At 47.7% G+C, this 60,948-nt stretch overlaps 10 protein-coding genes across 10 annotated transcripts; 4 read left to right on the top strand and 6 right to left on the bottom strand.

Moving 5' to 3' along the window:
• Window positions 1-1,177: 1,177 nt before the first annotated feature.
• On the bottom strand, window positions 1,178-3,084 carry LOC131269325 (sarcoplasmic reticulum histidine-rich calcium-binding protein-like). The gene is made up of 4 exons (XM_058271676.1): window positions 2,965-3,084; window positions 2,630-2,854; window positions 1,868-2,563; window positions 1,178-1,804 (listed from the first exon to the last, which is right to left on the bottom strand). The coding sequence occupies exons 1-4, from the start codon at window positions 3,082-3,084 to the stop codon at window positions 1,178-1,180; spliced, it is 1,668 nt and encodes a 555-aa protein (XP_058127659.1).
• Window positions 3,085-7,304: 4,220 nt separating this feature from the next.
• LOC131269323 (allantoinase) lies at window positions 7,305-11,607 on the bottom strand. Its single transcript, XM_058271675.1, has 4 exons — window positions 11,437-11,607; window positions 10,951-11,364; window positions 10,059-10,882; window positions 7,305-7,347 (listed from the first exon to the last, which is right to left on the bottom strand). The coding sequence occupies exons 1-4, from the start codon at window positions 11,605-11,607 to the stop codon at window positions 7,305-7,307; spliced, it is 1,452 nt and encodes a 483-aa protein (XP_058127658.1).
• A 1,455-nt stretch (window positions 11,608-13,062) lies between these two features.
• Window positions 13,063-14,663, top strand: LOC131269279 (serine protease HTRA2, mitochondrial). The gene is made up of 2 exons (XM_058271626.1): window positions 13,063-14,260; window positions 14,337-14,663. Exons 1-2 carry the CDS (start codon window positions 13,167-13,169, stop codon window positions 14,506-14,508), a joined length of 1,266 nt encoding a protein of 421 aa, XP_058127609.1. The 5' UTR covers window positions 13,063-13,166; the 3' UTR covers window positions 14,509-14,663.
• Window positions 14,647-21,414, bottom strand: LOC131269282 (N-acetyl-D-glucosamine kinase). The gene is made up of 3 exons (XM_058271632.1): window positions 20,755-21,414; window positions 15,857-16,293; window positions 14,647-15,764 (listed from the first exon to the last, which is right to left on the bottom strand). Exons 1-3 carry the CDS (start codon window positions 20,775-20,777, stop codon window positions 15,163-15,165), a joined length of 1,062 nt encoding a protein of 353 aa, XP_058127615.1. The 5' UTR covers window positions 20,778-21,414; the 3' UTR covers window positions 14,647-15,162.
• Window positions 21,415-22,156: 742 nt separating this feature from the next.
• On the top strand, window positions 22,157-24,150 carry LOC131269283 (vesicle transport protein SEC20-like). The gene is made up of 3 exons (XM_058271633.1): window positions 22,157-22,408; window positions 22,478-22,650; window positions 22,714-24,150. Exons 1-3 carry the CDS (start codon window positions 22,304-22,306, stop codon window positions 23,156-23,158), a joined length of 723 nt encoding a protein of 240 aa, XP_058127616.1. The 5' UTR covers window positions 22,157-22,303; the 3' UTR covers window positions 23,159-24,150.
• A 639-nt stretch (window positions 24,151-24,789) lies between these two features.
• On the top strand, window positions 24,790-25,930 carry LOC131269322 (vesicle transport protein SEC20-like). Its single transcript, XM_058271674.1, has 4 exons — window positions 24,790-24,838; window positions 25,150-25,199; window positions 25,272-25,444; window positions 25,513-25,930. The coding sequence occupies exons 1-4, from the start codon at window positions 24,790-24,792 to the stop codon at window positions 25,928-25,930; spliced, it is 690 nt and encodes a 229-aa protein (XP_058127657.1).
• An 809-nt stretch (window positions 25,931-26,739) lies between these two features.
• On the bottom strand, window positions 26,740-27,087 carry LOC131269287 (uncharacterized). Its single transcript, XM_058271638.1, has one exon. It carries the CDS (start codon window positions 27,085-27,087, stop codon window positions 26,740-26,742), a length of 348 nt encoding a protein of 115 aa, XP_058127621.1.
• A 4,843-nt stretch (window positions 27,088-31,930) lies between these two features.
• On the bottom strand, window positions 31,931-40,014 carry LOC131269278 (phosphoinositide 3-kinase regulatory subunit 4). The gene is made up of 7 exons (XM_058271625.1): window positions 39,917-40,014; window positions 39,674-39,854; window positions 37,612-39,588; window positions 37,326-37,551; window positions 35,855-37,196; window positions 33,260-33,307; window positions 31,931-33,079 (listed from the first exon to the last, which is right to left on the bottom strand). The coding sequence occupies exons 1-7, from the start codon at window positions 40,012-40,014 to the stop codon at window positions 32,878-32,880; spliced, it is 4,074 nt and encodes a 1,357-aa protein (XP_058127608.1). The 3' UTR covers window positions 31,931-32,877.
• A 1,265-nt stretch (window positions 40,015-41,279) lies between these two features.
• LOC131269285 (uncharacterized) lies at window positions 41,280-42,257 on the bottom strand. The gene is made up of 2 exons (XM_058271636.1): window positions 42,151-42,257; window positions 41,280-42,079 (listed from the first exon to the last, which is right to left on the bottom strand). The coding sequence occupies exons 1-2, from the start codon at window positions 42,250-42,252 to the stop codon at window positions 41,699-41,701; spliced, it is 483 nt and encodes a 160-aa protein (XP_058127619.1). The 5' UTR covers window positions 42,253-42,257; the 3' UTR covers window positions 41,280-41,698.
• Window positions 42,258-43,246: 989 nt separating this feature from the next.
• Window positions 43,247-44,040, top strand: LOC131269286 (uncharacterized). Its single transcript, XM_058271637.1, has 2 exons — window positions 43,247-43,577; window positions 43,679-44,040. The coding sequence occupies exons 1-2, from the start codon at window positions 43,524-43,526 to the stop codon at window positions 43,976-43,978; spliced, it is 354 nt and encodes a 117-aa protein (XP_058127620.1). The 5' UTR covers window positions 43,247-43,523; the 3' UTR covers window positions 43,979-44,040.
• The last annotated feature ends 16,908 nt before the right edge of the window (window positions 44,041-60,948 follow it).

Raw genomic sequence — 60,948 nt, 5'->3', positions numbered from 1 at the left:
ATGCGAATCAAGGTGTTTCTTTTCACCAGCAAGGAGTTATGTGAAAGGATAAACTGTAGCGGCACCATCTTTTTGTACTTTCTTCGTCCATCCGTGGTGGCGCCATCTATGTTTTACTGGAGGTACCAAAACGCGCGAAGCAGTTGCACGTTCAAAATGACCGTTCAGATCAAAAAGCTTTGAAGAATTAGTAAATTGAAAAGGAATTCATTTTAATTCGTTTATTACTTCATACCAAACAGGACAATTATTGCCACAAATGTATCGAGTACGTTATAAGGTGTTTTACTACCTTCCACCGGTTCCATGAACCGTGTGCCACCTAAAAACTAACCGAACCATGCTGTTTTACTTCCCGTTTGCTGGTAGAGCGCCCTTTGGCGCAATGTCAATTAAATAGGTATGTCAGACAGTAACGTTTCATAAAATGTGTGCAAATGCATCGGCGTGCCAACGGACTAACCCTAGAGTAAAAAAAAAAACAAAAAAATGTACGAAAAAATAAAGTTAAAAAAAGCAGCGTGCCCGTGTTGGCGGTAATAAATAATTATTTAGCGTCGTATCGATATTGCACGCTCGGCGTAGCATAAACATGGTATACAAACTGGTTCTGGGTACAATATAATTCCGACGCTCCAGCAAAACTCCTCGCCTGTACAGATTCTTTGTGTTGATTTGCCTTTTTGTTTTTTGTTTTTTGTTCTTTTTTTTTGCTCTGGTTTGTTCAATTTTGTAATAAATACTCCTAATAGCTTTGAGCCACATTTTCGCGTTCAGTTTTTGCTTCCAATCGAATCGGTTTCGTCAAGCAAAATACCAGTTCCGATTGGGTGGAAGAGGGTGGGGGTGGGCGGGTGTGCTACGGAAAGGGTTCGAAAATATGCATTTCCCGCTTTCGTTGTGATTGTTTTTCTCTCATTTTTCTCTCATCGTTTCTTCGCGTGCCACTGCGCGCGTTGTTAATATTATTATGAAAACAAAAAACAAACCCCGACTAGAAAAATTAATGTAATTGTAAAGCGAACGTTCGAACCATGCCTAATAATGCTAGCAGTGAGCTTTTCCTGTAGCCGAGAAAGATAAAGCGGTATCAGAGGTGGGTGCGCAAAGGTGGAAGAATGGGGGAAGGAACGGTGGTTTTGAACGAGGGATAGAGTTGGATTTTGCTTGTGTGCGCCTAGGGATCGGCTGGGACGGTGGCCTGGTGGGACGGTTGTTGATGGTGACCGTGGTCGACGTGGTCCTGCGGTGCGCCTCGGTGTTCGTGGCTGCGTCCGTGCGCATGGTGTCCGGCGTGGTGGTGCGGGTGGTGCGGATGGTGCGACTGGGTGTGCTGGTGGTGCTGGCGGCTGCTGCCATCGCCCGCTCCCGAGGACGCCGGATGGTGGCTGTCGTACGTGACGACCGTACCGGCGTGGTTCGGCTTCAGCTCGTGTGCGTGGATGTTGATTTTCTCCTCGATGTCGTGGCCGTTCTGACGGCTTCGGTGGATCTCCTGGTCTTCCTCGTTGGCCCGGATCACGAGCGAACCGTGTGGGCCACGCTCCAGATGGTGATGGGCGTCGACCCGCTCACCGACGACGTGATGGGCGTGATGGTGCTGCTGCTGCTGCTTTGTGGACGACTCCTCGCCAACCGAGGCGGTGCCGGGTGCATCACCGGCAGCGGCATGCTCCTGACCCCGGCCAACCTTGTGCTCGTGCAGATGACGCAGGGAGTCGTACTGATGCTGCATCAACCGCTGGTGGTCTTCGTACTCTGGTGGCAGCGCGTGGTGCTGCTTGCGCGCCGGCGCATCGTCCCGCTGTTGGAGGCTTTCGCCGTTCTTAGCGGTATCCTGCGCGTCCTCCCCCGACGCAGCTGGAACGCTGCGATCGCCAAACGGCACACCCAACGGTTCGTCCTCCACCAGCTCGGAGCGCAGGCGGTTAAAGTCGAGGATGGAGTTCTCCGACTGCAGACTGTCCACCAGCTCGTCCCAGTTGCGATCGCTGGTACCCTTGATGAGGCGTATCATCTCGATCAGCTGTTCCCGGTCGGCCTGCGAGTTCGTCTCCTCGATCGAGTGCAGCAGCTTGGTGATCTTCTGATGCAGCAGCTTCTTCACGTTGTCCGTGTGGCTGTTGTGCTCGTAGTGGTTGAGCTGCTGCTGCTGCATGTACGTCGTGCCGCTGTCATGCGACTGGAAGTCGTGCACCGGCGTGTGCCGGATCAGATCCGTATCGTTTTCGCTGTAGTGCACCACCTCCAGTATCTCGGGGATGTCGTCCTGGATCATGTCGCTGTCGGGATGGGCGTCGGACTCGCCCGATCCGGTCGCCGTGTGCCCCGCGTGGGCCGATCCCCTCTGATGGTGATGCTCCTGGACACCGCCCGATTCCAGCGGACTTTGCTGCGACTTGTGCTCCTGCGAGCTATCGGCGGAGTCGTGACCACCGTTGTGGCCGTTGCGCCGCGCCGACTGTTCCTCGCAGGCCGTACACGAGCAGTTGTGTATGAGCTCCACCTGCTTGAACAGGTACGGGGTCTTCATGTTCGGGTTCTCGGTGCAATCAACTTTAACCTGCGCAGATTGGAACTACCGTTAATGCCAACATCAGGTGGTGGGAAGGCTCCTCAAGCAACTTACGAATATATGCGTATAGTTCAATGGCTGACAGGAGTCACAGTACGGGCCAATCACTTCGCCCGGATCCGACGGTTCGGTGTGCGGGATGGAGTAGCTGAAGCAGGCCCCAACGCACACATTGTTGTCGATCGTCACCTGCTTGCAGCCCGGTTCGGTGATCACCTGGCTGATGTTGCGCGTTGTGCACCAGGACTGCTTGTTCGGGTAGAGGACTATATTGTGAACCTGGGGAAAAGGGAACGGAACGATGGACACAGGTTAGGTTAGTTCCTATTATTATTTTCCAGCCATTAGACATTGGCTACACCCGAGCGAGGGTCTTTCTCGTTGCCTACCTTATGCTCCCGATTTGCGGCTACCGGCACCACAATGGCCGCAGCGAGGATCATCAGCTTCGCCGGCACCCACCAAACGTTCGGTGCCTTCCTCATGTTGTACAGCTTCGCGAACTTCATCGTAACCGGCTCTGGGAAAGGTGAAGATACGATAGTCAAAATGTGTCTGCAGCCGCAGGTGACTAATTTGAATATAATTAGCGAGGTGACGGAGTTTGGTAGTTTCGCTTCGAATCCACTGAGAGCGTGCTGGACGCTCGGCGGGCGGCAGCGAAGTTAGAAGAAGTTAAAAGCTGATTCCAGTCCACACAGATTTTTTTTTGCCCCACTCGATTCGAAGGAGCCGCCGCTCTTGCACCCCCAACCGTCCCCTGCTTTCGTTTGCTCGCTCGGGTATATCTTGCTCAAACTAGTTCTAGCACAGATCTTGTCCACGCCACCTAGCCAGCGGCACACCGGGAAACTATTTCTTAATTCCCAGCTCCTTCGCCAAACAAGTTTCCTTTTTTGAATGCTGCGATGTATTGCGTCGCATGTTTTATCTCTCTCCGTTCGCAACGAACACCTGACTATTCGAGACCGGTGAGTGTGGCTCGGACCAACACCCCGACGCAACCTGGGCTGTTTTAAAGGCGGCAGTATGAGCGCCTATGGCTGTGCGGTGGAGATTTGGCACAAGTCTGGAAGCAAACCGACTATACCCTGACCGACCGACCGGGGGGTATTAGGCAAATAGGCTGGAAGCTACTACGTAGTTAAGAATTGGGGAAGGGGACGGGGGGCTATAACGGGCAAAGTACCAGTTTTGACTTCAGGTTGGGCCAGGCAGGAGAGCAAGCTCGGCGGAGACTAGTGATTAATTGCAATGTAGTCGCTCTTCGCCTGAGTGGCTTAGAAACAGCTGGCTACGGCTTTAATAGCTCTTGTCACGGATTTACATTTTACTTCGAGAACAGATTGAATGCATGATTAAACTGGGTGTGTACGGCGTTGTCCACACACACAGCGCGTCGAATGTCACCTCCCCCCTTCCCCCTGAGGTAGAGGTTTAGAGAAAGAGACGACAAAAAACAGCTCGGTACTTTACATGGACCGAAGAAAGCCGTCGTCTCAAGAAGTTGCTTTCGATGCAAATTTTCGCTATTGCAGCAGGAAAACTGGGAGTGTCGGTCTACGCCAGCGGGGGTAAACAGAATGAAGAAGCGGGATACCTAACAGCGGGCCGATTTCCCTAGTTTTCGCAGCTTCTGCCCTGCCCCGTGCGCGGAATATCCTGCAGCTACACACCTTCCGGGCAGACAAAACAGGGAACTTGCAGGGCCGGGGCCGGGCTGTGTGCTATCGAGCCGTAGGATTGCTAGCCCGTCCATGTGTGCGTGTGTGTGTGTGTGTGCACACGCGCGAAAGGGAGATCTCCGTCTTGTGGAATGTGGAAAAGTGGTTTCTTGGTGGCTCGCGCGCGTACGCCTAATTGCAGTATGCAAACACCGACACGGGCGCAAGCGCGCCAGTTTTACCGAGTGGCATTTGCGTGACTGGAAGCGTGGCCGCAGCATTCGAGTTTATCACCCCCTTTGCTGAGGGGCAGTTGCTTCGCTTCGGCAGTATACTTAGAGGATCATTTAAAATTCAATAGAAAAAACCTCGACTTATGGACAGAAGAAGTTTAGGCTGGAGGATCATATGATACCTTAAAATTCTGGAGTGAATTCACCCTCCCCAGTAGTGATTCGAATAGTTATCCTGCCTTGGGCCCAGTTGCGCAACTGCTCCTTGTCTGGCTCGGCTTGGGATTAATTACCCACAACGTACTCTGGACAATCTCAGAATCGTATAGTACTGTTACGACTTTATCAGTACTAAATCGGACATTGATGGACCAAATACAAAACATGAACTACCCTCAGTCACAGCTTTGCTGAGCCGCGCAAGGAGTCGTGTTTGCTGAATGACTCTGTCGGTATGTCTAAACATACTTGTTATGTTAGACTGCGGTATCAAGTGCGCTTTGTGATTAGCGGCTGAGGCGCGTGGAATATGCGCCGTAACTTCTACACTAGTCATAGACTGGTCGGTCCAAAATAGCTGTTTGCTATTGATGAGCTAGCCGACCGTTCCAAGAATACTCCCTCAGCGTAGTTCCGATGGTTTGGTTCAAGCCAGCGCTCTGTTGATTGTAGCTCCATGATCGCCTCGACTAACCTCTGGCACTAACCTTTGTAGCAGGGTTTAAAACCACTTTACTGTCGCGGGTTTCACTAAAGTTCACGGGTAGGTTAGAGAAAATGGATGGCTACTCCGTTGGGGAACGGAACCGACGACAGTGACCAAGTCTCGTAGACTATGGGGGGGACGGATGTGAATCTGATAGGGGAGGATGTACGCGGTATCCAAACAACACTAGTCAGCTGCGGCGATGCAGGCTGCAAAGAGCTCTCACAAACGTCACCAGGAAACGCGAAATCGATAGTGCGCGCCAGGTGGTCGGCACCTTGAAAGGACCGCTGCCTGTTAGGCTTCTGTGGCTGCTGCAGATACTACTTCTGCTACTACTACTACTTCTACTGTTACTATTACTCCTGCAAACACTGGTTCGTTGCAGCGGTTGCTTGCTACTAGACACGCACCTGGCCAACCGACGAATTAAAACGATAACACCAAACGTGTGCGCGTGGTGGTTGGTGGCAGGCTGATACCGTCTCACGAGGGGAACTAGCGCAATAGTGGGCGCGCGCGCGCGCAACGTGTGTCTATCCGTATCGGACCCGGTCCGGTCCGTTCGACGTAAACTATTTGAATGAGCCGAGGCTCGGATCGCCGCGAGATACTCGATACCCGCGCGTTCGCGCACGGCTCGGGGACCAGGTTGCTTTTTTGTTGTTTGACTTAGCTGCCGCTCGTGCCTGTTTGTGGTTGTTGACGGCGTTTATTTTTTCACATTTTTTTTATTGTTGTGTTGTTTTCTTTCTTTTTTCTTCTTCTGCTGCCCAGCACGACGGCGCACAGGGTGTGTGTGTGTGTGTGAGGTGCACCGCAAGGGTGGTGTGGCACGGTGTCACTTTACGGCAGGGTTGCTGATCGTTTCTGGTTGTTGTTGTATTTATTAATATTTTTTTCCTTGTTTTTTTTGCTTGCAAACTTCATCCCACTAAAACGTTGCGGTGGCTGGTTTGGTTTTGCCTGCCTCCTCTGGCTGCTGCCAATAAGCCTTACATCGTCTTGAATCGTCTTACACACACACACACGCGAGCGCGCGCGGAGAGGGAGAGATCGCGCAAGATCGCGCGAGAACATGCGGACGAACGATTGCGGGAAGGATGAGGAAAGGTAGGACGAGGGACGGGGGGGGGGGGGGGGGGGGAGGTGAAGAGCGGGTGGAATCCGCGACACCGGAGACCTCGCGGAGCGATAAGGACAGAGTGACAAACCGAGCACCGCAAGCCCCGGGGGAAGATGGTTCGAGGAATCGTTGGCCGGTGGAAGGGGCGGTAGGGAGACAGAGAGGGAGCTATAGGCACTGACGAGGCTAGACTGGACCCGAGCAGCTCCTTAGCTTGCCTTTAAACACTGGTTTGTGGCAGAGAGGAGCTTTCGTACGGTGTATCGAGCATCGGACAACCCGCAAGGAGCAGAAGGAGGAGGTGCAGGTGCGACGGGTGCCTTGAGGTGTAAGAAGGTGCAAAAAGTGGAGGCATAGTAGCGATATCTGCGCGACCGCAAAACTTCCCCCTGACCTGATAATGCAAACTCCCTAGAGGTTTTCCCGAGAGGTAGAGTATAGTAACACTTCGACAAGTACATTAGCCTTAAGTAGAGTCCCTTAGCGAGCAGAAGCCTTCGAAACCGGAGGAGGTTCTCCTGTCAGGAGTGTCTAAATTATCACCTTCTCACAAGTTCTCGTTTCAAACAGTTTCTTACCAGACTGGTCAAGAATGGTGTGAGCTCACCGTGTGTTGTTCATTCAAGATTTCTCTTCCAAAAAAAAACCGTAGACTGTCGAATAGAAGAAGGCAGAGAAAGTGAGGCATCACCAGATTCTGGAGTTAGCGCTTTACCCCAAAACAGGTAGTATCGGCAATCTGAAGCATCATCATCCTCTTCTGTGACTTAAAAAGTAGTTTCGTGGTTTCATTGAATTAGAACAGCGTGTCCTACAGGTGACATCTGAGAACCTCAGACCACTGACAACATTTCCATACGAGCAGATAGCGGCGGCCACTGCTCGGATGTCATTCGGTCAAGCCTCAAAAAATTGTGTTTCGTCGCTGGGTGCCCCTGCCCTCTCCCCTCTTCAACCCCATTCCACCCCGTAGGGCAACGCATATGACTTTACAAATGCTTCACCACGCGAATAATCTCCCCCTTCGCCGGCTCCCTTGGTCACTGTAAATTTATGTCTCGCGTTTTGAAGATTCGTGTTGTTGTTGCTGTTGTTGTTGTTGTTGTTATTTCACCTCTTTAACTTATGTCTGCCCCCCTTGCCGTCCCCTTTCCCCTGGCTGGCCCGCCAACCGACAGTGAAGCTCGCTGGCGTGCGCTCATGGCGAAAATCATTCGACTGTTCGACATTTGATCTTTCCGTGCGCGCATTCGGGGGTTTTGGGCTGGAGCGGGTGGGTTTAAAGTGGGGTACGTGGTGGTGGGAAGCTATTGGGGGTGTGCGGGGAAGACCACGGAAACCCGTTACCGTGGTGGGTGACAGGCAAACCCGCGGGGCCGGGGTTGTTTTGCGTTGTTTTTTTTTTCATTCGTTATTGTGGTCTCCCGTGCTTTTAATGCCCGTGGGCGTGAAGGTGGAGGATGAATGAAGCCCGATGCCCGATCCACCAGGTGGTAGTGGTGGTGGTGGTGAGAGGGAGGCGAGCCGCGGCGATGGCGGTGGAACAATGTCGCGCGACTCGCTGAATGACTCGGTGAATACATGAATATATCTTCCATATTCGTAAGGCTTCCTCGTGGAAGGCCCTGCATTCCCGGCGGCACGGTTTCAGTGTGTTTAAACGGGTTTTGCACTTGCGGGGAACGGGGCGGACGCAACAGTAGCGCAGGCGAGGGGGCACGGGAACGTGAGGCGCGAGAGAAAGAGCAAGAAAGCGAAGGAGAAAGAGCGAGAGCGTGAGTGGGAGGAGAAAGGAGAAAGATCAGCGAAAGCGTGGATGCTGGGACGAAGCTGTCGAAGCCTCGTAGGAGGTAGGATTCGCACAAGATGATAATCAAATAACTATTGCAAACCTGCAGCTGTAGGGAGGAACTCATTGTGGATGGTGATAAATTTTATTAACATCGATATCCCCTTACTATTGCCACAAAACTGCAGAGAACAATCTATATGTCTGTGCAGTTGCTTGCAATTCGAAACGCTATAAAATGCGTGTCCTTCACGCTTAACATAGGAATGGACACCTGTAGGAACCGACTTACTGAGGGGGAAGTTTGGAAGTTACTCACCGCTTATCGAATTGTTGGCGAACACAGCTGTCGCTGTAACCTTTAAAATCTTGTTCTGAACACTTTTACCAGATGCAAATGTGATCGGAAACCGGAGAGCACACTCTTCACACTGTGGGCAGCTACGTCGAAAATATCCACCGCTTCTCGGTTGCTAAAAGCATACGAGAGTAGACCATGCGAGGAACTAGCGAGGGTTTATCGAGTATATAGGGGAAAGAGGAGCAAGATGCACCGGTTGGGTAAATATACACCGAAATGAAGGGTAAGTTCTCCCATAGAGGTATTAGTACCAATAGAGGTTGTAGTGTAAATCCTAGCTCTACATCGAAGTACATACTATAGCGATATTTGTTCTAGTATGACATTTTATTTGACCTTCTACGGAGTGTTCAAAAAATAAACCTTCAAACTCCGTGATAAACTAGGGATCCAAAATTTATATTAAGAATTTATCAGGTATGCTACGAATTCCTTAAGGCTCCAAGTCACTGCAAAATTCATTGGTCTTTGATTCCAATGCATTGGTCTATGACCAAGACAATGCATTCTAGTCATTTTACGTTATATTTGAAGTATGCTTCAAAAATAATTTACAGTCAAAATATATTCAGTGTTTACCGAGTTTGCTGTACAACCACCATTATAGACACACGATACCACTATTGGAACCATACCACAATTGTGGGAACAACCGGTTAGGAACAAATCAAGTAGAGATTCATCTAGTACCTCAAAGTGTGTTTCAAACTTCAAGAATACTGCAAGCAATCGATTCATAATCCTCCAGAGATAGAAAGTAAAAAATCCTTCGGAAATAAATTATCCTGTTTTGACACACCATATTTTAAGAGTTTTCATATCGTCATGGTCAAATTTTGGTTACCAAAGAAATGGAAGAGAATCGATCGATCGTCATTCATTATCGAGCATTGTTCTTTAATTTGACTGCGAGAAAAAGAAAGATTTTTGGTTGCGTGGTGCATTTTGCTCAGCCTCACCCTACGTTAGCCGTAATCTAGGTTCGTAATTAATCGAAATTCATTCGCGATTTTGGATCGACAGTAACAACGTGACTAGACCAATCGGGGCCGAGCCCACCACGGTTATCGGGTGCCCCCAGCAAGCGTTGGGTGCCCGACCAAATAGACTAAGTACGGTACAAACCAGACGCGATAACTTGACTAATCGTATGAGAACCGGTGATGTACGCGGTGATGACGATAAAGCGGCATATGGGGGCCTGTTCTGCTGTGCCTAGAATATCATTCTTATATATTCTGTGTTGTGTCTACAATCGATGGCTTTGTTCTTCTTTCGTTTCGTTTCATTGTGTAACGAAACGTCCCAACTTTGACCGATAGCTTCCCATTCGATAACCGCCATAACCTTCGTTCGTTGACCCAACGCGTTATTGGTTTTTGGCAGTGATGTGTGCGAATTTATCAGCAGGAATCTTTCGGTAAGGGTTCCTTATTATACATGTATTTCAATTCCTATTTTTGAATTCTTATATTAATCCTAGGAGTACCTATAGGTCTATGGTATCTTCCAGCTCGTTCTCTGACCCTCGGACGGTTGGCTTTGGTTTGTGGATGTGTTCCGGCGAATGGCGTCCCTCGGGCGAGGCGGTCGTCTTGTCGGACCGGAGTAGGATGTTGCCCAGCGGGGGGCCGAAGGTGGGTACCGGCTCGGACCGCTGGTAGATTGGGAAGCCGCGCAGGAACGTGCCGTGTATGACGCCGCGTAGCGTCCGGTTGAGGTACGGTGTCACCTTGTGCTGGAACTCGATCATACTCTCGGTGACGGTGAAGGTGCCCTCCGGGTCCCACACGCACAGGTCGCCATCGTAGCCCGGATCGAGCCGGCCTTTGCACGCGTCGAGCCCACTGAGGCGGGCCGGCTCAGTGCAGAGCAGCCGCACCGTGTCCTCTAGCGTCAGCCCGTACTGCTGGCAGCTGGTCCAGAACAGGGGTAGTCCGAGCTGGAGCGAGGAAATGCCACCCCAAGCCTCGAGGAAGTTCCCCTGCCGCTTGCCCTCGGTGAGCAGCTTCATCTGGGGCGTGCTCGGCGAGTGGTCCGACACGACCAGATCGATGTCGCCGGTCTGGATGGCGCGCCAGAGCAGCTCCCGATTGGCGCCGCTGCGTATCGGCGGGCAGCACTTGAACTCGGTGCGCGCATCCGGCACGTCCTCAGCCGCCAGCGACAGGTAGTGGTGGCAGGTCTCGACCGTCAGCCGGCCCCCGTGCTGCCTCGTCTCCCGGATGGTCGGCAGGGCCTGCGCCGTCGAGAGGTGCACGATGTGCGTCCGGAGGTCGTACTGCCGGGCCACCTGCGACACCAGCTCGATCGCCCGCTGCTCCATGTTGTCCGGCCGGGACTCCAGGAACGTACGGTACTTGTAGGGATCGCCCTCACCCTCACCCGCGCCGGTCCCCGCTTGTTGGCAGTCGATTTCCGCATGAAACTGGAGTGGAGGAAAGTCCAACATTCAATAAAGCACACCTGGGAGTATTCCACACCGACTGCACCTACCGCCAGTACCGCCCCGCTACCCTCCATGATGCGCGCCGCCGCATGCACGTCCTCCTCGGTGACGTGCGGGAACTCGTCCACGCCGCTCGGACACAGGAAGCACTTGAACCCGATCACACCGGCCGCAATCATGCGCCGCAGCTCGCCCCCGTTCCCCGGCACCAGCCCACCCCAGAACGCCACGTCGACGAAAATCTTGCCACGGGCGGCGTTGATTTTGGTGCGCAGGTTGGCGATGGTCGTCGTCGGCGGGATCGAGTTGAGCGGCATATCGCAGACGGTGGTGAAGCCACCGGCCGCGGCCGCCTTCGTCGCCGTGTGAAAACCCTCCCACTCCGTCCGGCCCGGCTCGTTGATGTGCACGTGCGTGTCGACCAGGCCCGGCATGATCAGCAGGTCACCAAAGTCGAAATGCTAATCGGAACGGAGGGTCAGCTTGGAAACCCAAAAACCAAATTCCGGAACTCCTTAACCGGAGTAGCTTACCTCCAGCTCGCCCTCGTGCTCCCTCAGGTAGCTTTCCGCGGCCGGCCACGTGTCTAGGACGCGCGTCACCTTGCCGTCGATGGCGGAGATGACCAACCCGCCGGCGAACACCTCCGCCGCCCGGCTGGCACTGTTAAGGAATATTCTTTTGCTGGTGAACACCGTCTCCATGGTACGTCCGACTGCCGAATGGGTATCGCCGCGTGCCGCCACCGAGTCTTATAAGCGATCGCCATATTGCGATCCCGCGGGCAAACACACCACAAAGGAAAACAAACTGGCGACGTATTTCGGACTGCGAAGTATGTTTGTGTACTAGCAAAACAGCGAGCTGCCGGGTTGGTGAAACCAAGGGGGGATTGCACCGCACCATATCGCGCACATTGTTAACGGTCCACGTAGCTACAGCTACGTGTAGCGACTGCATGCGCCATTATCGCAGGGAAAATTTCCAAAAGATCGCCCAAGGATTTGGCGCGGAATCTGGCGGCTGGAAAGCGACAGTTCCGTCGCAACGGAGAGTCTACTCTGTTTATTCAAACACCCAAGCTGAGTAAATCCGACTCGGCGCGGTGGGATTGAACGTTTCGAACGTGGCCGTCCCGTTTACAGCGTCACGGTTTATTGTTGTTTTGTGTCACCCCAAAAACCCAATCTGCACGATGAAGCAACCGAATCTATCGAACGCTGAACAAACAACAACGAAACTGTAACAATACACCTAACAAACAACGCAAAACAGAGGCAAAGTTAAACAACCGCTCGAAGGAATGGCTGGGAAGCACAAAAAACACTATCATGGAGGCTTCCATATAGCCAACGCCTCATCACGTTCTATGGCAACACGTGACAACGTTCCAGTACTGCGCTGATTGGAATGCATCCAGCATCCTACCGATACACGCTTCGCTACGTAGAAGTAAATCTGCATGTCGGTTTCATTTGGCGGAGAATGTTGGTTCCATTTGACTGACCACCGACCAATTCCGATTGCATTTCGTAGTGACGCACATAGCAAGCTGATCCAAGTACTGATCTTTACTGTACGACGTACTGAAAAGGACCAAATGTTTTCATAATTAATTTAATCGTTTTGTTTGGTAGATTCCATTGGCTACGGTGGCCACTTTCTAGGATGTGAAAAATCATATGGGTTTTGAGTTGTTTAAATGTTAGAAAATGCAACACTGGCGCAGCTTTACGCAGGCACAAATATATCTGTTGTTTACAGGTACGTTTCTGTAAAAGCATTCGTTTATATCTCAAAGGAATCACCTTGAGAAATACGTTAACCAGATCCTTCCGCTCACTACCGTTTCGGTTTTTCAAAACGTAAACGCTTATACCAGTTTAAACGGCTGCAATAGACGAAACGTTGTGAAACCGTTGTTGTTGTACGTGCTGGAAGAGCTGGTGTCAATATTTTTCCATGCTAAATCGTCATGATGAATTCATTGATACATTTGCACGGACGGTGTTGAAACGATCCCTCCACAACACGATCGACATTGGCTGGAACACATGCTGTACTTTAAACACTAGCTGCACACACATGTGTGCGTGAGGCAGAGCCGTACACGTAGCCAGCTGTTCGGCTGACGTAAACAATTGTCAGTGAGTGTTTTGATCCGGGCAGGAGTTTGTAAATAGGAAGCCTTTCGTTCGAGAAAATCCCTCCGTTCGGCAGACAGTAATTGTTGGTGGTGTTTTCAGATGTACAAACGTTTGTGATGTTTCGCGTACTTCGGGCGGTGAACTATCAGCGAAGTGTGCTGGCGGCGATCCGGATTCCATTACAATCCGGCGTACGTACGGTTCAGAGCACCAGCCAAGGCGGTCACAGGGAGCAGGAGGACAGGAGCGGTCGGTACGATGGATATTCGATTGGATTGGCGGTAGCGCTGGTGGGACTGTTTGGACTATCGCAAACACGAAACCGGGAGGGAACCCGGGCCAGCTGGTGCGATTTGGTGCCGGCGGTGTTCGCCCGCACGAGTGCGAGCAACGCCGGGAGTAGGCGGAAGGAATTTAACTTCATCGCCGATGCCGTGGAGCTGTCCGCACCGGCCGTTGTCTACATTGAGATACGCGACCGGCAGCATGTGGACTTTTTCACCCGCGAACCGCTGACCGTCTCGAACGGGTCCGGGTTTATCATCGACTCGAACGGGCTGATCCTCACGAACGCGCACGTCGTCATCAGCAAGCCGCACACGATGGTCACCGTGCGGCTGCCGGACGGACGTACCTTCCCCGGCACGGTCGAGCACGTCGATCCGGCGTCCGATCTGGCTACCGTGCACATCCAGTGCAGCAACCTGCCCACGCTAAAGCTCGGCAACTCGAGCGATCTGCGGCCGGGCGAGTGGGTGGTCGCGCTCGGCAGCCCGCTAGCGCTGAACAACACGGTCACGGCGGGTGTGGTCAGCTCGACGCACCGGGCCTCGCAGGAGCTGGGTCTGCGGGGCAAGGACATCAACTACATCCAAACCGATGCCGCCATCACGTTCGGCAACTCGGGCGGCCCGCTGGTCAACCTCGACGGGGAAGCGATCGGCATCAACAGCATGAAGGTGACGCCCGGCATCAGCTTCGCCATACCGATCGACCACGCGAAGGAGTTCCTGGGCAAAATTAGGGATCGCCCGTCCGGTCGGCGCGCTTCCATCGATGGGCCCCCGTTCCGGCGCTACCTCGGCATCACGATGCTTTCGCTCACGCCGGACATCCTGCGCGAGCTGCAGCAGCGCAGCCACAACTTCCCCACCGAAGTGCGGGGCGGGGTGCTCGTGTGGAAAGTGATCCAGGGGTCGCCGGCGCACGTGTGAGTGTTTGCACGATCGGGGTTTTTAATCAATAGGCATTCCCGTTACTGACGCATCGTTTTTTCTCCTTTCTAGTGGCGGCCTGCAGCCGGGAGATATTATCACGCACATCAACGGCAAGGATGTGAAGACCAGCTCGGACGTGTACGACGTCCTGCAGGGAACCACGAAATCGCTCACCATCTCGATCCACCGCGGACAGCAGCTGACCACCGTGAAAGTAGTCCCGGAAGACGCGTCGGAGTAGAGGGCAATTGTTTGCTTGTGATTTGGATACCTTTTGCCCCCGTGTGTACGTGTGTATGTGTGCGCGCGCGATCGGATCGTTTGTTAGCAAATCCTTCGTGGTGCGTTTTGCGTATAGATTTTATTTAATTGCATTAAAAACGAATACTGCCTCTATTAAAATCACATCGTCACACTTATTCCAAGTGGGGCTGGGGATTTCTTTTTTTTCGCTCTCTCATCATGCTTCAACTATTCTACTGCTTCACTCATAATCGATGAAAAACAATCTCAACAAATCAACTAAATCTACTAGTACTAAAAAGGAAACCGGAACCAATTCTATAGGCGCAGTACGTGCTTCGGCATGCTTACGGCTCGCTCGCAGAACTATAGTTCGGTGGTTTTCTCGAGGTTCTTACAGCTGCTTCGAGCATACAGGCACACACTGCAACAGTGTAGCGCTTCCCGTTCGTTGGAAGAAAGCACATTTAAGATGAAAAGATGCAAACAAACAAATCAAGCGGCTCGCCGGAGACTTCTTGTCGGTAATTAGTTCCTTCCTTATCACACAATCAATCTCATCCGTAGCGTAACGGTAAAACAAGGGAACGAAAAATTCCACGTAGGTACGGTAGGTGCAGAAAGAAGGAAAGCAGGGCGGGCTTGGGAATGTTTACAGCGGGACGCCGTTGCCATTGGGCTTGCCGGTTCCGTTGCCGTTGGCAAGCGCCCGGTGGGTGTAGAACACGTCGTAGTTGCGGGTGTAGTCGCGCGGCAGGCTCAGCTTGTACGTGTCCGCCGCTAGGTAGGCGGCACCGACCGCCATCGTCGTCGCCAGCCGCAGCAGGCGCAGATCGTACGGGAAGTGGCGGGCTTGCAGTTCGCGCACAAACCCGTGCCGCAGCAGGTCCCAGCTGAGCCACACCGAGCCGACGCACACGATGTCGAGCTCGGTGGCGTCACGCAGCAGGTCGGGCGAGATCTTGGCCTGCAGTGCGCACACCGACTGCGCCAGACACTGGCCGGCCTCGTCGAACAGCTTCAGGCAGAGCGGATCGCGCTCCTCGACGGCCGCCCGGGCCAGCCGGGCGCACAGACCGGCGTACGTCGTCTTGCAGAAGCGCCCGTAGCAGTGGTCGAGCAGATCGTGCAGCGTTCGCACGCCGAAGTGCTGCTGGATCAGCTCCCAGACACGCTCGACCGGAAGCTTGCTGCACCGCAGGTTGTCCCGATGGTCGAACACGGTCTTGATCGCGTTCCGCGCAATCCACCAGGCTTTCGGAGCGACGACATGGAATGGGAATCAAAACGAAAAGCCACATTAGTACCGCGAGCCGTTGTGCTGTGCTTCGTGCGGGCCCTCTTACCACCACCCTCGTCCCCGATCATGTGACCCCAGCCACCGCAACCGTGCGCACTTCCGTCCGGATTGCGCAGCAGCGTATTCGAGCCGGTGCCGGCGATGATCACCATGCCGCCCAGGTTCGACACGGCGTGGATGCTGCCGATGGTGTCGCTGCACACCACGTACCGCTCCGCCACGGTCGGGTAGTGCGTCCGCAGGTAGTTCTCCAGCTCGCGGTTCGTGTCCTCCGCTTCGGCGCCGCTCAGGCAGAGCCCGATCGCCGTCAGCTCCTGGTCGGCGGGCAGGTTGGCCTCCGCCTTGGCCGCCCGCGCCATCGCATCTATGCGCTCCGCCACGCCCGGGATCCCCACCGCCCAGTGGTTCGTACTCGGGCCCTTGGCCTTTCCCACGATCCGGCCGCTTTCATCGCAGATCACCAGCGTGGAGTGCGTGGCACCGCTGGAAAGTGGGAAACGGAAAAGAAAAAGTAATGTTAAACCAGTATAATAAAGGAAATAAGGAACAGAGAAATGAGCGGGGCCCCTGTGCAAAACCATAAACAATGGTACATTTTTTATGCTTTTCAACAAAATCATGTTGCTGAACACTTTTTTCCTAAAATCAATAAGCTTTCACGCGGACTCATCGATGTTTGTTGATGTTGTTTGCTTGTTTTCAATTGATCTAAATTCACTTTTGGTCCAAATAGAAGAGAGTCACCACAAAAGAAATCGTTGCACTGTTAACTGAGTAATTTTAGTTACTTAGAGAATACGTCAGCTTTTTAAAAATAATTTGTATACAGGATTAATTTGAACTACAATTTATCAAAAATCAATTCACTTTACAATAAACCAAAATTTATATGTTGATTAAAATTCAACGAAAATAAGTATAACAATATTTAACACGTTCCGTACCGCGTCACCCAAATATGGGTGACAGCAGTTCTAGTTCTAAAACGTTTTTGACCCATAAATAAATGAAAATGCAACATAAAAATTATTGTAATATTTTATATAAATTATTGGGAAGCTAACATTTTGCTTGGCATTCGAAAACAATCGGTTTAAGTTTTAAATTATAAACAAATTGTAATTTGAAAAATTGTACTAAAAATTGTGCTAAAACGCTTGGTACGGAACGTGTTAAACACATTATCCTTTAAGGTATCTGGCCCGAAAACGTGTGCCGACCCCTAGTTTAGAGCGACTGTTTCTCGGCATTCATGTTTATAGTGAGCAGCAAAATTACCCATTTAATTTATTGCCGGTCGATCGTAGAAGAATGATGCCAAATTCTATAAAATATTTACTTCTATTGATAAATCTAAGGAGAAGGGTTGAAACTTAGATGCTTCTTGTTAACATGGCCTTTGCCTGGGAACGTTCCCCTTAATGTCCACACCTTTGACAGATTGACGCATATGCATCCAATCAATCAGGACTTTCGCGAATGGGGCCCAATAATGTGCGTTAAGTGCCTCAACGTAAATGCAACTCCATCTGGTCGTAGTTCGCACGGTATTTGAAGTGTTTGTCCCTTCCCCGGAGTTGTTGCATCTAAATGACTCGCGCTGTGCATGTTTTATGATGCCTCCTTGCACGAAGGAGAGTCATAACTCTTTCAACCCGCTCTGCCCGTTTGTGTTTCCCCTCTTCGCGTGGCGGTCATTCGAGCCGATCTTGACATTCAGGCCCGACATCGTCGCCCGGGCGGTTATCGCCGTCGGCCCGATAAGGGCGGGAAGCCAAAGCCGACTATCTAAGTAGTGCAGTAGGTGCACTAAGCCCATCAAGATCGATTGTTGGCGGCAACATCGATTTTCGCAAAACAATGCTATTGTCGAAGCCGGGTTGATTAGAAAGACCCTGTTCGCGGTTGGTCCTAAAACCATACGAGATTCGCACCGGGTCATTATCACTGACGTGGATACTAGCGTAAGAGGTAGGGTTGGTGTGGGGAAGGGCTCGGGAGAGTATCATCAATTACGCGGAAGTTGCTCTGTGCTCGCGTGATATGGAACGAAATTCGAAAGGGTGTGGGTGAAAAGAAAGAACAAGTGGTCGCCATGTGCCTGCGATAGGACAGGCTGTAAATTATCACTCAACGCCATATTGGATTGTTACTTTTTCGTCTAATGAATATAGCCATCGAGCCGGAGTACATCAAGCCTCGCGTTTATCAAGCGCATTGGAAATACACTTAGCCAAACAAGTATTCAGTCATAAACGTAACAGTCATCAAATTTCCCTCTAAGCCTCCTTAATGTAGCTAATACATGACCTAGGACAAACATGTAAAGGGCATACCTATTGAGCGCTTTACAAGTTGAGATGGTTACTTGAAGTTCACATGGTTTTTAAGAAAACTGCACAAAGGTCCGAAGTCGAAACCAAGAAAGTATCCGAACACCTGATTCTATTGAGGAAAAATATCGGATTTTTGAAGTCTCAATACATCGAGTGTTTTACCAGGAATTATTTCTAGTTATCTGGTGTCAAAAAAGATTTAATGCAAATCATGAACGTGCCCAGTAAAACTACGTAAACAAGTGCTGACGTCAGGAAACTAATTACGTTAACATTTGTTTTTTTTTTTCTAATTACGATCTAAAGGAGTTTGCTTGAAAAGTCACGAACAGCTTTATACTCTAAGAATTGTCAAACTTGGCTAATGGAGCGTCTCGATCGTCAGTGATTTAGTTGGGACGGAAACTGTGGAGATTCTTCGGGAAACAGATTTACATGTAAGAATTACCCTTTGCGATTATTGGATTGTTTAGTCAAACAGGGAAAACGCCGGGAAATCGAAAAACAAAACATTTTGAGACCAACCGAGTGTTGGTGCAACGTTCTTTACACTGGCGAGATCAAAGTAAAGAACATTGGCCCGGTAAAGTAAAGAACAACCGGCCGTAGATGGTAAAACCTTGGGCTAAACAGATCTCTGTAGAAGTACTATGATAGAAATAAAGCCTGAGTACTCGGAAGCTATTATCAAAGGTCAAATGAAGGCCACATTAAATACACTATATTGGCGAAATGAATATCAAATTGCTCATCATGTTGGTTTATCTGTGAAATGTTTTGTCCTGGATCGTTAATTTGCTGAGATAGCAAGGTTTAAAGTTAAGCTTGGTGACTGTCGGGATACTTAATTGACTTACTGTATAAACGTTCTTTGTTTTCCTGCTAATCTGTGCGATAGCCGCTGTTACCCTATCTAATACATATTCCTGATACTACTGCGCATTAGTATCATTAGCATTGAAGTACCTTGTTTTCATAACTTTGCATTATTAGGGTGGGGTGCATTTTTAATTGATTTTGCCTAATGTTATTCCCCTTTCTGGGGGTGAATTGTTTGGTTTGTACTCTTCAAGTAGTGACAGGAAGGGCTTATCTTTATGGTAGCTTTACTTGCGAGGTAACCATATCCGCGTCGTGCTCTTGCAGTAAAGGCTGATTCGCACGTCGGCAAGTGCAAGTGGCAAGTGCAATGATGATGATGATGAATTGGTGTGCAATTGGCAAGTACTTTCCGGTAAACGACTCACACAAGTACACAGAAAGTTATGAAATTTAATTTACCATGGTTTGATCTTCAATAATTAAAAAGATCGATCATTGAGGCAACAGAATAACAATTTCGTAACATAAGTCCTAAGTTTAATAAATAAATCACGAAAACGAAATAGTTTTTATTTGACAACTTGTAATTACACGAGTTCTCATCCAATGGAGTAGCTTACTTGCCACTTGCCGTGCGATCAGCCTTAATTTCCCCTTGATTTGCAAGCGACGCCTTTCGGTCAAGATACCGACAGCCTCAATCAACTTAGCGGCCAGTTTGTTTGCGTATCAAAAACCCCCAAGCCCCCGGCTAAGACGAGGTAAAGGATTGTTCAACAATTGCCTACAATTGGCTAGCTGAGCGTGGCCGAGATTGGAAAGAATGTCTACCAAATGGTTCGCTTCGTTCGTAGGCCAAAACCACACCAACACGCGCACGTTTGTGCGTTTTTCCGGTTTCGCTGATAGCGCGCAAACCTGTGGCGGGCAATTTTTGTCGCGATATTGGCGATACAATTTGCGGCCGCACAATGAAAGTGAATGGAATTCAGCGGGGCACCTTGAAACCGAGCACCAAGCAAGGCAACTTTCAGGGGGAGGGATAGTAACGGATCCGCCGCCGCGCGGGGAAGGAGGGGTCCTCCGCCAGTTTATTAACTCTGCTCAAAATTGTTTGAGACTACCATCGACGTTCTGTCTCGCGGTTTCATCTACATTACGCCTGCCCGCGATCGTTACATTCTAATAATTGAAGGCTTTGCCTCGTGGTTCAATTTCTTCCACCGAAACCGCTGCCGTTTGCTTACGAAACGACTCTTTTTCCATCTTCAGCTGTTAGCTTTTCTCCCTCCTGTGCCGCTGGTTTTCCATCCATTACCTATTGCCTATGGCTGCTTTGCGCCATTTCCAAATGCTTGGGTTGGATATTGTTTTTTTCTTCCACCTCAGTTTTCGACGTTTGAAACGCTCGTTCGGTTGCATTTCGGTTGTATGACGAAACAGCGGGTGGCAGTGGGATTCTTCAAACTGGCAGACCGTTAGGACATGGCCGTCGGGGTGGGCCTTTCGCCTGGGTGCGCCCTCTTATACAAAACGGCACGATTTTCAGACGGAAGCCAAGCACAATACAAAACACAAAAAATACAGAGACTTGTTAACACGTAAGCATGCACATGCGGCCTGTCCGACAACGTGAACGTGTGCCCTGGAAACGGTTTGTTTTTGAGCCGCTGGGTAAGTGAAAAACGGAGGCGAAAGACTGGACAGACATTTCTTATTGATGCTGAACGATCGAAAGGGAAAATCGTCTGTCCATGAGGGGATTAGTAAAGGAAGAGGGACTTACCCTTCAACGCCACCGATGTACATTGCCGGGGATGGGAAAGAGTTTGGTTGCTGCGAATGAACACTGGAACCGACACGATTCGTTTGGCGTACAACTGTCGCACTATGTGCGATCGGATATCCGCTGCGCAGCGTTGGCCCGGAGAACACGCCTCACAAGCACTTTCTCCCGATGTCTGCCGATCGGTAGTGGTCGCAAAATTGGTGCAGCCACGCGAGCCACCGTCTTCGATAAGTTGATAGCGGTTGAGTGCGGTTGGGAAGTAGGGGGGCGTGGAGGGAAGGAGAGTGAAGAAATCCGGAATTCGTTTTTCTCGTTCACCTTCAGAATACTGGACCGCTGGTGAAGTAAAGGGCGACAACACGTTGAACCGTGCACGGGCAGGAACCACGCGTGCTCCGGTAACCGGATAGCAACGATGCACCACGGCAGTCCACAAATGTTAAAGCTGTCAAGCGGACGAGCAGAGCTATATTTGCCAACGGGTCACAACATCACAGACACTGTGGAGCGGGGTTTCTTCCCGACGGGGGGGCGCTTCTTCCGTTGCCGGAGTCTGGCTGGACCGCTTTTCACGCTGGCGTTTGTTTACTTTCGCTCGATGCGTTACCTAAGCCCGCTAAGCCAAGGGTGGGAGACTTGCTGCACGCACGGTTTTTGGTTTTCTTTTTCGGTTTTGTTTACGAAAGCACGGTCCGAATGGACTGGAATCCGACCACTGAATGATGCCGGAACGAGCCCGTGCCCAACTAGTCATGGCAACAAAACCCGCGCCCCGAGCTGGTGTGTGTAGGCGATTAGTGTGACTGCCGCCGCCTGGCCACAAATGCAAACAACAATCGACGTTCCACGCGCGGCGAAGTGAGCGAAATGTCTTCTTGACGGTTGCTTGTTGAGCTTCCGAGCACAACCCGCTCGCAACAGCTGGTTCCATCGGTATGCCTACGTGTGTGTGTGTGCGGGTTGTGTTTGTTTCCCTTTTACTACGGGTTGTAATCGACGCGTACGGGGACACGTTTCTGTTTACCAAATCGTAATACGAATCCTTCAAACTCCTGTAAAAACATAAACAATCTTATGCGTGCCCAGAAATATGTTTCTAAATAGAAAAAAAAAACCCTAATCGAAAAGGTCAAGCGCATGTCATCGTCGCACAACTAAACTAGGTCAGTAACGGTCTGCCAATTCTGGTCCAGCTGCAAGGTTAGCATAATCAAAGCGATTAGGAAGCTACGTGTAATTGATAGCAAACACGTTCCTTTATTTTTGCCGATGAAAACACATCGCCAACGGTTGATTCGAATTTCCATTTTTTACAGTCAGTTAATTGTTGACATTTGGCTACCGACGAGCATTCGTCAACGCCAAAGCTGCCGGTGTGGCTGTCAAAACACCAGCCATCGCTGGACCCCACTGCTGTCGTGGAAAACAGTTTCATATTTGCTAATTGGTATATTTTCTGGATATAGTGAATAGCAAAAGAACATTGGTACAATCGAGGAACTGTGTTTGTTGATGGTGCCCCAATTGTGCTTGTGTTACGGATGTGATGTCGTCAACAAAGATGTCGTCTGCGATGAATCAGGATTATACGCTTGGCTCCTTGCGATTGAAATTGCTGGAGACAGACTTGCGAGTGAAAGCGATCATCATGGTATGATATTTGGGAAGCCAGTTTGCAGGCAGTGTTAAACGGGGCATCTTTATCTCCACCTCGTTGCAGGATATCAACAATTTTCGTGGCACCATTGTTGAACTGGAAATATTGAACGAAGCGGGCCGGGAAAAGTTGGCTGAACTACGAAAATGCATCGAGCAGCTGGAAGATCTGGCACACGATGAAAATGACGGCACTATTCTGCAAGATGTTGAGAAGTATCGCGCACAGCTGTTCAGGTAAGTTCAGGCAATACGGGAACACCTCGGATGGGAATTTCGAAACGATGTCCTCTATTGCAGCACCCAGCAAGCGTTCCGGAAAGCTAATATTACCGCGATGCTGGAGATCTCGAAGGCCAACAAGGAGGAACTGTTCGCGTTGCGGCCGGATGCGAGTGAGGTTCGCAAGCGCCACACGACCAGCTCACTCGGTTCGAAAGCGGTTCGCAGCTCCGCGCTGCTGATGCAGCATGAAAGTGTCACCGAACGGATGCACTCGATCTCGCAGCAGCTGTTCGAGACGACACAAAAGTCCGCGGCAACGCTGGATTTGCTGGTCGCAAACAGCGCGACGGTGCAGAGTACGGCCGATGAGCTGCTGCAAACGGCTGGCACGATAAAGCAGTCGCACAAATTGCTCGAAAAATACAGTCGCCGCGACTGCACCGATAAAATATTGGCAGCTTTCGGACTCACACTCTTCCTAGTCAGCGTGATTTATGTTTTATCGCGTCGATTATTCTAGGGATGCAGGTTTAGTAAGCCTCAGGGATTGGGTGGGTTAATTCATAGTTTTTTGCGATATGATCCGATGGATCTTTCGCCACGCTGCTTCGATTAGTTTGTCCACTAGTTCTACGAGTTGTTGTATTAACCTCTTCACAGTTTTGCCCATGCATGCGGATGGCTTTCGTACTGCTTTGCTTGAGCCTGAAGGTGTTAACTATAACTCCTCTTCTACATCGAGGTCTTCTTATACCTCGATTAAACAGCAGGCGTATTTTAACTAGAATGTCCTATCTTTTACAGCTTTAAAATCTATTGTTTTGCCCCTAGAAGGCCAAGCGAGAAATAATCGCCAAACTTTATTGTTATTATTTTTTTATTGCCCAAATCATGTTTGCACATCTACAACCAGCGTGTTATACATTTTCTATGTAAAATGATAAGTTTTTGTGTTCAAAAGAGCATTTCTATTACCTGGGTTGGTTTCACCAGATACTTTTGTGCGAGATCCCTTTTCTGTAGAAACCGTGATAGTTAGTAATATCAGTTGTTAAAAAAAGGGAATCAAAACCATGGAGCTAGAGTAGGTTTTGTAAATTCTAGGTCTACGAAGAAGAAAACCAAGAGCATCCATTATGCAATTACGGGGATAAGGGTGATAAGTATCTTAACTCAAATCAAGAAGTTGATCTTTTTGTGGGAACTGCATCAGTCGCTCTCGTGCAATCACGTGGTAGATGCCTCGAATTTACCCATTGATGATTTTTTCGAAGTGACCAACTGTTTCACGGATAAGGTTTGCATAATTTGCAGATACCGGCTACAATAATATGTTGGACAAGGCACGCCACAGAGCATTGTTTGACCATGCAATCAGAAGAGTGGTTCCACGATTTCTTTCTTTAGAAAATTGTGGTACTGCTGTACGCAAGGAAAAAGAGCTTGTTGGTCTTTGATCACTTCGTGATTTGCTTAGTTTACTGCTCAGAAATATCTTAAGATGGGGCTTATCATCATCATTATCACTTTATTCAAATATGATTGTATTTCATTTGAAAAGCAGTACAATAGTCCGTTGCCTAACATTACCGAATTGTATTGGATACTTAGCTGGTGTTGGAGTTTAAAGTTGTAACGTTTCATGCATTGATCGAGGTCCATCAAACTCTTTCTGTTCGAAATTTGTACCGATTCTATATTCGATGCTGGATGAACATTAAGACTCTTTCATTAAAGACATATATGACATATAGTTTGTATAACTAGCAAAAACACTTGGTAATTTATCAGGTATTTCCACGACGTGCGTGATAAGCAGAGCATTCGAGATATTGTAAAAAATGTATGCAGATAAAATCAATAAAACATTTGTGATAACTTATACGGTAGTTCAATTCATTTAGATAGAGAGAAGAATTTCAAGCTTCATGCTTCAATCGAGCGCCATCAAACTATCATATTGAAGCAGGTAGGTGGAATTTTATCCTTACCGATTCTAAATTGGATGCTCACGAGAAACAAATGATTGATTTCTTTTCCCTCGCTAAGAATATTTCCTATGTGGAAATAAAAAAATTATACAGTAAATTTCTAATCTCTTAGCACTTGCGCGATAAACAGGGCATTCGAGATATTATTTAAATGAAGATAATGCCTAAAACATTTGTGATCATTGCAAATTATACAAACGTATCGTCAACCGTTGTTTCAATTTCCATTTGTTCAACCAAATCATTGTTGACATTTGGCTGTGTTGACGCTGAAGCTGTCGGTTTTGCTGTCAAAAAAAACAATCCATCTATTGGTATCGTAGGGAACAGTGCAGTGTCATCGGCGAGTAGAATATAATTTTGAAACAGGGTAACGGTGTAACTTGGCGGTGCTAGGGTTCTATTTTCTTTAATTCACTTGTGCCATTGGGCTGTGCAGACTTTTGTGTGTGGAGTGTTTTGTATTATCTGAGCAGAACAATAATGTCGTCAGCTAACCAGAACACCATACTAGATTCCTTGCGGCTGAAATTGCTTCAAACACATTTGTGTGTAAAAGCGATCATCATGGTAGGCTGCGATTTGGGAAGGTAGTTTGCATCCAGCTGTAAACATGGGCATCTTATTTCCATTTCGTTGCAGGATATCCACAATTTTCGAGGCACCATCGAAGAACTGGAAATGTTAAACGAAGCGGGCCGGGAAAAACTTGCTGAACTACGAAAATGCATCGAGCAGTTTGGAGATCTGGCAAACGATGCAAATGACAGAACTTTGCTGCAAGAGGTCGAGAAGCATCGTTCCCATCTGTTCAGGTGAGTGTGGAAGCAACGTTAAGAAAGCATATCGGCTGAAAATATCGTTACTATTTCCTTTATTGAAGTACACAGCATGCGTTTTGGAATGCTAATCTTTCCAAGCTGGTGGAGATCTCGAAGGCCAACAAGGAGGAACTGTTCGCCTTGCGGTCGGATACGAGTAAGGTACGGTCGAAAACGGTACGCCGCTCGGCGATAGTGATGCTGTTTGAAAGCAACATAGAATGGATGCATTTGATCTCACAGCAGCTATTCGAGATTATACAAAAGTACAAGAAAACGCTGCATTTGCTGCACGTCAATTTCCCGAACGCCCAGGACGTGGCCAATGAGCAGGAGAATCTGGCCGAAATGATTGACCTGTCACGAAGGTTGCTGTGGAAGCACAGTCGTCGCGAGTGCACCGATAAAATATTGGCCGCTTTCGGACTTACACTCTTCCTAGTCAGCGTTATTTATGTTTTATCGCGTCGATTGTTCTAGAGGTGAAGTTTTAGCAGGGGATTGGGTGTTCGCTGTGACATGATTACCACGATTTTAAGTTTGATTACTACGTCTGCCAGCAAATTGTTTGAATGTGGGGGATTATATGAAAATGTGAACCTCCAAACTATCCATTTAATTAGATCTCATTCGATGAATTGAAAGACTACACTCCTTATTTATTTTACTACGTTTTCGTTAAAAAAGGCCTTCAATTAATAAATATAGGGTGTCTCAAGCATACAATAAATCGAAGAATAGGGAACCTTAGAAGACATAGGGCGTGTGCAAGCAATTAAAAAATATGTCTCACTTACAGGAGAATTTTTAATCAATCATAATTTAATAACATAAGTACCTGATGCGAATCTACGTTATCAAATGTGACTGTGATCATAGCCATATTGTATTCGATAAGTAGCTGTGGTAGGAGTTAGAAGATCTTACGCTACTGTTAAACGTCGGTCATGTTTGAAAACATGCATGAAAGCAATCGACTGATATTTTATTTAATCTTACTCTTATTATACTAATGAATTATAATAAAATTACTACGCTACTTAATTCATTTGATAGATTGATTCCTAAGATTAGTTAAAGTATGTATAGCCCTCTCAAGCTTTAAATGATTCATAGCTCCAAACTTATGAGAAACTGGTCGAATACCATACCGGAAAATCGTCAAGCTTCCGGTCGAATAAAACGGTTGTTTAATTTATATAGGTTTTTAACTTATATTAAAGGCTTCGGATCTAAGACTAAGTTTTGGAAATGGTAGTTCGAAACGGTAGCTTGCAAGAAATTCACACTTAGTACGGGCAGAACGGTGCTGCTGGATAGGGCGCGCGGCCCGGTAGCGCATACGGTGCTGGATTCACCACCCTGCAGATGTCCTTGTAGTCGCGCCCCTTGGCCTGCCGCTTGTGCGAGGAGGTTGGCGCGCGTTGGTGGCCTCCGTAGCCGCCGCCACTGCTGCTTCCACCGCCGTAATAGCCGTACTGGTTGCTACCGTAGCCACCGCCGGAGTAGGTCGGCTGGTAGGCGGCAAAGCCGAACAGCTTGTCGAGCATCACCGGCGAGGCGCCGCACGGGAAGCACTGCAGGATGGTCACCAGCAGGGCGAACGCCATCATCACTAACCGGCGCAGTGTGTACATCGTCGTGCTCGTGAGTGGCGTTACCGTTTTAATTGATGCTAGCGCGGCTGGAAGGCGATCGTTAGCGGCCACCGCTTCACACCTGCGCTCTGCAATTCGTGTGGAATTGGAATGTGACACCGGCGTGACTGATTGAAGAATAACACCGTACCGCAGCACCAAAGGTGTGAACGAATGGCTGTGTGTTTATTTTTTCACGTTTGATTGTTGTCGCTGCCGTCGCTGGACCCCGCTGTTCACAACGTGTTTGCACTGCTGGCCGTGTTAAAGTTCTGCTCCTGGGCAGCGTGTTGGAGCACACCGTGCGCCGTGTTCTTCTAAGCGCGCGAAGGATAGACGTCGCTCTGTGCGATGGTACCGTATGGGTTGGCGGCTTTTATAGGGATGATCACGCGGCTGATGGCTGTGCGACGCTGACGGCTGATCTCTCTCGCAAGCGCGATCGTGCTCACCGTGCTCGCGCTATCGCTATCGACGCTCCAACCTGATCCTGTACGCTTTGCCCGCCGTCCTAGCGCCAAATTGCTGAAAGTCCCGCCATTCCCGCGCTCCGGGGATTCCTGACGCAGACACTTGTTCTTTGTGTAATTTTCGTGTGCCTGTGGGTCCGAGGGCGGCAGACGAGTTCGACGCAGGCACCGATGGGGAAGGGCTAGAGAGAATAGCAGAGAGCGTTCGGTGTGAATCGGAACCGAAGGTAAACGGCTCCGGGCCCCAGAATGGGTCCAGTTATCAGGTGGTGCAGTGGGCAATTCTGCCGTCCGCCGGAGTGCAGACGCACGAAGAGTCAATCGCAACGGTATCGGTATTGGACGGTGGAAGGGGATGAACTTACTCCGGATTCGTTGACCCTGAAGCTTGACCGTGCGTTGACCGCACGGCTGGATGGGTCACCCCGCCAGGCAAACCGGAACACAGGCCCCACTGCACAGTGGGAAGCGTCGCGACCTTTTTGTTTTGTTCCTGCTTGAACGCACCCCCTTTCACCACGCGAACAGCTGTTCGGTTGCGTGTGTTGCGCACGAGGATATTGACTTCTGTGGCCGTATCATCGCTGGTAGCTTCGGGCTGTGCGTGCGCTAAGATGTGAACCTCTCCTCGGGCTTTGCCAAATGAAACGCACTGTGGTCTTTGCGGGACAGCTTGGTCCAGTTGGCGGTCCAATACCGGACAGCACTGTGACTGGTGCTACACTAAACGAACTACCATGTGGCACTGTTGGGCATGCTGGTCCACCATAACCAGCGCATCTGGGGTAAAAAGGGAAGCGAAACATAGGAGGAAAAAAACATCATGGTACCGATGGAAAGGGCTGGCAAAACGCAGGCATTAGTAGTAGGAGTGGGAGCTTTTCCTACTCGAAACCGAATTCTACGAGAGCTCCAGGCACGAGGAAATGCGCACCGTGGCCACCTTCACCATTCGTGCAATACCATTTCACGATACGTTCGTTTCTCCTCGCGCCTTCCGCTTTCCCTACTGGCAATCAAACCGGCGGCAGCAAACTTCCCTTTCATTTGAATCTGGTAGTAAAAGGCAAAACCAGGCAGGCCAGCCAGCGTTGCCAGCCCCGGGGGAGCGTTATCGAAAGCTAGGTCCGGAAAATGGGCTGAACGTAAATTTACTAGCTCCATTCTATCGCTTCGTATGGGGGAAAAACGTATGTATTGCATGCTGGTTTTCGAGCAGCCGCGCAGTTCGGTGCCCTTGAAGCCAACCATTTGGTCCATCGTTTCCGGGCTGCCCTCAATTCTGCGCGTCCGAAAAATACGGCGCTCTTGATCTTGGAACCCGAACGGAAATTCACAACAAAATATTTACTTCCCAACCCCCCTAGCGTCAATGGCCACGTGGTGAAGGAAGGGGTTGGCAGTGTAGTGAGAAGAAGGGGGAGGGGGGGGGGGAGTTGAAGGACGCTAATGCAGGCACGACTGGCCTACTATCATCCGCTCTCGGAGGTGTTGACCGTTTCCAATCTCCGGTCTCGGGGTTTGTTTGATAAGGTTCGTGCGCTCACGATCGCTTGTTGTCCGACTTTTCACGGTCACCATGCACCACCACGCGGAGAGCAACCAGCAGATTGTCGATGTTGTTTGTCAGGCTCACAAATCTTAGTAAAAGAAAAAAATCAATCAAATCCAGCTGCTGCGGTTGGCGCACGCTAAATTCGCAAAACGCCTTTCTAAACCAGTGTCTCGGTTAGGAGGCTAGCATTGGAGACAAACAGAAGATTCAACATTGCACCTCAAGAACAAGTCTGCTGTGTGCAGTGGAGCAGACTGCAGAGATTGTTTTCCTAGTCAACAAGCCCTTCGTACGACACACTGCACTATAGGAACAATGCGCACATGTAACGGGATGAAAACAGGAATTTTACTATATACTTGTCATTACAATCATCAATTGAAAAAATAAAATAAAATGACAAGAAAATTATCACTAAGGATTCTATCTATTTAAACCATTTGTCTTTTTCCCATTGTAAAATGGAACGTGAACTACAGCTATACGCTTTTCTCATTATGTCAATATCAAAGCATCTCGTGGGACGTACTCAAAACATAAAATTTCGATCCATAATGAGCGTTAGCATCGTTAAAAACGAGATACAACCAAATGTTTGCAGTCATACGAAACGTATCTTAAAGTTAAAATATTTGAAGCAACTTTTAATGGTTTAAAAAATGTTAACAGAACTCAATTTATTTGAAGAGGAATTAATTGTAACTATAATTACTTACACATTAATTACGGTATTATCAGGGTTGTCGCATTACTATCTTCATCGAGAAAAAAAGGAAAACTTCAATAGCTGAAGTTGGTAAAAGAGGTACATTTATAAAGCACACAAAGAGGATCAAACATAATCAAATACTTCGATATAGGTTCAGCTTTCAAATTTGTATGCGAAAAGCAGGAAAAATTGCGAATTTTCCGACATTGTTACCACCCCCCGGGTCCAATGTGCAGCCTGTTGTGCAGCTGCGTGCATTCCTCGGATAACGGGTCAACATTTTCGGTGGATATGCAGAAGAGGAGGGGGGGGGGGGGGGGGGGGGGGGGAGCGGATACAGCGCATATGGCCCAGAGCGTGCCAATAGATTGGCGAAAGGGTCGCGGCTCGCGCACCTCGGCGCGCTTATGCTGCGCAGGCCGAGAGATATATGCATTATGGTGGTAAACTAATAATAAAAGCCCGAACAAGAATAGAGCAAAAAAAAAATAATGAAAATCGGAAACCGGTTCCCAATTTCCCAGCTAATGCTGCCACCTCTCCCCTTCCAACGCACGCCGCCCGCCTTACGGATTACCCACTCAGGTGGGGGGGGGGGGCATTTTTTACTTTTTCTTTCGCCTTTCGTCCTCAACATCGAACCACCGTACGGACGGTTCGGTTGCACAAAAGGCCTGCGTGCCCTCAGCCACCAGGACTGGTTAGTTTACAACCGGCCGCGAAAAGCCACCGGTACCCGGCCACGGCCTGGTCCACTGCGAGTCCAGTGACCGGCTCGTATTAAAACGAAATTAAGCGTTGTAAATGGTGATTACAAGTGCGAGGGCCCGCTCGGCACCGTTTGGCGGACGCTTCCATCTGGCGCGCGCGTGTTTGTAAGCCCTCCTAACTTCCTAACCGACGATCCATCTCCAAAAGGGAAGGGAGAGGGGGCCTTGGTCTGCAAAATGCATCCACCGCGGTACGTTTGAACTATTTCTGTACGCGACAAGTAGGATCAACTTGTAACCCTACTTGCTAACGAGTGGAGTGTCGGTACAGGAGACCAAAATGGACGGAATAGTTCACACCGTCACACTGTGCGCGTTCAGGTACGCACTGCATCATGGAATAATGAATTAATGAAGCACAAGCAAGAGAGCTGGAAAGGGCGCACGAGCGCGAGGGAGAGGCAGAGCGAGAAAAACAAGAAACAAATCACCAATTAAGCGCAGAGCCGCAGAACCGAGGGCGTCGCGATTGTAATTACTAATCTCGTTTTTGGCCCAGGTTAACGATGGCCATTTAACTGCCCACTCGTCGTCGTTGGAACGAGCTAAAGCGTAACGCGCCGGTTCCTTTCGTAGCTGAAGCCGGTGTCTCGTCTGGCGCAGGCATATTAGAAGGTTGGTTGGGCACAAAAAAAAAGCAGCACACGTAAAACAAGAACGAAAATCGGGAGCACGCGCTGTGAAGTGACAAACCGTACCCGCACGGGGAATTTACCCGGCCGTCACCGGAAGGACCGGGATGAGTTTGCCGATGAAGAACACCGAGAAATCCCCCGCCCCCGTGGCGCATCCGTAAAGCGAGTGGATTGTCCGCAAAAGTCGCAGCATAAACTTCCCGGGCGGAGGGAAAAGAACAAACCCAGTGCTCCATTACGATTCATTCTTGCGCCTGACTAATCAACCGGGGCGGACGGGCCATAAAACTGTTCGAGCATCCATCAGCCACGTCCATCCGTTCGTAGGCTTTAAACGACACCGACTCCTCGCTCCATCCCCTCCCCTCCACCGCACGGGCACGCGAGAATGATGGACGATAGGTATGAATGTCAAAGAAAATGCTGTGCCTTTGGGGGCACATCTGCAGAATGAATGATACCGGAATCGCTAAACGCGCGCTCGGAATCCCGGGGTAGGGCCTTCCCGAGAACTTCCCGCGCCCTACCTGGCCACACACCCGTGTGACGCAACGCGGTTTTAGTGTTTTTTTTTTTACAGTAATGAAAGGCACGCACCTCGCTGCATACTGATCGCGCCACAAACGGCGCAGAATTTGTATTCTCGCTCGAAGGGAGGATGCGTGACTCGCTGGGAAAGACAGCATTTTCTAACAATGGTACCATTTGGTTTTATTAATCCGTTCGATTTTTGTTCACAGTCATCGATATCCATCCAGCGCGCAGGAAGGAAGTAAACGTTTCGTCTGCATTCGAAATCACAACATAACGCACAAAGCATACTCTAAATGGGGGGGCTGCTGCAGAAGCTACTCCGGGGGTTATCGTAGCGATTGCCCTACTTTCTGCCATCAAACTGCTTCTACCTGGGAATGAGTTCAACCCCGCGGGCATACATTTTTCTGCAAAGAAAGTACATATAACATCCCTATCCTTGTATCGCATCTGGATTAGTGGATTTTTTGCTTTGGACTGCTCTTCTAAGCTGCTAAGAACGTAAACGGTGAGTAAACAATACACAGTATCTAAAGATGTACTAAACGGTTGTTGGGGCAAAATTCAGTATCTGAATCAGGTTCATCCTTTACAGCACGATTGGGTAAAGCAAATACAACCACGGGGCGAGTTCGAGTGTTTGGGTTGGGTTTGCTTTACGCACTTGGTTGAAAACATGTACGTTTTTTCTAGTGGAGTTGAGAAAAAAATTAAACCTAACTATTTTCCAATAAAGGGTAAACGACACGCTTATAAAGTACGCTTTTAGTTACCTGATAGACAGTTCGTTTCTAAGGTCTCTTCTGTTTACAACCCGGTACAGGGTTAAATTATGCTAAACATGTGTATATTGAACTCAATATTTGTGTATAAAAATATAAAATATATAAGAAAACAACTTCAAACATTTTGGTTCGGAGAAATTAACTAAATTCAAATGGAAAGCAAAATGGTTGATGGTCTAGGACACAACTTTGATGCGAAGGTTTGACATCTACGGCAATAGCGTTCCTTTCTTCGATGAGGTTTTGATTGTGATAGGAAATTTGATGACGAGAGTAGCTTGATCTATCCTCCTGAAGGGGTGTAAATTTCCTGTACTTGCTATGGAGAGCACTCACTTCCACAGTTTGATCACTCCGTCCCGGCTGCTCGAGACGACAAACGTTTGCTTGGACGCGGTGCGGCACATCAGCAGATCGCTGATGACGCCATTGTGCCCGTAGCTCGGCATCTCCGGGCCCACCCGGTACTCGTCATCCACCCGACCGAGGCCGCCCTCCGGTCGTCCTGAAACCCGATCCGGTCCACCGCCGGAACCGGCACCACCACCACCACCACCACCACTGCCGGGGCCTACAGGGAGGCAGCTGGTGCTGGTGTTACTGCTTCCGGCACTGCCGACATTGCCGCTCCCGGGACTGCTGCTACTGGGATGGTTGTTGTTGTTGTTATTGTTGTTACTGTTGGCGCTGAGAGGATTGCTGTTGCCGTGATGATTGTAGTGGATCTCCGAGATCACCTTGGTGCCGTCTATCAGTCTCGACCTTTGGCATGAAGCGAAAAGCATACATTAAACAAGGGGTCGGCATACATTTCCCAAAAAGGGCCAGATAAAACGATAAAGAAATAAACCGAAAGCGTGAGTGAAATATCACAAAAGATGATTTAATATTTTCAAAGTAGTACTAAACCCTTTTTAATGGAGTATCATCTTTGTAAATAGAAAAGATACATTAAAAAGCAGTATAAGATAAAATATTTGAAATTTTATCGTTAAACTGTTGCAAACATCTTCATACTTAGTTTCATTGTACTTTGATGTTTTCCAACATATAAATTTTGGTTCGTTGTACTGTTAATTAATTTCTTTAATTGTACTTGAAATAAATTCTCTACTTAAATAATGTTCAAGTATTTTGGTTTTGCTGACTCTCAGTAGTTAGAATAACTCAGGTACGAGAAGTTTTCAATGTTGAGAGTCTTGCTTTATATCGCACTGAGTATAAAAACTGTATTTCTTGAATTAAGCTATTTTGGCTGCAAAGTAAACAAGTGATTGCCAAATAGTCCGACAAAAAGTACACAAGGAAGTCACCAGATATGAAACACTTCGTTCAACAATTTTAATCTTCAGTTTTGGGAAAAAACAAACCTGACATCGTGACATCGAGCAAATCCAATAAAAAATTCAAATGGGTTTTTGTATGAAGCACTAAAATTTTTTTACGGACCGGATAAAATCAGTAAGCGGGCCGGACTTTGCCGATCCCTGATCTATTGCGCGGGTATCAACGTTATGATGGACGTTGAAACATACGTTAAATTAGATTATAAGACCCTTCCTGGTGAACAGTTGTACACGGTTCGTACTGGAAACATTATTCAAGATGAAAAAAGAAATAGTTTGACAAGCAATTTACGTTAGAGAATGCTTGCAACGACAGATAAGGAAGATAAAAGGGGAGTCCATCCGGGACACTTTCTTTTCGATACCGAACACAAGTAGAGAAAACATGTGAACATTTTTAAATGCTCGAGTTCACTCGCAAGTAGAGAATAAAAAAAAAAGTCAAGTGTTCAAAAATCGTATTGATTGTCCTAATAGAAAGAATTTAGGAAACTCGGACTGAAAACTGTTGCAGCAAAATCTGTACCCAAAGAGCTCCAATAAACTGTTCCCAAGGCGAAACCCATACCAAAATCTTTAAGTTCTTGCACACATTGCCAATGTTGGCGCCAACTTTCACTGCCAATATGCAGATTCTATAGTATCGCCATCAGTCGGAAAAGTTTGCAACCAAATCTTGCTCAACCAAAAAATTTTGGTTGCAACCTCGCCAATGTTTGACAATTCAATATTACCTAGTACAGAAATGGTAAACAAACCAGTATACCAAGCATAAACAACCATTCGCATTCAAACACAACTGGTGTTGTTTATTTTTAATGTAAAAACGAGTATAGAATGAAATTTAAAACAATGTTGTCGTCGCCAACTTGTCGACAACTTGCGCTGATACTTCACACATGAGCAATGCCTTCTTCTTCTTCTTTCGATATGCGAGTCGGGGTATATCCTCCTACGCTAAGTCGAACAATTTGTTCCCTTACACGTAATCAGAGGCGTACCAACTCTGTCCGAACTCCTATGAAGGGGCTCGTCCTTTAGGACCGGCTATAATAGCCATATGTCCACCCGCCGTCCACGGGAGGGATAATTCCTTCCGTTGTCAGGACACAAGAACTCGTGGTCCGCTTGATTGTCTCAAACGGCACGAGATGTGCGGCAGCTAGGATTTGTCTGACCTGAGCTCCAGCTCGGCGTCACCACGCGGTCGTGCCGTAACCTTACTTTTCCGCTAACCCTTTCAGGAAACTTATGCACTGCTAACATCCGCTCTGATGCACTACCGAACTAGAACTGCGATGAGCAATGCCAAGGTAAGCTATTCTGACAGAAAAACAGAGGTTGTCAAGTATTGCTTTGGTATTACCTTGGCAGGCATTGCTCAGGTGTGCAAGAGTTTTTTTGAGAGCCCTGACAAAGGCATATTTGCAAAAACATGTCAATGCAGCAGACTCTATAAAAACATTTCAAAACTACTGAAGAAAAGTATCTAAAATCCTCGACAAACAGTCTGTGCTGAAGCTAATAAGAAGTGTTTGAGCAAAAGTTCCCATCGAAAGCAATGAACATCAATTTCGATATTGCATGACCGAACAGTAAAAGGAAAAATTGGTTTCCTCTCAAAACAACGTCGTATCAGTTCGTATGTTTTGATTGAGAGTTCTTTTCGCTAATTGCGTTCGATCTGTTCTGCAGTCCGCTGACAAATTGTTGACAAATAAACCGCGAGATAAATGAACATTAAACTGTTTTGACATCCAAAATGGTTGTTTATCGATTGGGATTCATTATAAACTGTTAGTTAAGAAAAATAAACATTCTTAACTGAACAGATAAGCAGCTTTCTTTCTTTGTAGGCATGTCAAGATCGCAATCCTAGAAGAAGTGCATTTGAGTACCGGGAGATGGTAAAAGGTAATGGCATGGAATGGTTTGTTTGGAAGTGAAGGTTGGTGAAGCTTACTCGTAGCTGACGTTGATCGGTGTGTAGTCGCGGGCGGAAGGCACGATGAGGGCGCAGTTTTCGATGTGCACCGGGTCCCAGTAGCGCAGGCGCTGGTCGGTGCCGCCGGTGAGCAGGAACGGGTTGCCGTCGACGACGCCGGGCAGCAGGGCGCAGACGGAGTGCGACGAGGCGTTGCTGTTGGAGAGGGGCGGGCTGGAGCTGGCCCAGTACGCCTGCTGCCGGTGGCCGGTTTCGATGTTCCACACGTACACCTCGTTGTTGCCCTGCGAGGCGGACACGAGCCAGGACGATTCGGTCGGGTGGTGCGTGACGCGCCGGATGCGGGCGTCGTGCGGGTGCTTGATCTCGGCGATCGGCAGCTGGAAGCGCAGATCCCAGCAGATGTGCCGGCCGCTGCTGGTGCCGACCGTGAGCCACGAGCTGGTCGGATCGATGCAGAACGTGGTGATGACGCCGCTGCGCAGGTCGCTCTGCAGGCGCCAGGCGCAGTCGGGCATGCGGATGTCCCAGCCGACGAGCGCACCGTACAGCGTCGCGTACACGATCACGCTCTGGGCGCCTTGGTCGAGCGGGTGCATCTCCACCACGGGGCCGTCGTCCGCGGGCTGGCAGGGGGCGCCATCCCAGGCGCCGTCCGTCTCGAGGTGGCGCGCCTGCTGCAGCGCCATCTTGCTCGAGTTGGTGTCGATCTTCAGCAGCAGCAGTGTGCCGTCCTTGCCGGCGACCGCCAGCGACTGGCCGGCATCACAAGCGGCCACCGCATGTAGCGGCGTGTTGGCGTGGTACGACTGGCGCGACTTGTTCACCGACTGCTGGCCGTCCAGTTTGTTGCAGTCCCACAGCCGCACGGTACCGTCGATGGAGGCGCTTGCGAACAGCGCACCGACATGCGGTTTCAGCGCCGCCAGCCGGCTAACGGCCGCCTTGTGTTCCTGCAGGTGCGCCACCGCCGTCCCGTTCATACGCCAGCTCGGCGCGAGCACCGGCGAGGCGTGAATCGATTCGCGCAGCTCCCGTTGCCGCTGGAAGGTGGCGTAACGGGTGCGCAGCTTCGTGACGAGGGCGTCCATTTCGAGGCGACAGTCGGACAGCCGCTCCTGGTTGCCGGTGGCACGCTCGGGTAGACTGTACTCGACCAGACTGAGGCTGGGCACGGTGGCGGGCGTCAGAAGGGTCGGGGGGACGGTGGCTGCGGACGCCAGGGGTTGCGCCATTTCGCCCACGGTGGTGCCGGGTGAAGCCGGCGAGGACGAGTGCGAATCGATCGCGCCCAGCATATGTTGCCAGTCCTGTGCACTATCCGATTCGCTTTTCGTACTCGGGCGTCCAACACCACCAACTCCTACAGCACCAGCACCCCCACCACCACCACCACTACCTTTCCCAGGCTCGTGGGAAGCCCCCTTGATTGTTCCTCCACTGCCGGCATCGCCACCGCCCGCGATCACCTTCGTGCCGTGGTCGACACCGAGCGGCACCTCGTCCATCACGTCGGGAAAGTAGTCGAGCGAGATGCGACCGGACGGTTGCTGGGCGGCCCGGGTTTCCGCCTGCCGGTATCGGTGCAGCTTCACCAGGTGGGCGCTCATCGCGAGCAGCTGCTCCTCGATCTCGTCGGTAAGCAGTTCGGTTTGCAGCCGCCGGAACAGTTGCTGCACGGTCGCGGACTTTTCCTTCTCGGAAGGCAGCGGCTGCTGCAGGCCGGTGGGGGTGGCGGAGGCGGAAGCGGCGGCCGCGGCGGCAGTGGCGGTGGCGTCTCGTCGCTGAAGACGTGCTTCCTTGCGCTCGCGCAACACCTCGAACAGTGGTGCGATGTCGGGACCGAAGCGTAGCACCGTCTCGTAGATGCTGCGCGGTACCGGCGGGAGCAGACTGTCGTGGAGTAGCTCCGGGCAGGTGATTTCGATCAGCGGCTGGCGAAGGTGGTAGGCGATCCAGGGGCGCACCTTGCACTGGACGTCGATCGAGGTGAGAATGCGGGCGGCCGTCGCTATCAGCTCGACGATCTCGTGCCGTATCCAGAGGTTCGGGTGGCTCAGGTAGCACGCCGCCTCGCCGATGAACTCGATCGTGGCCTGCTTTTGGATCAGTCCGAGCTCGATCAGCAGGGTCGTCGCGTGGATCGCCTTGGCGATGACGAACTCCTCCGGATCGGTCAGACCCTGCTGGAGCAGCGGCAGCAGCATCGGTGCGCAGTGCCACCCGATGTACGACGACACGCCGACGATGCTGTCGAAGAACGCACCGCGCAGGTTCCGGTCGTCCTTGTCGTTGAGAAACGTGATCATGTGCGAGAGGATGACGTCGTTCGCCTTCTGCCGGCCGAAGAACACGCACAGCTTCGTGATGTCCGACACCATGAGCGTCTGCTTGACGGCCGACTGGGCGTCGGTGAGCAGCGACAGCACCGTCTGGTGCAGCATCTCGTGCAGCGCGCTCAGCTCCGCGTCGTAGTGCGGCACCGGGAGGTTCTCCGACGAGCAGTTCTGTTGCGATTGCTCCAGAAAGCTGACCGCCGTCTCGGCCAGCATCGCCACGTTCCGGGCGTACGTGATGCGCACGAAGGTGCTGCTGTCGACGGCGAGCGGTGCAATCGAGGGGAGGATGTACTCGGGGAAAACGTTCGCATCGCTGCGCGGTAGATGGCGCACCAGTCGCAGGCAGTGCGTGAGGGTGTTGAGGGCGCACACACGCACCCGGGGTGCCGCATCCTGCGCCAGGTGCAGTATGTACGGCAGGATGCGATCGAGTATCGTCTCGGAGGTGGTGTTTTCCGCTAGCGCCTGCAGGATTTCCATCGCCAGCAGCTTCGACTTGCAGAAGCTCAGCCCGCGAATGCATGCCGTCACGACGCCGGTGATCAGTATCAGCCCGTCGTCGTCTAGCTCGCACGAAGCGCCCGACGCGGTACGCTCGTCCTCCTCGCCCTCGGGGTCGCTCTCGTTCCGCGCTATCAGTATCTTTATGATCTGCCCAATGTCGCCGTGCAGACGGGCCATCTTTTCATCCGGCGGCACGACTGGCACGGTGGAGAACATCTGTAGGTACGACTGCAGAAACGAGTAGAAGTACTCGGGGAACAGGCGGCCGCGCTCCTGGTCGAGGTACAGCTCGGCCGACTTGCGCTCGCGCGGATCCAGACTGAGCATCGAGCGGATCAGCTCGCGCAACCGCTCGCACTCGATCCCGTCCAGGTGCTTGCTGACCAGGTCGACGTCACCGCGCCGGTAGGCGAGCAGCTGCGAGAACTCGAACGGTGCCGTCCCCTCGGTCCACAGCTCAAGCAGCGCACAACCGACGGAAAAGATGTCCATCTCGGGCTGCAGCTGGCCGGCGTAGTACTGACCGTCGCCGACGAGCGGCCCATCCTTCGGCTGGATCGATTCGCCGCTCGTCGAGCGCACGAAGCGCTCCGGTGCGATGTAGCACGTGCGCCGCCGGCTCGTGTCGAAGAAGTAGCTGTAGTCGGCCGGATTGTCCTCCGGCAGGTAGGTGGGCTTGAACGAGGCAAAGTCCGACAGCAGCACCCAGTTCCACGACGTGATGGTGATGTTCTCGAGCTTGATGTCACCGTGGCAAATCTTCTGCTTGTGACACTGGTGCAGGGCGCACAGGATTTGAAACGTGATCCACTTCTTCTCGATCAGCGTCAGAAAGGGGCGCGTCGACACGCGATCGTACAGGCTGTGCTTCACGTACTGCCGAATGATGAGACACGATTTCTCCATCGTCTGGAAGCAAGTAACAAACAAAATGAACATCAGCTATTCTACTCCCTCACACCACGTGCGGGTCCTCGGTTAACGCGCGACTTACCAGAACCTTTTGGAATGGTAAACAGTTAACCGCGTTTGCGAGATGCTTTCGGATGTACTCGATCCGCTCCAGGTGCTGCTCGAGCGGCAACGATGGATCGTGGCGCACGAACACCTTCACCACGGCCGGCCCTTCGTCTACCTTCACTTTGGCCACCTTCATGAAGCGCGTGCTGCCCATGCTGGAAAGCGAAAAGCACAAATTAATGCAATCGATTCGCATAAACACGGGCACCCGGCCTACCTTTTCTCGAACTTCAGATCAAACTCGAACGTTCCCGTTAGATAGTGCTCGACGGGGAAGATCTGCGATGGTGCTAGCGCAACCAGCTGATTGCCCATCTTGTCGCTGTGTTGGCTCACGCACAAAGTTCGAATCACGCACCAACAACTCAATCGCACCACCGAACCAGGTATCACATATGTGATGAAATATGTTAAAAAATAGAAAAATAGACGTTGCTCTGCTGTGACTAACCAGAGACAACGCAGCGTACCAAAAGCGGAGCGACCCAAAGATACACGGGCCAGAGTTTGCTCACACTGCACTTATCTGCTTTTTGTTTTTGTTTGTAAATTGTCCATTCATTCCAAGGCGATTAAACAATACCAGGTAACATCGGTTGTTTTGCTTTGCCCTTTGACACTTCACGCTGGTGAGGTGTGAGAGCTTCACGGACGTGAGAAGTGAGAAGCGCCAAATAGTGAGAGATTGGGCACTCGAGTGAGGATCCTTCATTATTCTGTCAGAACTCGGGATTCTGTTGTTATTCGTGTGAAATGCAGTGACATTTTTTTTACAATTAAGTACGTTGGCACCGAATTTCACTTGGCGAGCTAGGTGGTCACTCGTGTATGAATAAAAATCACTTCTGTTTAAACCATCAGTCGAGTCGGGCGCCTACTGATATTCTGATGTTGTGAGTTCTGAGAAGGTTTTTGAAAGTGTTATTCTTTAATTTAAATTATAGAGACTTTGACCTTCTTGGTCATTCATCGCTTAGTTTTTTAAAGTGAATTTTGCGGCCATCCTTTACAAAAGGAATTATAAAACAAATGTTAATACATTCCTAAAACGAGACTACACTCGCAACTTGCAATGAAAATAAACTAAAACTGCAAAGCAAAAACTTTGTGCCTGCTGTGTGTTTAAAACATGTTATCAGCTGCTCAATTGATAAGTTTAACTTCTTCATATTTCTGTTTGATTCATGTTTGCAAGAATTAACGAGTGAGAAGTTTGACAGCTCTGACTTTGCTCAAACGAATACTTCTCACCGAGTGAGAAACAGAAGTAATAGAGATGCCTTGCTGTTTCATTAACTGTGGTTCGATGATAAGATTGACGGTGCATCCTATGTGTACGTAGATGATAATTTACCAAAATGGGTACAAACAGTTCTAACAACGGTATACGGTACTCCTAATAAATCATTTCAAACTATCGAAAACTTGTTTCCTTAGGGTATTGTAATGGAAAGATTAATAGACAATAGATTTGATAGCAAATAAAGTAAATTTACTCGCCAAAACCCTCAAAAAGTTTCTCTTGCAGCGATGTTGAAGCAACTAGAGATCTGAATTGACGGTTGGCAGTTTTTTAAAAAAGCTAGTTTTTATTGATTTCTTTTCTATGGTTTTAAAATTTGAAGTACCGTTTCAGTTAACAACATTTAATAAGAGTTAATTTTAATTCCTCCTTTTTCGCCTGGTATTCGTATCTTTACTTTTGCTGTGAACTTTCAATTGACGGCGTACAGTTATGTTGATGATGTTGCAATCAATTTAGTTTACTGTAGGATTTTTTGCTTTTAGTTTGCTGTAGGTTTTCTACCTTTAAATATTTTATTGTTTGTTATTTTCCAAAACGATTGTGCTTTTGTGCAGATTATTTCCATTAATTGGAGTTAGTCAGAGTCCAGGTTCTGCGGCTCGTTACTATTTTTGATGAAACCTTATGCTCATGAATGTTATCAAATTTTGATACCTAATGTTTAGATTCAAAAGGATTCATGGGGAACTGCCACTAGTATAGAGCGCGTAAAACTTCCTCCTCCTCGGGGGTCAACGACACCTGTTCATCACCTGCAGCGACTAGTGCCTCCAGCATCGATTGCAGCTCTTGAATCTCTTGCGTGCAAAATCGCCGCTGGGTGAGGGCACACTTTCGATATTCACGCAGCAGATGGGTTTCCCACAGGAGATCCGCACAGTTGTCCAACTCTGCCTGGCACCGCACGTACAGCTCCACCACCATCAGATGAAACTCTTCCGGCGTGTCTTCCGCGAAGGCTTGGGCGAAGGACACGTTCAGGGCCTGGTTCTGCTGTGCGACTGTACGCTGTTCCAACGCGGGGTTAGCAGCGGCCGATGGTTTGGAAGATGCCGGCTTCTGGTAGGGTGCATTCTTATGGAGACGCGAGACAATTATCTAATTATTGTACACTTCTGAGAACACAGGTCCCAAACTGAACTTACCTGCTGTGCCACGACGAGGGCTGCGACGGTGACCAACAAAATGGCTAGCGTAGACTTCATCACACCTTCGGGCTCTTGAACTAGAATGCACCGTGAGCTCATCACATCCGGAGATAGATATACCTTTGGGCTTGTTTATCTTCAGCTCGTGGAAACAACCCGCCGGGCTGTACAATAGCCTGTTTACCAAAAGCCAATTGCTGTATATCGGCTTTACGACGTTTTCTTTTCCTGTTGCCAGCGTCGCCGTTTTTCCTGTGATCTCATCGTGTGGCGGTGTAGTATGCTGGCTTACAATTGTAAACAACATACCCATTGTTCCACTAGCTTTGCGATGGATTAAACTTTCTCCTTCATTGCGCTAATAGTTTTTCTTCGCGTGTTGTCAACATGTTGTGTGCTTTCTCTAGCGAACAACTTTACCTGGTAGCTCTGACTGTTTTGACTTGGCCCACCTTAAACTGTACGTTTGTCATTCCTGAACCGTCCCTTTTTCGCTTCCACACCGCCAACAACTTTTGATTGCCAAATTGGCGCAAAATTGAACTTTACAATTAATGGTAGGCAAAAATCTTTCGTTCGCCTGGGATGGCTGATAGGTTGCTATCCGAATGACGTCTCCGGCGTCTCCGGCGAACCGCTCGGGTCGAGTCTCCGAGTGATAAACTTTAAGTTATAACGATAATGAGTAGATTAAGATAACAGTGGGAGGGTGAACACCAGCACTTCCTGGTGGCGAGGATGCGTTGTGTGCCTAAGGGGGAAAACGGGAACACGGCCCAATGCCACGGTCTCAGCCGCGCTTGGTGATACTGGGAGCGCGGTGTGGAGGCGGCTCACCTCCGGTTCGAATAACAGATTTGAGAGCTGCTAGTACGCTGACTAGCACTATCGTAAATTCAACAAACCAGCAATCGGGGTGAGTCAAAACGTGCGCGGGCAGTAGGTAGGAGTGCCCCCGGGGCGGCGGAACTTTTACAAATTGGAAGAAAGTTTCCTATATAACCGAAGTGAAGTGGAGTCGTAACATTTAATTGAGTGCTCTCAGCGACTTGCTCACGACGCTTCACGTGCCATCTTGAGGATCTTCGATCCCATCCCGACCCAGGTCCCGAAAAATATCATTCCGCATCCGGCAAAGTACGGGAGAGTCAGGAGGAACCTCGACGCAGGCCAGCTGATAATAAAACCCAGCGCAAAAGTGGGACGCGGAGCGATTCCGTTGAAACTTTACATTCGCGCAACTTTCGGTTCGGAAGTTTTTACCGGGTGCTTCGCAGCGGGATTTCGGGCGAAGTGTTAATTGAATATCGGCTAGGAGCGCCAGCAGTCAGCAGAAAAGTTATCGGACCATATAGCCACCGGGCAGCATAATGAATCTCCAATCGGTAGTTTGCGTCGTTTGCGTTTTCGTCGCCGTTTGCGCGGTAAGTTTGGCGGGGAGTGGACGGGGAAGACGGAGGGTGCTGGGTATCTGAATGATGAATTTGAATTTTTGCTTCCTGCGCTTTGCGCTCCTCCACTCTAGGCGCAGGATGCTGTACCGGCCGGAGGCCCTGGAGGCTTGACGCTGGCGGATCAGGCGGCCCAGTACAAGGAGACGGTGCTGTTGGTGCTGGCGAAGCGAGCTACCAGCGTGCCGGTGGAAAATGCTCCCGAAGTGGCGGCCGTCATGGCCGAAACGGCCCAGCTGCTGGACGCGTGTGCCGAGGCGCTGGAAGTTCACCAGCAGGTCTGGCAGTACAAGGTATGCGGTTCGGGCGCCCTGCAGCAAGGGCTTGCCGGGCTGAACGCTCTTCAGGTGGCTAGCAGTGCAGCGGCGAGATAAAGAGCAAAGGCATCGAGAGTAGCGAAGCATGAAAATAAAACGTTGGCAAATAAAGCATTGTTATCGACAAAAAGCTGGTCTTAGTAGTAGGGATGTTGTACTCATGTCACAATCTCCAAGACTTTAAAGCATTACGAAAGTACATCTGCGTTGTGAGTGTCTATCCCAAAATACCTTCCATTTGTACCGCAACCTTCGCGTCAATCTTCTGTCCAGGACTTAGACACCTACTAAGCGTTTCAAATTCCGACTAGGTCCAGTATTGGATATGTCTAAGTATCATATGGGCAGTTTCAGTTCTTCGAAAACGAGACACATGTCCCCAATATTGGGCTCTCTATTTATAAGAGTTTTTACCAACACACGAACTCACTAAATGTTTACAGTCCCTTCCGCTACGGCGTCTGGGAGAATTCAGGTACGGAATGTCTCTGTGAAGTCTGCCTGGAGTGCTAGCCAATAGCTTACCAAACGTTCCATTGCTCCTAAAAGAGGCCTTCTGGTTGAGGCTACGACGATTTCCATCCTCTAGGAAAGTATAGTTCCTCAAAAAGAAAAGTTATCGATAGGTTTCGCAACGTCTTAGATCGTGCGGATTGATGATATCGCTAGAAAAGCAATTCTTATGAAGCACCTTGGTGTTATTGTTATTTACTTCCTGTCAAAGACTTCCCTAGCTTTGTTGGCTTTACCAGTTAAATATACACCAACGCTCAGCTAGCTAACGGCGCCAGAAGACTTCTAAGGCAGTACCAGTCCTCACCGACGGCCTTTTCCAAAATAAATCGACAATCTTTCACTGCAGCAATTGGCAACACTTCGACCCAACTGCCAGCTGCGAAAGAAGGAAAATAAATCCTGCCTCCAAACACTACAAGATCAATCGCCTTATGATCGCGCAGGTGAACCTGATTGACTTCCGGCAGGTTCCTCCATTGTTTTCGGCCACCTAACATCTTCAGCACCTGGAACGCCTGCCTGGGGCTCGTCGACAATAACTTGTCGCGAATAAATGGGCAGCCGGTTCGGTTGCATCCATTACCTGGGACCAATTGGTTCAATCGCTCATTCCAAGCCTCGACTCCTTCGTTTCCCACGGTGCGCCTCACGGGAAGAGGTTAGGACGCCATGATGGGACGCCGTTAGTACTCCCTTCGTGCACGACATTTGTTACATAAATTACTTTCTTCGTATCCATCCTCAGGAGCGGTGCGTGTTGTAGCTATTTCTTGGCGCTTGTGTGCCGCTTACCCCTTCTTACCCTGTCATTCCCCTTTCCCCCCCTTTTTTTGGGGAACATTGAAAGGACCAATGCGCCTCCTGGTTTTATGTTTCTTCAGGACTTACGTCAAAAATGTGTTTTCTGTTCGAAAGTTAACTTAACAATGGCAAGCTTTATGGACACTCACTCACACGTTCGTCCCCGCCCCTGGTAAATCCCCCTCCCGCCTCGCCCTTCGGAAACGTTACTCGTTTAATAACGTCCGCCAGCTGGATTGACAGCGGACCAACACAGCTTCCATCCGAATGCTTGCGCGTCTTACAAGAAGATGTGTGTGTGTTCAGAACTCCATTCATTGATTTAACACAGGCGTGCGTGTGTGTGTGTGTATTAACTTTTTTGCCGAATGGTTGGAGAAGAGTGATTTGAAAAGTTTAAAAACCCAAAACTGTTTATCCGTGTGCAACAATGGTGGAAATTATTTCGGGAATGTCCTGAACCCGCGCCCTGCCTGACCCCTCCTCGGGGGAGGGATCGGGCGAAAATAATAATCTTTGGAGGCTGGCTTTTCGCAAAGGCTGTCACCAGCTGCAAGAATGGCCGAAACCCCCCCCCCCCCCCTCCCTTCCCCGCCTTTTCGGGAGGAATTTGTTCCGTAATCGCTTCGGTGCGATCCTAATAGTCCCGTTTGCTGGCCCAACTTTTCTGGTTTTTCTCACCCCCCTTCGCCCCACCTTTCTCCAACGCTTGTTGCTCGGTGGTTCTTGAGACCGACGTCAGTCATCCCTTTGTTGCCTGCGTGTGTGTGTGTGTGTGTGTGTGGAGCTTTTTTTGTGTGTGCTTCCCTTTACCAGCGTCGGCTCGTGTGGAATGTTTACGAATTATCTAAAATTTGCACGCCACACCACACACCAATGGCCGAAGGAATTTTATATTCGCCGACCCTAGGATAATGTGGTGTGCGTGTGTATGTGTGTCCCTTGTCCCTTCTTTCTTCTGCTCCGCTCAATTATTCGAACTTTTTTCTTTGTACTTCTTCCCGTGCAAATCGGGTTTTGTGTCCAGCTTCCCAGTGGCGTTGGGGTACGCCGGAAGAGTTTGGTCGGACAGATAAGGGATCAGTTTAGCATAAACCGTTATCGAACCGGTTGTTTGCGAAACTAAAAGCTCCGCTCACAAAGAACGCTTAAGGAAACCGCTTCCGGCAAAGAGTTTAAATAAAAATAAAATGATACACTGGAGGCGAGTAAGTGGACCACGTTTCGCATTGTCGGTGGAGTAAACCGAATACCACACATGCACACACCCACAACGGTATGAACAATCCCGTGTATGTGGGTCACGGGTGTTTCGACTTGCGAGAAAATGCTCTCAGTTCGGGCTGCGACTCCGATTGTCTTCCCACCTCGCGTGACCAAAAGGGATAAACATTATCGTAAAAAGTAAAGTGTATGAAAAAGGACGGGGTGGGAGGGACGCACACATACAACAACAACAACAGCAACAACATATGGCCACAGTAATGCTATACTTTCGCGCTTTTGCAATCGCTTTGCCGGTGGCATCGCAGTTAAAAGTAAGCATCCATCGCAGCGGAACCGGAAATGCAGCGTCCGGATGGCGATGCTGGCAGTTTTTATCTTCGATGCGAGCGGTTTCTGCGGTTTTTCCTTCCCTTTTTGGCTGTCGAAACACCAAAAACCGCCGCAGTTCGGTCGCAAACGACGACGACGACCACGACGACGATAACGGGCAAGTTAAAATGGCCGTCGAAAGATGACACTCTCCCCACCCGACAACACTCTGCTGGTCTTTTGGCTTTTTGCTTCGCGTTACCTTGGTGTCGAGTGTCGCAGTGCTTTATTTTGCTTCTGCCGTTTTGCTCCCATTAATTCGATGCGATCGGTGTTACTGCACTTGCGGTGAAGCAGAGATATGTTCTAGTTGTTTCTCTATCTATCTCTATTTTTCGGTCGCTAGGACCATTCGATGACGGCAATGCGTTGCGTCGGAAGCTCCTAGAGTGTCCGAATCACACATACACACAGGCAGGACCGGTCGTACCGGATCCGGGAAACCGATCATGTTCGCAATCCCAACTCGTTTCCCATTTGCTGTCGTACGGCACAGTGGTCCAGATGGTGGATATTGAGTTTGACATTTTGTCGAATTGATTTGATCAAGTTTGTTATGGATCTTTAGGCGAGATTCACTGAAATGAATCTCTTAGCCAAGATTCCGATTCATACAAGACTTGTTTGGGATTCGAGTGTCATAACATTGATGAATATTTCCAAATATTAATTCCAATTTCTTCTCTTCTAATGCTTCTGAATTTTTTGGTTTAATTTCCCTGTTCTTATAACCTTCATGGATATCGAATTTGACATTTCGTCCAATTTGATCTAGTTTGTTATGGATCTTTAGGCGAGATTCACTGAAATAAATCTTTTTGCCAAGATTCAGATTCATACAAGACTTGTTTGGGATTCGAGTGTCATAACATTGATGAATATTTCCAAATATTAATTCCAATTTCTTCTCTTCTAATGCTTCTGAATTTTTTGGTTTAATTTCCCTGTTCTTATAACCTTCATGGATATCGAATTTGACATTTCGTCCAATTTGATCTAGTTTGTTATGGATCTTTAGGCGAGATTCACTGAAATAAATCTTTTTGCCAAGATTCAGATTCATACAAGACTTGTTTGGGATTCGAGTGTCATAACATTGATGAATATTTCCAAATATTAATTCCAATTTCTTCTCTTCTAATGCTTCTGAATTTTTTGGTTTAATTTCCCTGTTCTTATAACCTTCATGCATATTGGAGATTCATTAATCTCTCATTCAAAGATTCATCAATTTCAAAATTGAATCAAAGAGTCTTTCAGATTTATGAATCTGAATACGGATGATACGGAGTATGAAATAGTATAAATCTTACTTGTTTGAAAAAAAAACCTTTATGCGACATATTAGTTATGCGAGAATTTTTCGAACAACAATAAAAAAGCAAGCCATCTGCAAATTTTGCCTTCAAACCCTTCAACACTGAGAGAAAGATGTATAGATACCTTTCGATGCCAAAAGCCGTCAATTTGACCCTTCTATGAAACCTATTTTTAATGTCCAAACGACTTTTAGTAGAAGCTTATGACTGAATTACAGATTCTTGGAATTATGGATGAATATTATTTGAAATTAGTTAAACAACTGTCGCAGCAAACGTTGAACCCAACTTTCTGTTATAACAAACATTTAAAAGTAACGCTTTTTAAAGGGTATAACTATGACAAAAACCTAACTAGAAAAACTTCTTTAAATTATTTTGGGATTTTATTGATTAAATAAAATATTTTTGTTCTACCATAGGTGTTATTTGTGAATTAAATCGGCAAGAATTTGGCAATAATAACCAAAAATTTAATTCAACTGCATCTATTAGGCTCAAATAAATGAGTGAATATTTCCAAACACATAAGAACGGCAGGTACACTCGAAATAAACACCGCGCAACGAAGGAACGGACAAAACGTACGAAAAAAAAACTTCCCAATAAACAAAGCAGTACAAATTCCCGAACCTGGTTCGAGTGAAGGGGTTAAACGAACTAATGGCGTACAAAATATAGTGTCCAAAATATAGCATCAAATTTCTTCTGTGTCAAATATTCAAATTGAAGCACACACACTTACTATACCCACATTAAAAAAAAAAACAAAAGGGAATTTGAAAGAAATAAATGGCTTAGTTTAAAATATCAATACATCACATTGAAACCAATCAATGAATGTTCAATAAAAAACGAATGCATTTTGCCCATCGAGTTCTCCACCGGGGGGCGCACTGTGCGCACGGTAACGACAATTGGGTACGTGATGCGATTTTGCAAGTGTACCTTTGTGCACACTTGCGCCCGTGCGGTGGTGGCTTCCTTTTCCAATCCTTTTTAAATGTAAAACGAACCGACGATAAACCCGAAAACCCAAAAATGAATGTATGATGGTGCATTAAAAAAAAAGAAAAAAACAAAACAAAAAATGAGGGAAAGCACTGACATGCTGTGCGTTGGTCGAGGTGTAACATCGATGAAATGGTGGGGCGAGGTCGTGCAGGGTTTGAGTAATTCCGAAGATTATGATGATGGGCTCGGAAGGAGATGCCCATTTCCGGCCGCCTCCAACCGACGACCGAGCGGGATACGTTCGTCACCGTTGGCAACAACCTTGGGCGGAGAGCCTGGTCGAACATAAAACAACGACAAAGCTGCTAATGATAATGATGCGCCGTGGTGGTGGCGTCCATCATCCGCCGGGCGAGGCCGGGGTTGGAAACGCAATATAGCAACCGATCCGAAATATAAACCTCCGTTACTTTTATTTTGGGGTGGGTTTTATCCACCCACCCTCCCACTCCTCTCCCGCCTGTTGGCTCGGTGTCCTTCAAAACCGTGGGAAGAAAATCTGTGTAAGAGGGTAGGCGTCAATGAATCTCGCCCGCGAGCGTCTTGTTGCAAGCGGTTTTTGCTACGCTTAAAAGTTTCCGCATTTTATACGAAAAGTAGAACGGTGCCATTGTGCCAACAGGGGGGGCGGGGGGACGCAGTGTCGAGTGGGGGAAGGGGTGTAAGAAACAATGGCCTCTTAAGTGTAATCAACGCGTGCTGAAAGTGTGCTGTGCCAGTTTCGTTCGGTGCGGTTCGGGTTAATTTAATATTGTTTTTATCTGCACTTTGGAACTTGGCCATCTCATGGCCAACTGCGCGCAAAAAGAAATGGAAAAACCCCGTTCGCATCGCCATCTTCGCCCCCCCTTCTGCCAAGTCCTCCTCGCCTGACGAACACCGAAGCCCCGAGCGGCGGGAAAATATTGATGGCGCGAGCGAAAAGCGAGGGAAATGCTTCACTTTAGCAATGTTGCACCATCGAAGGGAAAGGGCGTGACGTCACTACATTCCACCACCATGGAAGCGGAAAGAGGTCTCCTCTGCTATTGTGCTCCTCATAGAAATTAACCCCGTTGTCAGGTTAATAAACGCGCACGGCAACGTTAACATATTGTGCGCCATTTATTTGCAAACCGAGAAATCCGCGAGGCCGAATGATGGAAGCGAATGAATGGAAAAGCCCCTGCCCCCCGGGAGGGGCGGTGGTTTTGGGTGGGGCGCGGGGGTGTAGTGGTGGTAAAACGGTCCCAAGATTTATTACGTTCGTCCGCACCCCCGAAGAGGCTCAGTGTGCTGTCACCGAAAGTTGGTTTTTTATTTAACACTAGAATATATAGCTTTGGAACTTTGTTCGAATGCTTTTTAGGGGTCATTTCCACACCTATTTTTTAAACGCTATAACTTCACTATTTTTGAAGTTTTTTCAAATCTGTAAATTTATACTTTTTTGTTTGTTTTGTTTGTTTTGTTATTTGTTGACTATCTTTTCGCGTTTTTAATTTTTTGATGTACCACTTCACCATTTTGTACCTCGGTGTAAAATATAATAAATCGATATGAATCGAATTTAAAACCTTTTCAACTTCAATTTTTTTAAAACGTATCATGTAAATTCAGAGTGATTATATGTTAGACTACCTTTATAAAATAACTTCATATTTTAAGATAAAAAATGACGCAAAAAATTGACCTTAAAGATGTTGATTTTAAATTTTCCTATAGGGTTTTCCGTCCTGTGCTTTATTCCGTTATTTTGTTCTCGAGCATTTCGAAGCGTTACGCGGGATACATTTCTATGGGAATTGGCTTTATTTCCGATCTTTGAGCCTAATTTAGGCCGTTATTTGTATTTGCAAAAATATGACTTTATTTTTGAAATTTTCCTCAACATTCTAACTTTCTATTGCTTTTGTTTTTATCTGAATTTACATTATAGATTTTTAATAAATAAAAGCAGAAAAAACCTCAGTTTCATCCGTTTTTAATTTACACCGAGCTAGCGGAATAATGAAGAAATACATCGGAAAACCAAAAACGTCAAAAGATAGTCAACAAATATACTAAGAAGTACCAATTTGTGGATTGGAAATATCTTCAAAATTGAGGAAGTTATGGCGTTTTAAAAATAGGGGTCAAAATGACCCCTTGAAAGCATTCTAATGATAGTGAATTCTTGGAAGTGGTCGAACAGAACAATCTGAAATTTTTGTTTTAGATGTCACTTTGAATTTTAAGAAAAGCTTTGTAAAAATATTCAGCCAAAATATTAAACTTGAAAATTGCGTTGGGGTCAAAATGACCCCTATTCCGATTCTAGTGTTAACATCCTCTCTCTCTCTCTCTCTCTCGCTCCTGCTCCCGGTTTGTGTCGCGATTTAATTTATTTCTCTAACTTCCATTCGGATGTGTCCATCCCGTGCTCCCCCCACCCCACCCGGTCTTCAGGCACCTTTTGGGTAATTTCAACGAATGTAACAGTTTGGATTTGCTGAACTCGGTTTGGATTTTCCACCACGTTTCCACCGGGGTTTTTTTTGGGTGTTGCGCGTCGCGTCAAAAAGCTTCAGCCGGAACCGGAGCGGGGGTGGTGAGGTCCGTGTCGGGATGGAGGGGGAAGCTGAGCGGGTAGCTAATTTTCACTAGGAAAAATACCGAAACAACACCGGTCATTAAATTTTCGCATTGTGCCGCTTTTTTCGGTTGATTGTACACTTTTTCCACTTTACCTCACCGGTGAGGTGGGTAAAGGTGGGTGGGCTAGCTACGGGGAAAACCGAACGCCGGAGGGCTGGTTTTTGTCACGCGCTGGATTTTAAAACACACGCTTTTCGGGTGCTCGCACAGCTGCTTAGCTGGTGGGATGGAAAATCCGTCGGAAAACCACCGTGTATTTCGGTAGGGATTTTTTTGGTTGTGTGTTTTTGCTACTGTTTTTTTTTGTTGTTGTTGCAATGTTTGGTTGGTTTGTTCTGTCCCACTGTACTCGGTATCGCCCGCACGATAGCTCAACTTTTCCCGTTTCGCCAAACGTCGTTCGCTGGAAAGCCCCCATTTTTTTTTTCTCCTCCACAGGAATTTAACCGGCAGCGTAATGTTGTTTCGCTTTTAAATGTTTTACCAACAGACAACTGTCGGCATTGGTGGGGAGAGGGGCGTAGCCAGGGAGGATGGTACTGAGGTACATATAAAACAGATTATTCAAAGACGAAAATGCACCGCGTGTGGAAATTCGCGCCCGACACCGATCCAACATCGATCGGGGTGCGGGGGAAAGGAGCAACGGGAGGGAACCTGTAGAGGAAAATCCAGTACCCTCCTATTCGTGATGATATATACTCGAGGATAGGATATGTATAGTTTTTCTATCCCTCACTCGCCATCTTCTCTCTTCCAATCGCTATCGAGGGCTCTACATTGATCAGCGACATCGCGTCGTTAAGCGCGACCTGAACTCCATACGGAAAAAATGTCGCAAAAATCGTGCTAGACAATGTCAGGTGTAGAAACAGCCAAACTGTCGCCATATGCGATCTCGTTTTAGCTCGATTTCCTCTTATTGAGCTCTGCGTTAATGTCATATTCGAAACGTAAACAAACCGACATTTGCACAAAATGTAAACAAACCCAAACAGGAACGCTAACGATACGAGTAATATAGACTATGAAACGAAAGATTATTCGTTTGACTAATTATTTCCACTCTTCGCAAAAATAATCTTTACTTTTGTAATTATTAGTTTCAAAGTCCCGTGATGAGGATAAGACAATAAAACCCTACATTTTTAAAGTGAACGTAATTTTTTATAAATGACGCTAAGTGGAAACGAACATTGGTTTACCAAGAGAGACGCCGAGGAACTATAGCACAAGTTGAAAACCGTGAGGAAATATCGTTACTTAGAAGGGTAAACGCTGGTTTTGAAGAAAAACTTTATTTCGCACAATAAAAGACTAAAAGAACAGCAAACCTCTAACATAACTCTCGTGCACCTTGACACCATTTGTGAGATACGATTGCAATGAAAAATCACAGATTCAGATAATAAATAAACTGTAAATAAATGGGTGACTATGTTAATACAAAACTGAACCACTAAGCTTTTGATTTAATAATGGTTATGATAATTTGAAATCTACGAATCAAAATATGCTCGAATTTGAAAAGTTACACCACATCTTTAAAAACAGTTATGAAAAAATGGTTAGTAAAATCAATAACGAAAAAATACTGATATGTCTGTGGGCATCCTGAATACACAACAGAATATGAACTGAAAATAAAAACTTTAGTAGCATTAATATTTTTCCTCCCCGAGCTTCGCCGCGGCTTCAGGCTAGTTAGAGATATTAAGCTCCGTTCTGAACGGTATTTTTAACAAACTGCTTCCTGCTGAAACTGAGCTACTTTGGTCGCGCGTCGTAGCGCGACGTCGCTTGTCAGTGCAGAGACCGTGTATCACAACTAGTTACCCCTGGAGAACGAATTTCATCCGGTTTTACGCCAAACAAGTGGTGGTTGGGTGGTCCATTAGAAACAAATTTATGATCGAAGGTGACACGTCCTTCCGTTCCGGCTGGCGAACGGGGTTTCGCTCGAATCATTGGGATAAGCTATTGAGCGCATCAGTAGAGCAGCTTCAGGTGAGAAGCGAAAGAAAATCCACAGCGGCTTCCCGACGGGCCTGGGCCAAGGTGTGGTCGGTGCTGGTTTTTTCATTATTTATGTGGCCATTAATGCGGGGGACAGTGTAGCCCGGTGCTGGCCGGTGCACGATAACACTTCACCCTCGAGCCGGAACCGGAAGCGTACGTGCTGCATCCCGGGCAAACCCAGGGGGCGGTCGATGCGTTCCTTCAGACGTGTCGCACGTCGGGGTGTGACAATAAATTTTCGGCCTTTTTATATCGACCTCAGGGCGGGGGAGGAAGGGAGTGATGTGTGGTAGGGGCTGTAACAGGGGTAGCTAATACAATGTCAGCTACGAACGGAGTGGAGGAATAGCTGCACCACACGACGATGAGTTTTGCTGCCGATCGTATGGTGTATTGATGGAAAGTTGTCTCGAAAGCATCGGGAGGGGAGGGGGAATGAGGTGGACTGGGCCGCGAACTAACTCGTTCTATCCATCCGGGAAGGTGTCTTGAAGGCCAGCCAATTACCTTGGAATCCAAGGATGCATTGCCAAGAATAAATTGTGCTCCATCACAATGGGTCGGGCGAGGGATAAAATTGAAAAAAAAAATCGATTTCACGTGTGCGAAAGTACAACATGTTTTTTCAAGCTATGGGACAAAACAAAGATATCATGAAATATATCAACGTCAAGATTTATTTAAATATAAGTAACAACATCGTCAAATATAGTATGCATAAACTTGGTAAATAAGGCTGATAAGTTTCAAATTTTTTAAATTTTATTTTGATGTACGGATTTGTACAGAAAAGGTATGTAATAATTCTTTAAACGAATGTACAGGATTGTTTAGTTGAAATTATATTTTAAGAAGTAAAGTTACATGTTGAAAAACAACTGAATAAGTGAATCAGTGGTTTCTTTTTAATCTTATGATATTGTTAAAGATTGTAGAAAAGCCTATTCCAATGAATACTCACATGCAAAGTAGTATTCCTTGTCACTTTTTTTAGTTGAAAATGCAAACAAACTAGACCACATTATTGTAAATTTATAGTACATCTCCGTCAAGGCACTTCGGTCATTTATAGCAATGAAAGCTATGGTATGGTGATTAAAATAACAACTCTTCTTAGAGATTTAGATCAGACTGACCAACCTTCACAATGATTCGAATCTTTGAGTCACTCTTTTTCGATTTAAATCGTAAGCATGAGTTATTAGTCGTCACAGAGCTTTGAATCCTCAACAAAGATTCGAACACCAAAACAGTGAGTGAGTGAGTGAGTGAGTTAAAGAGTCGCTAGTGAGTAAAAAATCACAACTTGGGATTCAAATTCCTGTTAAAGAATCAAATAAAAAAGAAGCTACAAAAACTGATGACAATGAGCAGAATTTGTTTTGGATTTATTGTAGTTCAATGTTATTGATTAGGAATTGATCATTATATTTTGTAGTGAGTAAACTAGAATTACACATACACACAATAAATTGTGTACGTGTTGAATCCGCTGTTGTCAAATTAACACTTTGTTGAACGGAGACGAAGATCTTCGTCTATTTTTGACTCAACGTTGCCGACGAAAAGACGGACATTTTCGTCCAATCGTTCGATTCATCGTTTCCGTTTCGATCGTTCGTTCGTTGCCGATTTATAAAGAAAACAAAAACAATTGGCGGAATAGGTGGGTACAAGTATATCGTACACGCCGTGGCTGAACTCGGTGACAACAGCTATTTTTAGGTAAAAGATGCCCTTCAACAAAGTGTTAAAATGGAGGGGAGAGAATAAATATCCGAAAAAATCGGAAAAAACCTACTTAAAAGGATAAAATTTTCGTCCTAAACTGGATAACGTTTCACTAGAAACATTCTACCTGGAAAAAGCACCGTAAAAACAAAGGAATATTTGTAAAAGCGAGCAAAAATTTCTAAACGTACATTGGATGAAAATGCGTTCAACCTAATTTTTAGAAAGGTGTCGTTATCCTTGAAACGCTTTAACATGGTCTATATTACACAGAGGTTTACATAAGAAGTAATAATTTAAATTTAAATGACCCAATAGTTTATTTTAAAGATATCTTAAAATAAATTTAAAACACCTTTAATTTTGGTCTTGAAAAATTGCTTTATTTATCCATCGTGCAGCGAAGAAACCAAGCACCGAATGAAGGTGATTAGAACACCTTCAACTAGCCGTACCGAAAGCTAACTCTCCTCTGCCCTGTGCGTTGTTTCTTCTCCCTCCCGACAACGGGAACAAAGTACCGTACAACAAATCACCTATCAGTACTTTATTTCCACTTTAAAGCATGTGTACGCGCACGGGAGCCCATTAAACCATGCTGGACCGCCTTTAATGGGGCTCGCCATCGCTCACAAGGCACCGGGCGCCTCCATCGAAGGTGAAATTATTGAGAAATCCCATCAAAAACAAAACAAAAAGAAAGAAAACGGAAATGCAAAACCGACCGAAACTTACTCCGAAATGGCGGCCCAACAGGTTGCGCCGAGCGTGTGGTACGAAAGTTTTGCGTGCAGGCAGCAATCTTGACACCGTTGCGCCCCCAAGCTTTCCATTTTCGAGTTATGCTTGGATTTTCCACCACCCTCCTTTTCGTGCTGGGATGAAGTGTGATTAAAATTCCTCCGTGGTTCGAGATGAAAAATAGCACCGATACTGAGAATGGGGGGAAAACGACGAATGGATTCTTTATTCCGGAGGGTTTTTTGGTCCGCGCTTCGCTTGCCCTGTTTTGCTCACGCCTTTGTTTTTTTGTTTGACACCGATTCTGCTTCCTGAAAATGCGGCCCCCGTTGTTGTGCCTTGCTTCATTTTCGTCGCAAGCCGGTTGTTTTTTTCTTTTTGCCATCGTCCGGGAGCCACGAAAATGTGCGATTACTTATTCATTCAATTGAGTTTCGATTCCGGTTTGTTTTTCACTTACTTGCCATCGGAGCGCATTAGAGCCGGCGCCCTGTCGGTACGGAAGAAAATAATCCAACGAAAGCGAAAAAGCGGACGCAGAACCCCCCTCCCCCCCCCCTGTCGGCCAGCCAGCGGAGCAACTGGCGTGTTTATTCTGCCCGAGTGATTGCTTTCAGCAGCAGCAGCAGCAAGCCTTTTCTTGTGTCTCGCTGATTATTTTAAATGAATCCTTGATGTTCTCGTTTGGCCATTTTTTTTCCGTTCCGTTATTATTTTTTTTGTTCTCCTCCGCCGATTCGCACCACCGAGGTTTGGGTGGTAACACTACGGTGGAAAAAAAGTGAAACGAACCGAAACGGGAAAGAAGAGAAAATCTTCTATCACTCTGCCAGCGTCAACAGTAAAATGTGGAAACATAAACCGAAAAGAAAACACTAGATCGAAGTCGAAGGAAGTTGAAAGAAGCTTGAGAATGTAAGGAAAGATGAGGCAATTCTTCTACTTGCCGAACAACTTAAAATAATTGGAGAGCTAACCATAAAAATATCAAAAATATAACAATTTCAATATCGAATCGACATGAAACATGTTGTAGAACATTGAGGAGCAAAATGGCTCAATCTTAGAGGCAGATCATGTACAACATAGACTTAAATTCATTTAAAAAGTGTCATCAAACAAGCTGAACATCACAATTGTGGGTGACAGCATACATTCTCATTAGCCCTTTCAATGGACTTTTGTAATAAAAAAATGTATCATTTTGGAAAGTGTTGTTTTTGCTGGGTTTTTGAGAATTTCTCATTTAATATATTATGTTACTACATTTTAACAAAGACGATTGTGCTCAAACAATGTTCTAAAATGTTTTAAGGCCAGGTGCAAAATTGTAAGAATTATGAGTAAAACTCTTTTCAGTATAAATAACATATTTGGGTATTTGATCAACGTTTGCTTGGATATAATGTTCCATTAAATATCTTGGTTTACTCAAATACTTTAACTGCGATTGACTCACATAGTGGATGACAGATGATTCTGATCCTGTCATGAACCTAATTCAGTATTCTACTAATATATTAGAAGGCTACAGAAGATGAAGTAATTTATCCTTATGATAGCTAGTATATTTGCTAATTGATTTTAAACAAATTTTTGTTTTTACTTTTTAAACTAAACTTTGTTTATTAGCCTAATTTTACTAGGTTTAAACTCAACTTGTTACATCTCATTTTCTGTAAAGTCATTGTAATTCGTTTCTGCTAGTTTTCTTTTTTTGATGAACATTTAAGATATTCATGTATGCTTTTCAACGTTTATATATTTTTAACTGTTTTAAATCGCTTTTTCTAGAATTTTAGAACAGTTTAAATTTAGTTTAGAAAGACTTTGAAAAGTAGTGTTCCACCAGTTCATGTGTTTTTTTAAATCGCACTTGCAAATACTTTAAAAAATGAAGGTGCATATTACGCTACTGGGCCATCATGCCCCATTTTACCCTACCTCCGAGCGAAGCGGTACCGAGTCGAGCATTTTTGCATCGTTGGATCGTTCTCCTTCGCTGTCATTGCCATCGCGCTTTGTTTTGTTTTCCGCGGCTTTAATCTTCTCGGGCGCGTGTGGTCGCCCGGTTCACGTGCCGGTTTCTTTTCCATTCCCATTTTCCCGTTTTCCATCCCTTTAGCGTTTTTTTTTTGTGTCGTTCACCTATCCACTCATTTATATTCTGGAGGAAGGAGAGTGCACGGAAAACAATACGAAACGAAAAAAAAACAAGGTTTAGGAGACAGGAAAAGGCTTGAGGAGCGCGCTGTTTTTAAATTACCGTTTTCGTTTTCTTGCATTCGGATTTGCTCTTTTAACAACATTTCAGCGGGAAATAGGAAAATGTCTCCCTTGCTTACGGTGCTTCGGGGGTTCTCTTCCTCTTGTACCGTTGGCTCGGCTTCGCGGATGCGTTGTTTCGCATTTGTTTGTGCAATTCGAGGAACAGGCACCATCCACCAATCCACCTTAGCTCCCCGCCATTTTCCCCGTCCACTCAGGCACTCAGGGAAAACCCATTTTTTCCCGGCACATTTCGCAACACGTTGTTGTCTTTCTCGCAACTCGCTCGCGCGAAACCTGCCTTCCCTGGAAACCTGGCTTGGCTGGATGTGTATTGTTCCCTTCTTTCCGTTTGCTCCCCCTCCTCACCCTCTCCTCCTCTCGTACATCTCCTCACGAAAGGGGGTGTGTTTTTGGCTTTCCGCACCGAAAGGGCGAAGGGTTTTCAATTCGTCTCGTTTGTGATTTATGACGGACCCCTTTCCGGGAAAACCAAATTACGTTGGCAGTGAAAATATGGAAATGAATAAATTTAATTAATTACCATCGGCTCGGCTTTGCTGGGCGAGCAACAGGGCTTGCGTTTTGGGTGTTTATTTTATTTTCATTTTTTTTTGTTGTTTTCGTTTGTTTGTATTTTTCTATCCTCAATCTAGAAATTTCGCAACAAACCGACGAACTAAATAGAACGGAAAAGAATACCCAAAGCCAGATACCGTTTTTTTCCCCGCCACCCAAATCCGCGAAACCGTAATCTCTGTGTCTGCAGCGAGGAGACGATGACGAGTGTTTTGTTTTTCGGTCGGAAAACGCGGAGTGTTTTTTCTCCAATTGTTCGCAATTTTTCAAAAAATGTCCATCGAGGTTTGACAAAGTTTCCGCATGTAAACCCGGACCCCGTTTTTCTTCCCTTAAAGCGTAGATTTACAGGTCCGCACAGGTGTGCGTTTGTGTGTGTGTGTCAACGCGCATCAATTCGTTCGGTTGGGTTGAGAAGGGAAATCCAAACCATTTCCCGTCAGGGATTTATTTTCCAGTGGACTGTAATCGACACCATTTTTTGTTTGTTGTTTTTTTTTATTCTTCACCAAAGAATGTGATACTTTCCGATTCCAATCATTCCCTCCTCCTCTCCCCCCTCTCCCCCCTCTCCCCCTCCCTCGCCATCGTATTCCTTGATGCTCACAATGACAATCGTTTAATTTCCAACCCGAAAGTCGAAGGTTCACTCTTTTGCCGTTGGCAAACCGGGAAAGAAAGGAAACCTAATGGCACCCCGTCATGTTCACGCAGCTTTCCACCTAATTGTTGTCCGGTTCGGTCGACGTCCTTTCTATCTGCGACTGATACCATCGGTTCTTCGGGGAAAAAAAAATCGGGATAATGGATGGTGCTGGATTTGATTCGATTGACGAAATGGGATGTGGATTTCCTTCCTTTCCGATAGCGCTCCCGCCATGTGACGGTGGCTGAGGGGAGGGGGGTGGGAGGGGGGGGGGGGGTAAGGTAAAGGAATACATTTTTTTTCACCCCCACCAAGAACGAACCGCGCTTCGAAGAAGAGCAAAAAATGGGAGCAAAAAATAATTGGATAAACGATTTTGAATTTCCTAAACCTTGTTGCGGCGTTTGTGTGGTTCGCTTTTCTTCGCTTTCCGCAAACCCGCCTCTCCGCCTGCCCCCCGGTTCCTGCCTTGTGCGATCGGTATCGATTTTATTTGGCAGCCATTATTTTCTATTTTTCATTCACCACTTTCCCGACGACGACTTTCGACCGAAGTTTACAACATTCGATGGGTCAAACAATAATACACGATACGGTGAGGGGGAGAGGAGAGGGGTGGGGGTGAGGGTGGGAAGAAAAAGGGTTCAAAACGCGCTTACGGACACACTGCTTGGTTTAGTGTAAGAAAAACACAAGTAAAATAGAGAAGAGAAGTGAAGAAAAAAGGCATAAACGCCAACGAAGTGAAACAAAAGTGTAGAAAGTATTCTACCAATATAGCAGCAGATGTGAGCTGTTGTTGATTACTCTCTCTCTCTCTCTCTATCTCTCATTTTCTCTTTCTATTGTAACCTGTTTTCCTACACTCTTCTACGCGTTCGAACCGGAAGTGACCCTTGCTGGTTGTTGTGTGTTAGATTTTCTTTTCTAGTGTTTACCGTTCCCGTTTGGCGCTACGCTCACTCTTAGCTTTCTCTTTGTCTCTGTTTATTTTTTTCGGGAACCGTAATCATTTGCTGCTAAAGCTGCGATATTTGGTTGCTGCAGCAGCAAATGTCTTGTCTTGTCCCGGAACCGGAAGGTGAATCCCCCAGCGAGGGGCCGAGAGTTATATCTGATGGCAGTCGGGCAGTCTCCGAGGGTCCGAGACCTTCTTTGCTTTGTTCCACGATTCCTGTATC

Source organism: Anopheles coustani, chromosome X (assembly GCF_943734705.1).
Source record: "Anopheles coustani chromosome X, idAnoCousDA_361_x.2, whole genome shotgun sequence".
Taxonomy (NCBI): Eukaryota; Metazoa; Arthropoda; class Insecta; order Diptera; family Culicidae; genus Anopheles; species Anopheles coustani.
The sequence above is the reverse complement of the archived record's forward strand: the minus strand, read 5'-3'. Positions and strand labels throughout refer to the sequence as shown.

Coding starts and splice junctions, on each gene's coding strand:
- LOC131269286 (XM_058271637.1), top strand. CDS start 43,524: ATGAATCTCCAATCGGTAGTTTGCGTCGTTTGCGTTTTCGTCGCCGTT. Junction 43,578..43,678: donor TTTTCGTCGCCGTTTGCGCG/GTAAGTTTGGCG, acceptor CCTCCACTCTAG/GCGCAGGATGCTGTACCGGC.
- LOC131269282 (XM_058271632.1), bottom strand. CDS start 20,777: ATGTACATCGGTGGCGTTGAAGG. Junction 16,294..20,754: donor TACATCGGTGGCGTTGAAGG/GTAAGTCCCTCT, acceptor CCCACTTTCCAG/CGGTGCCACGCACTCCACGC. Junction 15,765..15,856: donor GATCGGGGACGAGGGTGGTG/GTAAGAGGGCCC, acceptor TCGCTCCGAAAG/CCTGGTGGATTGCGCGGAAC.
- LOC131269283 (XM_058271633.1), top strand. CDS start 22,304: ATGTCGTCAACAAAGATGTCGTCTGCGATGAATCAGGATTATACGCTT. Junction 22,409..22,477: donor GAGTGAAAGCGATCATCATG/GTATGATATTTG, acceptor ACCTCGTTGCAG/GATATCAACAATTTTCGTGG. Junction 22,651..22,713: donor TATCGCGCACAGCTGTTCAG/GTAAGTTCAGGC, acceptor CCTCTATTGCAG/CACCCAGCAAGCGTTCCGGA.
- LOC131269325 (XM_058271676.1), bottom strand. CDS start 3,084: ATGAAGTTCGCGAAGCTGTACAACATGAGGAAGGCACCGAACGTTTGG. Junction 2,564..2,629: donor TGAACTATACGCATATATTC/GTAAGTTGCTTG, acceptor CAATCTGCGCAG/GTTAAAGTTGATTGCACCGA. Junction 1,805..1,867: donor TGCCGTTTGGCGATCGCAGC/GTTCCAGCTGCG, acceptor AGCCTCCAACAG/CGGGACGATGCGCCGGCGCG.
- LOC131269279 (XM_058271626.1), top strand. CDS start 13,167: ATGTTTCGCGTACTTCGGGCGGTGAACTATCAGCGAAGTGTGCTGGCG. Junction 14,261..14,336: donor CAGGGGTCGCCGGCGCACGT/GTGAGTGTTTGC, acceptor TCTCCTTTCTAG/TGGCGGCCTGCAGCCGGGAG.
- LOC131269322 (XM_058271674.1), top strand. CDS start 24,790: ATGCCTAAAACATTTGTGATCATTGCAAATTATACAAACGTATCGTCA. Junction 24,839..25,149: donor TTATACAAACGTATCGTCAA/CCGTTGTTTCAA, acceptor TACTAGATTCCT/TGCGGCTGAAATTGCTTCAA. Junction 25,200..25,271: donor GTGTAAAAGCGATCATCATG/GTAGGCTGCGAT, acceptor ATTTCGTTGCAG/GATATCCACAATTTTCGAGG.
- LOC131269287 (XM_058271638.1), bottom strand. CDS start 27,087: ATGTACACACTGCGCCGGTTAGTGATGATGGCGTTCGCCCTGCTGGTG.
- LOC131269285 (XM_058271636.1), bottom strand. CDS start 42,252: ATGAGCTCACGGTGCATTCTAGTTCAAGAGCCCGAAGGTGTGATGAAG. Junction 42,080..42,150: donor CCCTCGTCGTGGCACAGCAG/GTAAGTTCAGTT, acceptor CGTCTCCATAAG/AATGCACCCTACCAGAAGCC.
- LOC131269323 (XM_058271675.1), bottom strand. CDS start 11,607: ATGGAGACGGTGTTCACCAGCAAAAGAATATTCCTTAACAGTGCCAGC. Junction 11,365..11,436: donor AGCACGAGGGCGAGCTGGAG/GTAAGCTACTCC, acceptor CGTTCCGATTAG/CATTTCGACTTTGGTGACCT. Junction 7,348..10,058: donor CTGGGCAACATCCTACTCCG/GTCCGACAAGAC, acceptor ATAAATTTACAG/TGACCAAGGGAGCCGGCGAA.
- LOC131269278 (XM_058271625.1), bottom strand. CDS start 40,014: ATGGGCAATCAGCTGGTTGCGCTAGCACCATCGCAGATCTTCCCCGTC. Junction 39,855..39,916: donor GATCTGAAGTTCGAGAAAAG/GTAGGCCGGGTG, acceptor TTCGCTTTCCAG/CATGGGCAGCACGCGCTTCA. Junction 39,589..39,673: donor TACCATTCCAAAAGGTTCTG/GTAAGTCGCGCG, acceptor ACTTGCTTCCAG/ACGATGGAGAAATCGTGTCT.